A 65110-nucleotide genomic window follows, 5' to 3' on the forward strand; every position below is an offset into this window, starting at 1 on the left:
TAAAACCACATGTCCAAATCCCTATCTCCATCCATGGCTAATTTAGGAAAGGGATGATTTTTAGCTAGCTAGCCACCGGGGGACAACAACACAACGAGATGCAGCAATACAAGTTGTTTCTGTCAGTTCCGTAGGCTCTAGATGTGATGTGATTGGTCTGAAGCCAAATCCAACCTGGCTTCCCTTGACTCTTTGTTTTGGTGTTCCAGGACCAATCACAGTTGAGCTCACTCAGTTTAGCTCAACTCTGATTGGCTATTATTTACAGGTGAGCTCACTCAGTTTAGCTCAACTCTGATTGGCTATTATTTACAGGTGAGCTCACTCAGTTTAGCTCAACACTGATTGGCTATTATTTACTTTTTATCAAGGGAGGCCAAATGCTCGCTGGCATCCTTTGCATTCAATGCTATGCGGTAATAATGTCATACACTTTTGGACCAGACAGCATCTGATAGATGGTCTGGACCAGGTATTCCCAAACTAGGGTACGCACAATGCCGTCGGGGGTACGCGAAATAAAAATGTGATTCACAAATAAGATGCGCAAATATGATGAACTACATTGATTTGGCTTTAATTTACTGTATATTAGGAGTAGTGCCTTTCCTCCTCCACGGTGTGTTATATGTGCAAAAGTACCATCTCACAACTCGATGAAACCTTCACTCTTGCGTAGACATTTAGAAATAAAACATGCCCATTTGAAAAATAAGCCACAGGAGTTTTTCGAGCGAGAATTAAGACGACTTTCAAGTAGTAAGACATGTATAAAAGCAACAGATACCATGAATAAGAAGGGGCTAGAAGCGTCTTATATGGTGAGCTACCGATTGGCTAGGACAGGCAAGTCCCATACTATTGTGAAGGACATAATTCTTTAGTCCTGCTGCCGTGGATATGGCTGGAACAATGCTGGGGGAAAGGCCCAAAAAACTATACAGACAATGTCTTCATCAAACAACACTGTTTCACGACACATCAGTGACATGGCAGAAGATGTTTTGAAACCATTACTGCTTCACATACAAGCCAGTGAATTCTATGCGTTACAGCTGGAGGAGTCAACAGACGTGGCGGGCCTGGCACAGCTCCTGGTATATGTCCGTTACAGCTGGATGAGTCAACAGGCCTGGCACAGCTCCTGGTATATGTCTGTTACAGCTGGATGAGTCAACAGGCCTGGCACAGCTCCTGGTATATGTCTGTTACAGCTGGATGAGTCAACAGACGTGGCAGGCCTGGCTCAGCTCCTGGTATATGTCTGTTACAGCTGGATGAGTCAACAGACATGGTGGGCCTGGCACAGCTCCTGGTATATGTCTGTTACAGCTGGATGAGTCAACAGATGTGGAGGGCCTGGTACAGCTCCTGGTATATGTCTGTTACAGCTGGATGAGTCAACAGGCCTGGCACAGCTCCTGGTATATGTCTGTTACAGCTGTATGAGTCAACAGGCCTGGCACAGCTCCTGGTATATGTATGTTACAGCTGGATGAGTCAACAGACATGGTGGGCCTGGCACAGCTCCTGGTATATGTCTGTTACAGCTGGATGAGTCAACAGATGTGGCACAGCTCCTGGTATATGTCTGTTACAGATGGATGAGTCAACAGACATGGTGGGCCTGGCACAGCTCCTGGTATATGTCTGTTACAGCTGGATGAGTCAACAGATGTGGCACAGCTCCTGGTATATGTCTGTTACAGATGGATGAGTCAACAGACATGGTGGGCCTGGCACAGCTCCTGGTATATGTCTGTTACAGCTGGATGAGTCAACAGAAGTGGCGGGCCTGGCTCAGCTCCTGGTATATGTCCGTTACATTTATGGGGGGTCAATTAAGGAAGACATCCTCTTCTGCAAACCACTGGAAACCAGGACAACAGGAGAGGATATTTTTAAAGTACTTGACAGCTTTGTGACGTAAAATAGACTTTGGTGGTCAATATGTGTTGTTATCTGTACTGATGGTGCAAAGGCCATGACAGGGAGACATAGTGGAGTGGTAACATGCATGCAAGCAGTTGCTCCTGACACCGCTTGGGTACACTGCAGCATCTACCAAGAGGCTCTTGCTGCCAAAGGAATGCCTGACAGCTTGAAAGACGTTTTGGCACCACAGTGAAAATTATGAACTTTGTTAAAGCAAGGCCGTGTATTTTCTGCATTATGCAATGATATGGGCAGCGACCATGGAACGCTTTTACAACAGAAAATGTGCTGGTTATCAAGGGGCAAAGTATTGACACATTTTTTAAATTGAGAGACGAGCTTAAAGTTTTCTTTACTGACCATAATTTTTACTTGTCTGGCCGCTTGCATCATGACGGGTTTCTCACACGACTGGCCTATCTGGGTGATGTTTTTTCTCACCTGAATGATCTGAATCTAGGATTACAGGGACTCTCCGCAACTATATTCAATGTGCGGGACAAAATTCGGGCTATGATTAAGAAGTTGGAGCTCTTCTCTGTCTGCATTAACTGAGACAACACACATGTCATGTATTGTCATATTATGTCTTGTTCCTGTTCTTTCTCTTCACTCCGTCTCCCTCTGCTGGTCGTATTAGGTTACCTTCTCTTCCTTTCCTTCCCCCAGCTGTTCCTCATCTTCTCTAACTACCTCGTTCACCCTTTTCCCACCTGTTCCCTTTTTTCCCTCTGATTAGGTCTCTATTTCTCTCTCTGTTCCTGCTTCTGTCTTTGTCAGATTCTCGTTTGAGTTTCTCATGCCAGAACCAAACTATCGTCTCGTTTGCTTCACCCTTGTCTCGTCCTGTCGGAATCTGCCTGTTCATCTGATGCTACGTGTGATCAGGTACCTCTGTCCTCTACAACCCGCGCCTACCCAGAGAGACCAGCAGTCTGTCGCCGCTAACCCTGCTATTCTCCTCTGCTGCTAAGAAGGGGACTCTTCTGTAAAGATCAGAAGGACTTTATGATTTATTTGTCGCCCTCTCTGCGGGTTGTCTATTTTGCCATTCTATACATCTGAAGAGGATATATGTCTTCCCTGTGTTTTGACATTAAAGGACTCTGTTTTTGTTAAACCGCTTTTGGGTCCTCACTCACCTGCATAACAGAAGAATCTGACCAAGAATGGACCCAGCGACTTCGGATCCTCTCCACTCAGCCGTCGAGATCCAGGGAGCGATGCTAGGCAGACACGAGCAGGAATTGTCTGCTGCTCGACATGCCGTTGAGACCCTGGCCGCCCAAGTCTCCGACCTCACAAAACAGATTCACCATCTCCGCCTCGATCCACCGGCCACTTCCAGGGCTTCCCAATCTCCGGAGCCCAGAATCAATAACCCGCCGTGTTACTCTGGGGAGCCCACTGAATGCCGCTCGTTCCTCACCCAATGTGATATTGTGTTTTCTCTCCAGCCCAACACTTACTCCAGGAGCACAGCTCGTATCGCCTACGTCATATCTCTCCTTACTGGACGGGCTCGTGAGTGGGGAACGGCAATCTGGGAGGCGAGGGCTGAGTGAACTAACCAGTATCAGGACTTTAAGGAGGAGATGATACAGGTTTTTGATCGTTCTGTTTTTGGGGAGGAAGCTTCCAGGGTCCTGTCTTCCCTATGTCAAGGTAATCGATCCATAACAGATTACTCTATTGAGTTTCGCACTCTTGCTGCCTCCAGTGACTGGAACGAGCCGGCTTTGCTCGCTCGTTTTCTGGAGGGTCTCCGCGCGGAGGTATAGGATGAGTTCTCTCCCGGGAGGTTCCTTCCAGCGTGGATTCCTTGATTGAACTCGCTATTCGCATAGAGCGACGGGTTGATCTTCGTCACCGAGCTCGTGGAAAGGAGCTCGCGTTCTCCGTTGCCCCCCTCTCCGCATCACTACCATCTTCCTCCGCCGGCTCGGGTGCTGAGCCTATGCAGCTGGGGGGTATCCGCATCTCGACTAAGGAGAGGGAACGGAGAATCACCAACCGCCTCTGTCTCTATTGCGGTTCCGCTGGTCATTTTGTCACTTCATGTCCAGTAAAAGCCAGAGCTCATCAGTAAGCGGAGGGCTACTGGTGAGCGCTACTACTCTGGTCTCTTCTTCAAGATCCTGCACTACCTTGTCGGTCCATCTACGCTGGACCGGTTCGTCAGCTTCCTGCAGTGCCTTGATAGACTCTGGGGCGGAGGGCTGTTTTATGGACGAAACCTGGGCTCGGGAACATGACATTCCTCTCAGAAAGTTAGGGGAGCCCACGGCCTTGTTCGCTTTGGATGGTAGTCCTCTCCCCAGGATTCAGCGTGAAACGCTACCTTTAACCCTCACTGTCTCTGGTAATCATAGCGAAACCATTTCTTTTTTAATTTTTCGTTCACCTTTTACACCTGTTGTTTTGGGCCATCCCTGGCTAGTTTGTCATAATCCTTCTATTAATTGGTCTAGTAATTCTATCCTCTCCTGGAACGTCTCTTGTCATGTGAAATGTTTAATGTCTGCTATCCCTCCTGTTTCCTCTGTCTCTTCTTCACAGGAGGAGCCTGGTGATTTGACGGGGGTGCCGGAGGAATATCACGATCTGCACACGGTGTTCAGTCGGTCCAGGGCCACCTCTTTTCCTCCGCACCGGTCGTATGATTGTAGTATTGATCTCCTTCCGGGAACCACTCCCCCCCGGGGTAGACTATACTCTCTGTCGGCTCCCGAACGTAAGGCTCTCGAGGATTATTTGTCTGTTGCTCTCGATGCTGGTACCATAGTCCCCTCCTCCTCTCCCGCCGGAGCGGGGGTTTTTTTTGTTAAGAAGAAGGACGGGTCCCTGCGCCCCTGCGTAGATTATCGAGGGCTGAATGACATAACAGTTAAGAATCGTTATCCGCTTCCTCTTATGTCTTCAGCCTTCGAGATCCTGCAGGGAGCCAGGTTTTTCACTAAGTTGGACCTTCGTAACGCTTACCATCTCGTGCGCATCAGGGAGGGGGACGAGTGGAAAACGGCGTTTAACACTCCGTTAGGGCACTTTGAATACCGGGTTCTTCCTTTCGGCCTCGCTAACGCTCCAGCTGTCTTTCAGGCATTAGTGAATGACGTCCTGAGAGACATGCTGAACATCTTTGTTTTCGTTTACCTTGACGATATCCTGATTTTTTTCACCGTCACTCCAGATTCATGTTCAGCACGTTCGACGTGTCCTCCAGCGCCTTTTAGAGAATTGTCTTTATGTGAAGGCTGAGAAGTGCTCTTTTCATGCCTCCTCCGTCACATTTCTCGGTTCTGTTATTTCCGCTGAAGGCATTAAGATGGATCCCGCTAAGGTCCAAGCTGTCATCAATTGGCCCGCCCCTAAGTCACGTGTCGAGCTGCAGCGCTTTCTCGGCTTCGCGAATTTCTATCGTCGTTTCATCCGTAATTTCGGTCAGGTGGCAGCTCCTCTCACAGCCCTTACTTCTGTCAAGACGTGCTTCAAGTGGTCCGTTTCCGCCCAGGGAGCTTTTGATCTCCTCAAGAATCGGTTTACATCCGCACCTATCCTTGTTACACCTGACGTCTCTAGACAGTTCGTTGTCGAGGTTGACGCGTCAGAGGTGGGCGTGGGAGCCATTCTTTCTCAGCGCTCCCTTTCTGACGACAAGGTCCACCCTTGCGCGTATTTTTCTCATCGCCTGTCGCCGTCAGAACGTAACTATGATGTGGGAAACCGCGAACTGCTCGCCATCCGCTTAGCCCTAGGCGAATGGCGACAGTGGTTGGAGGGGGCGACCGTTCCTTTTGTCGTTTGGACTGACCATAGGAACCTTGAGTACATCCGTTCTGCCAAACGACTTAATGCGCGTCAGGCTCGTTGGGCGCTGTTTTTCGCTCGTTTCGAGTTCGTAAATTCTTATTGTCCGGGCTCTAAGAACACCAAGCCTGATGCTTTATCTCGTCTCTTCAGTTCTTCAGTAGCCTCCACCGACCCCGAGGCGATTCTCCCTGAGGGGCGTGTTGTCGGGTTGACTGTCTGGGGAATTGAGAGGCTCACTCACACTCCGTCGCCGCGCGCTTGTCCTAGGAACCTTCTTTTCGTTCCCATTCCTACTCGTCTGGCCGTTCTTCACTGGGCTCACTCTGCCAAGTTAGCTGGCCACCCCGGCGTTCGGGGTACGCTTGCTTCCATTCGCCAGCGTTTTTGGTGGCCCACTCGGGAGCGTGACACGCGTTGTTTCGTGGCTGCTTGTTCGGTCTGCGCGCAGACTAAGTCCGGTAACTCTCCTCCTGCCGGCCGTCTCAGACCGCTTCCCATTCCCTCTCGACCGTGGTCTCACATCGCCTTAGACTTTATCACCGGACTGCCTTCGTCAGCGGGGAAGACTGTTATTCTTACGGTTGTCGATAGGTTCTCTAAGGCGGCTCATTTTATTCCCCTCGCTAAGCTCCCTTCTGCTAAAGAAACGGCACAAATCATCATCGAGAATGTTTTCAGAATTCATGGCCTTCCGTCAGACGTCGTTTCGGACAGGGGTCCTCAATTCACGTCTCAATTTTGGAGGGAGTTTTGCCGTTTGATTGGGGCTTCCGTCAGTCTCTCTTCCGGCTTTCACCCCCAGTCTAACGGTCAAGCAGAACGGGCCAATCAGACTATTGGTCGCATCTTACGCAGTCTTTCTTTTCGTAACCCTGCATCTTGGTCAGAACAGCTTCCCTGGGCAGAATACGCCCACAACTCGCTTCCTTCGTCTCCTTTTCAGAGTAGCCTCGGGTCTCAGCTCGCCGAGTCCAGCGTCCCCTCCGCTCAGGCTTTTGTCCAACGTTGTGAGCGCACCTGGAAGAGGGTCAGGTCTGCACTTTGCCGTTATAGGGCGCAGACTGTGAGAGCCGCTAATAAGCGTAGAACTAAGAGTCCTAGATATTGTCGCGGTCAGAGAGTATGGCTCTCCACTCAAAATCTTCCCCTTAAGGCAGCTTCTCGCAAGTTGACCCCGCGGTTCATTGGTCCGTTCCGTATTTCTCAGATCATTAATCCTGTCACAGTACGACTTCTTCTCCCGCGATATCTTCGTCGCGTCCACCCGGTCTTCCATGTCTCCTGTGTTAAGCCCGTTCTTCGCGCCCCCGCTCGTCTCCCCCCCCCCCCTCCCATCCTTGTCGAGGGCACACCTATCTACAGGGTCCGTAAGATTTTGGACATGCGTCCTCGGGGCCGTGGTCATCAGTACCTAGTGGATTGGGAGGGGTACGGTCCTGAGGAGAGGAGTTGGGTTCCCTCTCGGGACGTGCTGGACCGTTCGCTGATCGATGATTTCCTCCGTTGCCGCCAGGTTTCCTCCTCGAGGAGGAAACACAGGTCTTTCCATCATTGTATGATTTGTTTGTGTGCAAATGAACTCAAGCTTCCGGACAATGTCAAATGTGATATAGTGACGCACCTGAGTGAGTTGGGTGCGCAATTACGCAAGTACTTTCCTGAAATGGATGATACAAACAACTATATTCGTTATCCCTTTCATGCCCTGCCTCCAGTCCACTTACTGATATCTAAACAAGAGAGCCTCATTGAAATTGCAACAAGCGGTTCTGTGAAAATGTAATTTAATCAGAAGCCACTGCCAGATTTCCGGCTAGGGCTGTGCTCAGAGTATCCTGCCTTGGCAAATCACGCTGTTAAGACACTGATGCCCTTTGCAACTACGTACCTATGTGAGAGTGCATTCTCGGCCCTCACTAGCATGAAAACTAAATACAGGCACAGACTGTGTGTGGACAATTATTTATGACTGAGACTCTCTCCAATACAACATTGCAGAGTTATGTGCATCCTTTCAAGCACACCCTTCTCATTAACCTGTGGTGAGTTATTCACAATTTTCGATGAACAAATAAGGTTTTACATGTAAGATGGCTAAATAAAGAGCAATTATTATTATTATTATTATTATTATATTATTATTTGTGCCCTGGTCCTATAAGAGCTCTTTGTCACTTCCCACGAGCCGGGTTGTTACAAAAACTCACACTCATTCTTATGTTTAATAAATATAGTATAGTGTATGTGATTAGACTACATTTCCCAGGAGAGGTATAGCTATGATTAGACTACATTTCCCAGTAGAGGTATAGCTATGATTAGACTACATTTCCCAGTAGAGGTATAGCTATGATTAGACTACATTTCCCAGTAGAGGTATAGCTATGATTAGACTACATTTCCCAGTAGAGGTATAGCTATGATTAGACTACATTTCCCTGTAGAGGTATAGCTATGATTAGACTACATTTCCCAGTAGAGGTATAGCTATGATTAGACTACATTTCCTAGTAGAGGTATAGCTATGATTAGACTACATTTCCCTGTAGAGGTATAGCTATGATTAGACTACATTTCCCAGTAGAGGTATAGCTATGATTAGACTACATTTCCCATTAGAGGTATCAATGCCATCCCCCATGTTATTGAGCTGGGCCAGAGCTGTGTGTGTGTGTGTGTGTGTGTGTGTGTGTGTGTGTGTGTGTGTGTGTGTGTGTGTGTGTGGAGTCAAATAGCTGGGGTTGACTACTTTAGATTATGCTCAGTTCCTGTGAGGGTAGACTAACAGAGGACTTCACACATCACTGACATGCCATTGGCTTTGTCAGCAGTATTGCTGTCAATTAGCTAATCAATATGTTAATATTGATTTGAGAGAATGTACATTCTTATCTGTCTTGTGTGTGTGTGTGTGTGTGTGTGTGCGTGTAGGTGTGTGTGCGTGTACGTGTGTGCGTGTGTGTGTGTGCGTGTGTGTGTGTGTGTGTGTGCGGTTCATGGTGTACTAGGGCTATTATATCCCCGTCTTGTGCATTCAGCTCATGTCCATGTAAAACTATTAACAGCTTGAAATGCTGTAGGAATGCTCAACCGGTGTCGCTCATTCAGCCGACAGAAACTTTCAACCGGTTTTCCCCATTAAGCAGCAGGTCGGTGTCAGAGGCCGAGTCTTCTCTGGTCTCTACTCCTCCCGTTACGGGGTCTGAGACGCCGAAGCTTCCCACCTTTAGCTCTGACAAATTGAAAACTCTAGTCATTGGCGACTCCATTACCCGCAGTATTAGACTTAAAGCGAATCATCCAGCGATCATACACTGTTTACCCGGGGGCAGGGCTACCGACGTTAAGGCTAATCTGAAGATGGTGCTGGCTAAAGCTAAAACTGGTGAGTGTAGAGAGTATAGAGATATTGTTATCCACTTCCGGCGCCGACAGAGATGGCCGCCTCGCTTCGCGTTCCTAGGAAACTATGCAGTTTTTTGTTATTTTACGTGTTATTTCTTACATTAGTACCCCAGGTCATCTTAGGTTTCATTACATACAGTCGAGAAGAACTACTGAATATAAGATCAGCGTCAACTCACCATCAGTACGACCAAGAATATGTTTTCCGCGACGCGGATCCTGTGTTCTGCCTTACAAACAGGACAACGGAATGGATCGCATGCAGCGACCCAAGAAAACGACTCCGAAAAAGAGGGAAACGTAGCGGTCTTCTGGTCAGACTCAGGACAAGGGCACATCGCGCACCACTCCCCAGCATTCTTCTTGCCAATGTCCAGTCTCTTGACAACAAGGTTGATGAAATCCGAGCAAGGGTAGCATTCCAGAGGGACATCAGGGACTGCAACGTTCTCTGCTTCACGGAAACATGGCTCACTGGAAAGACGCTATCCGGGGCGGTGCAGCCAACGGGTTTCTCCACGCATCGCGCCGACAGAAACAAACATCTTTCTGGTAAGAAGAGTGGCGGGGGCGTATGCCTCATGACTAACGAGACATGGTGTGATGAAGGAAACATACAGGAACTCAAATCCTTCTGTTCACCTGATTTAGAATTCCTCACAATCAAATGTAGACCGCATTATCTTCCAAGAGAATTCTCTTCGATTATAATCACAGCCGTATATATCCCCCCAAGCAGACACATCGATGGCTCTGAACGAACTTTATTTAACTCTTTGCAAACTGGAAACCATTTATCCGGAGGCTGCATTCATTGTAGCTGGGGATTTTAACAAAGCTAATCTGAAAACAAGACTCCCTAAATTTTATCAGCATATCGATTGCGCAACCAGGGGTGGTAAAACCTTGGATCATTGTTACTCTAACTTCCGCGACGCATATAAGGCCCTGCCCCGCCCCCCTTTCGGAAAAGCTGACCACGACTCCATTTTGTTGATCCCTGCCTACAGGCAGAAACTTAAACAAGAGGCTCCCACGCTGAGGTCTGTCCAACGCTGGTCAGACCAAGCTGACTCCACACTACAAGACTGCTTCCATCACGTGGACTGGGACATGTTTCGTATTGCGTCAGATAAAAATATTGACGAATACGCTGATTCGGTGTGCGAGTTCATTAGAACGTGCGTTGAAGATGTCGTTCCCATAGCAACGATAAAAACATTCCCTAACCAGAAACCGTGGATTGATGGCAGCATTCGCGTGAAACTGAAAGCGCGAACCACTGCTTTTAATCAGGGCAAGGTGTCTGGCAACATGAACGAATACAAACGTGCAGCTATTCCCTCCGCAAGGCTATTAAACAAGCTAAGCGTCAGTACAGAGACAAAGTAGAATCTCAATTCAACGGCTCAGACACAAGAGGCATGTGGCAGGGTCTACAGTCAATCACGGACTACAAGAAGAAACCCAGCCCAGTCACGGACCAGGATGTCTTGCTCCCAGGCAGACTAAATAACTTTTTTGCCGCTTTGAGGACAATACAGTGCCACTGACACGGCCTGCAACGAAAACATGCGGTCTCTCCTTCACTGCAGCCGAGGTGAGTAAGACATTTAAACGTGTTAACCCTCGCAAGGCTGCAGGCCCAGACGGCATCCCCAGCCGCGCCCTCAGAGCATGCGCAGACCAGCTGGCCGGTGTGTTTACGGACATATTCAATCAATCCCTATACTAGTCTGCTGTTCCCACATGCTTCAAGAGGGCCACCATTGTTCCTGTTCCCAAGAAAGCTAAGGTAACTGAGCTAAACGACTACCGCCCCGTAGCACTCACTTCCGTCATCATGAAGTGCTTTGAGAGACTAGTCAAGGACCATATCACCTCCACCCTACCTGACACCCTAGACCCACTCCAATTTGCTTACCGCCCAAATAGGTCCACAGACGATGCAATCTCAACCACACTGCACACTGCCCTAACCCACCTGGACAAGAGGAATACCTATGTGAGAATGCTGTTCATCGACTACAGCTCGGCATTCAACACCATAGTACCCTCCAAGCTCGTCATCAAGCTCGAGACCCTGGGTCTCGACCCCGCCCTGTGCAACTGGGTACTGGACTTCCTGACGGGCCGCCCCCAGGTGGTGAGGGTAGGCAACAACATCTCCTCCCCGCTGATCCTCAACACGGGGGCCCCACAAGGTTGCGTTCTGAGCCCTCTCCTGTACTCCCTGTTCACCCATGACTGCGTGGCCACGCATGCCTCCAACTCAATCATCAAGTTTGCGGACGACACAACAGTAGTAGGCTTGATTACCAACAACGACGAGACGGCCTACAGGGAGGAGGTGAGGGCCCTCGGAGTGTGGTGTCAGGAAAATAACCTCACACTCAACGTCAACAAAACTAAGGAGATGATTGTGGACTTCAGGAAACAGCAGAGGGAACACCCCCCTATCCACATCGATGGAACAGTAGTGGAGAGGGTAGCAAGTTTTAAGTTCCTCGGCATACACATCACAGACAAACTGAATTGGTCCACTCACACTGACAGCGTCGTGAAGAAGGCGTAGCAGCGCCTCTTCAACCTCAGGAGACTGAAGAAATTCGGCTTGTCACCAAAAGCACTCACAAACTTCTATAGATGCACAATCGAGAGCATCCTGGCGGGCTGTATCACCGCCTGGTACGGCAACTGCTCCGCCCTCAACCGTAAGGCTCTCCAGAGGGTAGTGAGGTCTGCACAACGCATCACCGGGGGCAAACTACCTGCCCTCCAGGACACCTACAGCACCCGATGTTACAGGAAGGCCATAAAGATCATCAAGGACATCAACCACCCGAACCACTGCCTGTTCACCCCGCTATCATCCAGAAGGCGAGGTCAGTACAGGTGCATCAAAGCTGGGACCGAGAGACTGAAAAACAGCTTCTATCTCAAGGCCATCAGACTGTTAAACAGCCACAACTAACATTGAGTGGCTGTTGCCAACACACTGTCATTGACACTGACCCAACTCCAGCCACTTTAATAATGGGATTTGATGGGAAATGATGTAAATATATCACTAGCCACTTTAAACAATGCTACCTTATATAATGTTACTTACCCTACATTATTCATCTCATATGCATATGTATATACTGTACTCTACATCATCAACTGCATCCTTATGTAATACATGTATCACTAGCCACTTTAACTATGCCACTTGGTTTACTTTGTCTACATACTCATCTCATATGTATATACTGTACTCGATACCATCTACTGTATGCTGCTCTGTACCATCACTCATTCATATATCCTTATGTACATATTCTTTATCCCCTTACACTGTGTATAAGACAGTAGTTTTGGAATTGTTAGTTAGATTACTTGTTGGTTATCACTGCATTGTCGGAACTAGAAGCACAAGCATTTCGCTACACTCGCATTAACATCTGCTAACCATGTGTATGTGACAAATAACATTTGATTTTGATTTGATTTGATTTGTTAGGATGAGACAGTCAGAGATCACCAAGCGCAACATAGCTTCTGCGTGCATATCAGCTAGAAAAATGTGTCGGCATCGAGTAATTGTCTCTGGCCCCCTCCCAGTTAGGGGGAGTGATGAGCTCTACAGCAGAGTCTCACAACTCAATCGCTGGTTGAAAACTGTTTTCCGCCCCTCCCAAAAGATAGAATTTGTAGATAATTGGCCCTCTTTCTGGGACTCACCCATAAACAGGACCAAGCCTGACCTGCTGAGGAGTGACGGACTCCATCCTAGCTGGAGGGGTGCTCTCATCTTATCTACCAACATAGACAGGGCTCTAACTCCTCTAGCTCCACAATGAAATAGGGTGCAGGCCAGGCAGCAGGCTGTTAGCCAGCCTGCCAGCATAGTGGAGTCTGCCACTAGCATAGTCAGTGTAGTCAGCTCAGCTATCACCATTGAGACCGTGTCTGTGCCTCGACCTAGGTTGGGCAAAACTAAACATGGCGGTGTTCGCCTTAGCAATCTCACTAGGATAAAGACCACCTCCATTCCTGTCATTACTGAAAGAGATCATGATACCTCACATCTCAAAATAGGGCTACTTTAATGTTAGATCCCTTACTTCAAAGGCAATTATAGTCAATGAACTAATCACTGATCACAATCTTGATGTGATTGGCCTGACTGAAACATGGCTTAAGCCTGATGAATTTACTGTGTTAAATGAGGCCTCACCTCCTGGCTACACAAGTGACCATATCCCCCGTGCATCCCGCAAAGGCGGAGGTGTTGCTAACATTTACGATAGCAAATTTATATTTACAAAAAAAAAAATGACGTTTTCGTCTTTTGAGCTTCTAGTCATGAAATCTATGCAGCCTACTCAATCACTTTTTACAGCTACTGTTTACAGGCCTCCTGGGCCATATACAGCGTTTCTCACTGAGTTCCCTGAATTCCTATCGGACCTTGTAGTCATAGCAGATAATATTCTAATCTTTGGTGACTTTAATATTCACATGGAAAAGTCCACAGACTCACTCCAAAAGGCTTTCGGAGCCATCATCGACTCAGTGGGTTTTGTCCAACATGTCTCTGGACCCACTCATTGTCACAGTCATACGCTGGACCTAGTTCTGTCCCATGGAATAAATGTTGTGGATCTTAATGTTTTTCCTCATAATCCTGGACTATCGGACCACCATTTTATTACGTTTGCAATTGCAACAAATAATCTGCTCAGACCCCAACCAAGGAACATCAAAAGTCGTGCTATAAATTCACAGACAACACAAAGATTCCTTGATGCCCTTCCAGACTCCATCTGCCTACCCAAGGACGCCAGAGGACAAAAATCCGTTAACCACCTAACTGAGGATCTCAATATAACCTTGCGCAATACCCTAGATGCAGTTGCACCCCTAAAAACTAAAAAAATGTCTCATAAGAAACTAGCTCCCTGGTACACAGAAAATACCCAAGCTCTGAAGCAAGCTTCCAGAAAATTGGAACGGAAATGGCGCCACACCAAACTGGAAGTCTTCCGACTAGCTTGGAAGGACGGTACCGTGCAGTACCGAAGAGCCCTTACTGCTGCTCGATCATCCTATTATTCTAACTTAATTGAGGAAAATAAGAACAATCCGAAATTCCTTTTTGATACTGTCGCAAAGCTAACTAAAAAGCAGCATTCCCCAAGAGAGGATGACTTTCACTTTAGCAGTGATAAATTCATGAACTTCTTTGAGGAAAAGATTATGATTATTAGAAAGCAAATTACGGACTCCTCTTTAAACCTGTGTATTCCTCCAAACCTCAGTTGTCCTGAGTCTGCACAACTCTGCCAGGACCTAGGATCAAGAGAGACGCTCAAGTCTTTTAGTACTATATCTCTTGACACAATGATGAAAATAATCATGGCCTCTAAACCTTCAAGCTGCATACTGGACCCTATTCCAACTAAACTACTGAAAGAGCTGCTTCCTGTGCTTGGCCCTCCTATGTTGAACATAATAAACGGCTCTCTATCCACTGGATGTGTACCAAACTCACTAAAAGTGGCAGTAATAAAGCCTCTCTTGAAAAAGCCAAACCTTGACCCAGAAAATATAAAAAAACTATCGGCCTATATCGAATCTTCCATTCCTCTCAAAAATTTTAGAGAAGGCTTTTGCGCAGCAACTCACTGCCTTCCTGAAGACAAACAATGTATACGAAATGCTTCAGTCTGGTTTTAGACCCCATCATAGCACTGAGACGGCACTTGTGAAGGTGGTAAATGACATTTTAATGGCATCGGACCGAGGCTCTGCATCTGTCCTCGTGCTCCTAGACCTTAGTGCTGCTTTTGATACCATCGATCACCACATTCTTTTGGAGAGATTGGAAACCCAAATTGGTCTACACGGACATGTTCTGGCCTGGTTTTGATCTTATCTGTCGGAAAGATATCAGTTTGTCTCTGTGAATGGCTTGTCCTCTGACAAATCAACTGTAAATTTTGGTGTTCCTCAAGGTTCTGTTTTAGGACCACTATTGTTTTCACTATATATTTTACCTCTTGGGGATGTTATTCGAAAACATAATGTAAACTTTCACTGCTATGCGGATGACACACAGCTGTACATTTCAATGAAACATGGTGAAGCCCCAAAATTGCCCTCGCTAGAAGCATGTGTTTCAGACATAAGGATGTGGATGGCTGCAAACTTTCTACTATTAAACTCGGACAAAACATAGATGCTTGTTCTAGGTCCCAAGAAACAAAGAGATCTTCTGTTGAATCTGACAATTAATCTTAATGGTTGTACAGTTGTCTCAAGTAAAACTGTGAAGGACCTCGGCGTTACTCTGGACCCTGATCTTTCTTTTGAAGAACATATCAAGACCATTTCGAGGACAGCTTTTTTCCATCTACGTAACATTGCAAAAATCAGAAACTTTCTGTCCAAAAATGATGCAGAAAAATTCATCCATGCATTTGTCACTTCTAGGTTAGACTACTGCAATGCTCTACTTTCCGGCTACCCGGATAAAGCACTAAATAAACTTCAGTTAGTGCTAAATACGGCTGCTAGAATCCTGACTAGAACCAAAAAATTTGATCATATTACTCCAGTGCTAGCCTCTCTACACTGGCTTCCTGTCAAAGCAAGGGCTGATTTCAAGGTTTTACTGCTAACCTACAAAGCATTACATGGGCTTGCTCCTACCTATCTCTCTGATTTGGTCCTGCCGTACATACCTACACGTACGCTACGGTCACAAGACGCAGGCCTCCTAATTGTCCCTAGAATTTCTAAGCAAACAGCTGGAGGCAGGGCTTTCTCCTATAGAGCTCCATTTTTATGGAACGGTCTGCCTACCCATGTCAGAGACGCAAACTCGGTCTCAACCTTTATGTCTTTACTGAAGACTCATCTCTTCAGTGGGTCATATGATTGAGTGTAGTCTGGCCCAGGAGTGGGAAGGTGAACGGAAAGGCTCTGGAGCAACGAACCGCCCTTGCTGTCTCTGCCTGGCCGGTTCCCCTCTTTCCACTGGGATTCTCTGCCTCTAACCCTGTTACAGGGGCTGAGTCACTGGCTTACTGGGGCTCTCTCATGCCGTCCCTGGGGGGGGTGCGTCACCTGAGTGGGTTGATTCACTGTTGTGGTCAGCCTGTCTGGGTTGGCGCCCCCCCCCCCTTGGGTTGTGCCGTGGCGGAGATCTTTGTGGGCTATACTCGGCCTTGTCTCAGGATGGTAAGTTGGTGGTTGAAGATATCCCTCTAGTGGTGTGGGGGCTGTGCTTTGGCAAAGTGGGTGGGGTTATATCCTTCCTGTTTGGCCCTGTCCGGGGGTGTCCTCGGATGGGGCCACAGTGTCTCCTGACCCCTCCTGTCTCAGCCTCCAGTATTTATGCTGCAGTAGTTTATGTGTCGGGGGGCTGGGGTCAGTTTGTTATATCTGGAGTACTTCTCCTGTCCTATTCGGTGTCCTGTGTGAATCTAAGTGTGCGTTCTCTAATTCTCTCCTTCTCTCTTTCTTTCTCTCTCTCGGAGGAGCTGAGCCCTAGGACCATGCCCCAGGACTACCTGACATGATGACTCCTTGCTGTCCCCAGTCCACCTGGCCATGCTGCTGCTCCAGTTTCAACTGGCCTGGGCCCTAGGACCATGTCCCAGGACTACCTGACATGATGACTCCTTGCTGTCCCCAGTCCACCTGGCCATCCTGCTGCTCCAGTTTCAACTGTTCTGCCTTACTATTATTCGACCATGCTGGTCATTTATGAACATTTGAACATCTTGGCCATGTTCTGTTATAATCTCCACCCGGCACAGCCAGAAGAGGACTGGCCACCCCACATATGCTCTCTCTAATTCTCTCTTTCTTTCTCTCTCTCGGAGGACCTGAGCCCTAGGACCGTGCCCCAGGACTACCTGACATGATGACTCCTTGCTGTCCCCAGTCCACCTGACTGTGCTGCTGCTCCAGTTTCAACTGTTCTGCCTTATTATTATTCGACCATGCTGGTCATTTATGAAAATTTTAACATCTTGACCATGTTCTGTTATAATCTCTACCCGGCACAGCCAGAAGAGGACTGGCCACCCCACATAGCCTGGTTCCTCTCTAGGTTTCTTCCTAGGTTTTGGCCTTTCTAGGGAGTTTTTCCTAGCCACCGTGCTTTTACACTTGCATTGCTTGCTGTTTGGGGTTTTAGGCTGGGTTTCTGTACAGCACTTTGAGATATCAGCTGATGTATGAAGGGCTATATAAATAAATTTGATTTGATTTGATTTGATTTGAAGAAGAGGCTTGTTCTCGCTCCAACAGAGGATACTGTGTATCTACATATCTACCCAGGGTCTGTGTTGGCTCTCTCCCTGTCTCCATGTGAAGCCTGTTGAGGGGTAGACTACCTGTACCAGGAGTTCTCAGAGAAGCTCTCTCCATCTCGCCTCACAGAACAGTCTGCCCTCACCGTTGCTGTGACTACCGACAATCGTCATGGCAACCTGCGGTGGATGGGGGAGGAGGGGAAGGAATGTCTAAAAGCACTGGGTGAAAAGATAAACTATTTAGTGGTACTTAATGGTGTTTAGTGGTACTTAATGGTATTTAGCGGTATTTAATGGTATTTAGTGGTACTTATTGGTATTTAGTGGTACTTAATGGTATTTGGGGATACTTAATGGTATTTAGGGGTATTTAATGATATTTAGTGGCTTTTAAATTCCAAATGAATGGTATAGACTACAGTCTATTATTTTTTGTTGAATACCTATTTCCAAACAGGCTGGTTTGGTGGAGGTCCCTGTCAGAGTGTATGAGCGAAGGTATGTGGGAATGTGGCTCTCTGTTTTGTATGCCTCTCCTCAAGATGTACAGCAAACAATGCAAATAGAATGGATTTAAACAGGGACATTCCAGATGTTAAAAACACTTAGTGTTGTCTGGACATGAACACTTCAATAGGACCTGAAGGAGAATGGACAGCTCAATGGTTTTGGAAAACATATTCCGTCTAGGCCTACATAATACCTATTCATTGAACATGGTTTGTGAGTAACCCCTTGCTCCAACCTTGGCCTGAGGGTGGGTAGGAGCTGCTCCAGCCTTGGCCTGAGGGTGGGTAGGAGTTGCTCCAACCTTGGCCTGAGGGTGGGTAGGAGTTGCTCCAACCTTGGCCTGAGGGTGGGTAGGAGTTGCTCCAACCTTGGCCTGAGGGTGGGTAGGAGTTGCTCCAACCTTGGCCTGAGGGTGGGTAGGAGTTGCTCCAACCTTGGCCTGAGGGTGGGTAGGAGTTGCTCCAACCTTGGCCTGGGTAGGAGTTGCTCCAACCTTGGCCTGAGGGTGGGTAGGAGTTGCTCCAACCTTGGCCTGAGGGTGGGTAGGAGTTGCTCCAACCTTGGCCTGGGTAGGAGTTGCTCCAACCTTGGCCTGGGTAGGAGTTGCTTATCCCCCCCTGCTGAATAAATAGATAGGAATTAGGGAAGATCAATACCTAATCAGTTCCTTACCTAATTCCAAGCAGTATGTGGCGTGTTAAAGAGGAACTCCTGTGAAGATGAGCCTCTTCCATTTGAATATCTATTCAGAGGTTCTGGTTATAGTTCTGTAGATCTGTGTCGGTCCAAAAACACTTGAATCTAGATCTGATTCTGAACTATCAGAACCAGGCTGGAATGGAATTTAAAAACAAAGATAGAACATGCATGAGTATTGTGTGCGCTAGTTCTTGAGTGTGTGTGTGTGTATGTGCCGGTCCTATTTGACTCTCCCTTGACTCCCCCTCCCTAAAGGACATTGATCCCCCCCCCACCCCATCCAACCACAGACTCTAATTCCTCTCTGATTACCATTCCACCGTTGTGACTGGTAATTAAACCTGGGAGGATAACAAGGTCACTTGCCAGGTCAGAGGGAAAGGTCACAGCATCACACACACACACACACACACACACACACACACACACACACACACACACACACACACACACACACACACACACACACACACACACACACACACACGAACGCACAACCACACACACAAACACGAACATGCACAAATGCAGAAGAGGAGGTTCTCCTGTTTCTCACGGCACTTCACAATAGAAAAATACTTCTAAGTTCAAGATTAGCCTGCAAGTTTATGTTGTGGTGAACCACAGAACCTCCGAACACCACCACCCTGACCAACTCTCTCTCCACTCCCAACACCACCACCCTGACCAACTCTCTCTCCACTCCCAACACCACCACCCTGACCAACTCTCTTTCCACCCCCAACACCACCACCCTGACCAACTCTCTCTTCACCTCCAACACCAACACCCTAACCAACTCTCTCTCCACTCCCAACCACCACCACCACCCTGACCAACACTCTCCCCACTCCCAACACCACCATCCTGACCAACTCTCTCTCCACTCCCAACACCACCACCCTGACCAACTCTCTCTCCACTCCCAACACCACCACCCTGACCCACTCTCTCTCTACTCCCAACACCACCACCCTGACCTACACTCTCTACACTCTCTCCACCCCCAACACCACCACCCTGACCAACTCTCTCTCCACTCCCAACACCACCACCCTGACCAACTCTCTATCCACCCCCAACACCACTACCCTGACCAACTCTCTCTCCACTCCCAACAACACCACCTGACCAACTCTCTCCCCACTCCCAACACCACCACCCTGACCAACTCTCTCTCCACTCCCAACACCACTACCCTGACCAACTCTCTCTCCACTCCCAACAACACCACCCTGACCAACTCTCTCCCCACTCCCAACACCACCACCCTGACCAACTCTCTCTCCACTCCCAACACCACCACCCTGACCAACTCTCTCTCCACTCCCAACACCACCACCCTGACCAACTCTCTTTCCACTCCCAACCACCACCACCACCCTGACCAACTCTCTCTCCACTCCCAACCACCACCACCGCCCTGACCAACTCTCTCTCCACTCCCAGCACCACCACCCTGACCAACTCTCTCTCCACTCCCAACCACCACCACCACCCTGACCAACTCTCTCCCCACTCCCAACCACCACCACTGCCTGACCAACTCTCTCTCCACTCCCAACACCACCACCCTGACCAACTCTCTCTCCACCCCAACCACCACCCTGACCAACTCTCTCTCCACCCCCAACCACCACCCTGACCAACTCTCTCTCCACCCCCAACCACCACCCTGACCAACTCTCTCTCCACTCCCAACAACTCTGACCAACTCTCCCTCCACTCCCAACACCACCACCCTGACCAACTCTCTCTCCACTCCCAACACCACCACCCTGACCAACTCTCTCTCCACTCCCAACACCACTACCCTGACCAACTCTCTCTCCACTCCCAACCATCACCACAATGACCAACTCTCTCTCCACTCCCATCCACCACCACCCTGACCAACTCTCTCTACACTCCCAACCCCAACCACCCTGACCAACTCTCTCTCCCCATTCTCAACCACCACCACCACCCTGACCAACTCTCTCTCCACTCCCAACCACCACCACCTGACCAACTCTCTCTCCACTCCCAACCACCACCACCACCCTGACCAACTCCTTCTCCACTCCCAACACCACCACCCTGACCAACTCTCTCTCCACTCCCAACACCACTACCCTGACCAACTCTCTCTCCACTCCCATCCACCACCACCCTGACCAACTCTCTCTCCACCCCCAACCCCAACCACCCTGACCAACTCTCTCTCCACCCCCAACCCCAACCATCCTGACCAACTCTCTCTCCAACCCCAACCACCACCACCCTGACCAACTCTCTCTCCACTCCCAACACCTCCACCCTGACCAACTCTCTCTCCACTCCCAACAACTCTGACCAACTCTCCCTCCACTCCCAACACCACCACCCTGACCAACTCTCTCTCCACTCCCAACACCACCACCCTGACCAACTCTCTCTCCACTCCCAACACCTCCACCCTGACCAACTCTCTCTCTCCACTCCCAACACCAACACCCTGACCAACTCTCTCTCCACTCCCAACACCACCACCCTGACCAACTCTCTATCCACCCCCAACACCACCACCCTGACCAACTCTCTCTCCACCCCCAACACCACTACCCTGACCAACTCTCTCTCCACTCCCAACAACACCACCCTGACCAACTCTCTCCCCACACCCAACACCACCACCCTGACCAACTCTCTCTCCACTCCCAACACCACCACCCTGACCAACTCTCTCTCCACTCCCAACACCACCACCCTGACCAACTCTCTTTCCACCCCCAACACCACCACCCTGACCAACTCTCTCTTCACCTCCAACACCAACACCCTAACCAACTCTCTCTCCACTCCCAACCACCACCACCACCCTGACCAACACTCTCCCCACTCCCAACACCACCATCCTGACCAACTCTCTCTCCACTCCCAACACCACCACCCTGACCAACTCTCTCTCCACTCCCAACACCACCACCCTGACCCACTCTCTCTACTCCCAACACCACCACCCTGACCTACACTCTCTACACTCTCTCCACCCCCAACACCACCACCCTGACCAACTCTCTCTCCACTCCCAACACCACCACCCTGACCAACTCTCTATCCACCCCCAACACCACCACCCTGACCAACTCTCTCTCCACCCCCAACACCACTACCCTGACCAACTCTCTCTCCACTCCCAACAACACCACCCTGACCAACTCTCTCCCCACTCCCAACACCACCACCCTGACCAACTCTCTCTCCACTCCCAACACCACCACCCTGACCAACTCTCTCTCCACTCCCAACAACACCACCCTGACCAACTCTCTTTCCACCCCCAACACCACCACCCTGACCAACTCTCTCTTCACCCCCAACACCACCACCCTAACCAACTCTCTCTCCACTCCCAACCACCACCACCACCCTGACCAACTCTCTCTCCACTCCCAACCACCACCACCGCCCTGACCAACTCTCTCTCCACTCCCAGCACCACCACCCTGACCAACTCTCTCTCCACTCCCAACCACCACCACCACCCTGACCAACTCTCTCCCCACTCCCAACCACCACCACTGCCCTGACCAACTCTCTCTCCACTCCCAACACCACCACCCTGACCAACTCTCTCTCCACCCCCAACCACCACCCTGACCAACTCTCTCTCCACCCCCAACCACCACCCTGACCAACTCTCTCTCCACTCCCAACCACCACCACCACCCTGACCAACTCTCTCCACTCCCAACAACTCTGACCAACTCTCCCTCCACTCCCAACACCACCACCCTGACCAACTCTCTCTCCACTCCCAACCCCAACCACCCTGACCAACTCTCTCTCACTCCCAACACCACCACCCTGACCAACTCTCTCTCCACTCCCAACACCACCACCCTGACCAACTCTCTCTCCACTCCCAACACCACCACCCTGACCAACTCTCTCTCCACTCCCAACCATCACCACCCTGACCAACTCTCTCCACTCCCAACACCACTACCCTGACCAACTCTCTCTCCACTCCCAACCATCACCACAATGACCAACTCTCTCTCACTCCCAACCCCAACCACCTGACCAACTCTCTCTCCCCATTCTCAACCACCACCACCACCCTGACCAACTCTCTCCACTCCCAACCACCACCACCCTGACCAACTCTCTCTCCACCCCAACCAACCACCACCACCCTGACCAACTCTCTCTCCACTCCCAACAACACCACCCTGACCAACTCTCTCTCCACTCCCAACACCACCACCCTGACCAACTCTCTCTCCACTCCCAACACCACCACCCTGACCAACTCTCTCTCCCACTCCCAACACCACCACCTGACCAACTCTCTCTCCACTCCCAACACCACTACCCTGACCAACTCTCTCTCCACTCCCATCCACCACCACCCTGACCAACTCTCTCTCCACCCCCAACCCCAACCATCCTGACCAACTCTCTCTCCAACCCCAACCACCACCACCCTGACCAACTCTCTCTCCACTCCCAACACCTCCACCCTGACCAACTCTCTCTCCACTCCCAACAACTCTGACCAACTCTCCCTCCACTCCCAACACCACCACCCTGACCAACTCTCTCTCCACTCCCAACCCCAACCACCCTGACCAACTCTCTCCACTCCCAACACCACCACCCCTGACCAACTCTCTCTCCACTCCCAACACCACCACCCTGACCAACTCGCTTTCCTTTCCCAACCACCACCACCACCACCACCCTGACCAACTCTCTCTCCACTCCCAACCACTACCACCCTGACCAACTCTCTCTCCACTCTCATCCACCACCACCCTGACCAACTCTGACCTCCAACACCAACACCCTAACCAACTCTCTCTCCACTCCCAACCACCACCACCACCCTGACCAACACTCTCCCCACTCCCAACACCACCATCCTGACCAACTCTCTCTCCACTCCCAACACCACCACCCTGACCAACTCTCTCTCCACTCCCAACACCACCACCCTGACCCACTCTCTCTCTACTCCCAACACCACCACCCTGACCTACACTCTCTACACTCTCTCCACCCCCAACACCACCACCCTGACCAACTCTCTCCACCCCAACACCACCACCCTGACCAACTCTCTCTCTCCACCCCCAACACCACTACCCTGACCAACTCTCTCTCCACTCCCAACAACACCACCCTGACCAACTCTCTCCCCACTCCCAACACCACCACCCTGACCAACTCTCTCTCCACTCCCAACACCACCACCCTGACCAACTCTCTCTCCACTCCCAACAACACCACCCTGACCAACTCTCTTTCCACCCCCAACACCACCACCCTGACCAACTCTCTCTTCACCCCAACACCACCACCCTAACCAACTCTCTCTCCACTCCCAACCACCACCACCACCCTGACCAACTCTCTCTCCACTCCCAACCACCACCACCGCCTGACCAACTCTCTCTCCACTCCCAGCACCACCACCCTGACCAACTCTCTCTCCACTCCCAACCACCACCACCACCCTGACCAACTCTCTCTCCACTCCCAACCACCACCACTGCCCTGACCAACTCTCTCTCCACTCCCAACACCACCACCCTGACCAACTCTCTCTCCACCCCCCAACCACCACCCTGACCAACTCTCTCTCCACCCCCAACCACCACCCTGACCAACTCTCTCTCCACTCCCAACCACCACCACCACCCTGACCAACTCTCTCTCCACTCCCAACAACTCTGACCAACTCTCCCTCCACTCCCAACACCACCACCCTGACCAACTCTCTCTCCACTCCCAACCCCAACCACCCTGACCAACTCTCTCTCCACTCCCAACACCACCACCCTGACCAACTCTCTCTCCACTCCCAACACCACCACCCTGACCAACTCTCTCTCCACTCCCAACACCACTACCCTGACCAACTCTCTCTCCACTCCCAACCATCACCACCCTGACCAACTCTCTCTCCACTCCCAACACCACTACCCTGACCAACTCTCTCTCCACTCCCAACCATCACCACAATGACCAACTCTCTCTACACTCCCAACCCCAACCACCCTGACCAACTCTCTCTCCCCATTCTCAACCACCACCACCACCACCCCTGACCAACTCTCTCCACTCCCAACCACCACCACCCTGACCAACTCTCTCTCCACTCCCAACCACCACCACCACCCTGACCAACTCTCTCTCCACTCCCAACAACACCACCCTGACCAACTCTCTCCCCACTCCCAACACCACCACCTGACCAACTCTCTCTCCACTCCCAACACCACCACCCTGACCAACTCTCTCTCCACTCCCAACACCACCACCTGACCAACTCTCTCTCCACTCCCAACACCACTACCCTGACCAACTCTCTCTCCACTCCCATCCACCACCACCCTGACCAACTCTCTCTCCACCCCAACCCCAACCATCCTGACCAACTCTCTCTCCAACCCCAACCACCACCACCCTGACCAACTCTCTCTCCACTCCCAACACCTCCACCCTGACCAACTCTCTCTCCACTCCCAACAACTCTGACCAACTCTCCCTCCACTCCCAACACCACCACCCTGACCAACTCTCTCTCCACTCCCAACCCCAACCACCCTGACCAACTCTCTCTCCACTCCCAACACCACCACCCTGACCAACTCTCTCTCCACTCCCAACACCACCACCCTGACCAACTCGCTTTCCTTTCCCAACCACCACCACCACCACCACCCTGACCAACTCTCTCTCCACTCCCAACCACTACCACCCTGACCAACTCTCTCTCCACTCTCATCCACCACCACCCTGACCAACTCTCTCTCCACTCCCAACCCCAACCACCCCTGACCAACTCTCTCTCCACTCCCAACCACCTCCACCCTGACCAACTCTCTCTTCACTCCCAACCACCAACACCACCACCCTGACCAACTCTCTCTCCACTCCCAACCACCAACCACCACCACCCTGACCAACTCTCTCTCCACTCCCATCCACCACCACCCTGACCAACTCTCTCTCCACTCCCAACCACCAATCACCACCCTGACAACCTCTCTCTCCACTCCCAACACCACCACCCTGACCACCTCTCTCTCCACTCCCAACCATCAACACCACCACCCTGACCAACTCTCTCTCCACTCCCAACCACCAACACCACCACCCTGACCAACTCTCTCTCCACTTCCAACACCACCACCCTGACCAACTCTCTCTCCACTCCCAACCATCACCACAATGACCAACTCTCTCTCCACTCCCTTCCACCACCACCCTGACCAACTCTCTCTACACTCCCAACCCCAACCACCCTGACCAACTCTCTCCCCATTGTCCTCCTAATGGAGAAAAACATGTTCTGCAACCTTTAGTCATCTCGTAATTGAGGTAAGCTCGGTCTGCTGATCGAAAACCCGAGTGGGTTTTTTATTTGGAATGGCAGAAAAGGGCATCCCAGGATGTCTGACCCTAACTGGACTCCGGGGCGGTCCTCTGATTTAGTTCAAATCAAAAGGGAATTGTATTTTTCTTCATTAAACAGTCCAAAATCATATTACACAATTATACAAACAGTATAAAACTCACTCATTCATCTTATACAACAATTAGATGTAAACCTCATATCTGAACAGCGTTATGGTAATGTGGCCACACCGTCTCCCATGAGCTTCCCAAATTGTGACAAACGGCACCAGTTCATAGCTGGATTCTTCACCGATCTTTTATACTTTCTCCGGAACATGAAATCTGTTCGTACCTCAAGTTCTGTGAGTTGGAAGGATTTGTCCTCTATGAAAGTTTACTCTCTCTCTCTCTACTATGTGTCCATGAGGAGATCCCCTCAGGAATTTACAACCTCTGACCACAGCAGCCTAGTTGAAGGAGGCAAGAGGGAGGCAGGGAGGGGGGGATGGGGGGTGGGATTGCTATACCCAAAGAGGCCAACGTCATGACACCGCTCATCCATATATTTATATGTACTGTATATCTTCTTATTTCATTCCTTTACTTAGATTTGTGTGTATTAGGTAGTTGTTGTGGCATTGTTAGATTACATGTTAGATATTGCTTCAGTGTCGGAACTAGAAGCACAAGCATTTTGCTACACTCGCATTAACATCTGCTAAACTTGTGTATGTGACCAATACAATTGGATTTGAAGTATTTGGAACAGAATATGACTGGATTCAATCTGTGAAGGCTGTTGTTCTCATATGTACCCATATGTCTCTATCCCTGCTCTCTGTTTCTGCTCTCTGTCTCTGCTCTCTGTGTCTGTCCCTGCTCTCTGTCTCTATCCCTGCTCTCTGTCTCTGCTCTCTATCCCTGCTCTCTGTGTCTATCCCTGCTCTCTGTGTCTGTCCCTGCCCTCTGTCTCTATCCCTGCTCTCTGTGTCTATCCCTGCTCTCTGTCTCTATCCCTGCTCTCTGTGTCTGTCCCTGCTCTCTGTCTCTATCCCTGCTCTCTGTGCCTATCCCTGCTCTCTGTCTCTATCCCTGCTCTCTGTGTCTGTCCCTGCTCTCTGTCTCTATCCCTGCTCTCTGTGTCTATCCCTGCTCTCTGTCTCTATCCCTGCTCTCTGTGTCTGTCCCTGCTCTCTATCCCTGCTCTCTGTGTCTGTCCCTGCTCTCTATCCCTGCTCTCTGTGTCTGTCCCTGCTCTCTGTGTCTGTCCCTGCTCTCTGTCTCTATCCCTGCTATCTGTGTCTGTCTCTGCTCTCTGTCTCTATCCCTGCTCTCTGTGTCTGTCCCTGCTCTCTATCCCTGCTCTCTGTCTCTATCCCTGCTCTCGGTGTCTGTCCCTGCTCTCTGTCTCTATCCCTGCTCTCTGTCTCTGCTCTCTGTCTCTGCTCTCTATCCCTGCTCTCTGTCTCTGTCCCTGCTCTCTGTCTCTGCTCTCTGTCTCTGCTCTCTATCCCTGCTCTCTGTCTCTGTCCCTGCTCTCTGTCTCTATCCCTGCTCTCTGTCCCTATCCCTGCTCTCTGTCTCTATCCCTGCTCTCTGTCTCTGTCCCTGCTCTCTGTCTCTATCCCTGCTATCTATCTCCATCCCTGCTCTCTGCTCTCTATCCCTGCTCTCTGTCTCTGTCCCTGCACTCTGTCTCTATCCCTGTTCTCTGTCTCTGTCCCTGCTCTCTGTCTCTGTCCCTGCTCTCTGTCTCTGTCCCTGCTCTCTGTCTCTATCCCTGCTCTCTGTCTCTATCCCTGCTCTCTGTCTCTGTCCCTGCTCTCTGTCTCTGTCCCTGCTCTCTGTCTCTGTCCCTGCTCTCTGTCTCTGCTCTCTGTCTCTGCTCTCTGTCTCTGTCCCTGCTCTCTGTCTCTGTCCCTGCTCTCTGCTCTCTGTCCCTGCTCTCTGTCTCTGCTCTCTGTCTCTGTCCCTGCTCTCTGTCTCTGTCCCTGCTCTCTGTCCCTGCTCTCTGTCTCTGTCCCTGCTCTCTGTCTCTGTCCCTGCTCTCTGTCTCTATCCCTGCTCTCTGTCTCTATCCCTGCTCTCTGTCTCTGTCCCTGCTCTCTGTCTCTGTCTCTGTCCCTGCTCTCTGTCTCTGTCCCTGCTCTCTGTCTCTGTCCCTGCTCTCTGCTCTCTGTCCCTGCTCTCTGTCTCTGTCCCTGCTCTCTGTCTCTGTCCCTGCTCTCTTTCTCTGTCCCTGCTCTCTGTCTCTGCTCTCTGTCCCTGCTCTCTGTCTCTGTCCCTGCTCTCTGCTCTCTGTCCCTGCTCTCTGTCTCTGTCCCTGCTCTCTGTCCCTGCTCTCTGTCCCTGCTCTCTGTCCCTGCTCTCTGTTCCTGCTCTCTGCTCTCTGTCCCTGCTCTCTGCTCTCTGTCCCTGCTCTCTGTCCCTGTCCCTGCTCTCTGCTCTCTGTCCCTGCTCTCTGCTCTCTATCCCTGCTCTCTGTCTCTGTCCCTGCACTCTGTCTCTGTCCCTGCTCTCTGTCTCTGTCCCTGCTCTCTGTCTCTATCCCTGCTCTCTGTCTCTGTCCCTGCTCTCTGTCTCTGTCCCTGCTCTCTGTCCCTGCTCTCTGTCTCTGTCCCTGCTCTCTGTCTCTGTCCCTGCTCTCTGTCCCTGCTCTCTGTCTCTATCCCTGCTCTCTGTCTCTATCCCTGCTCTCTCTCTGTCTCTATCCCTGCTCTCTCTCTGTCTCTATCCCTGCTCTCTGTCTCTGCTCTCTCTCTGTCTCTATCCCTGCTCTCTGTCTCTGCTCTCTCTCTGTTTCTATCCCTGCTCTCTGTCCCTGCTCTCTCTCTGTCTCTATCCCTGCTCTCTGTCTCTGCTCTCTGTCTCTGTCCCTGCTCTCTGTCTCTATCCCTGCTCTCTGTCTCTGTCCCTGCTCTCTGTCTCTGTCCCTGCTCTCTCTCTGTCTCTATCCCTGCTCTCTGTCTCTGCTCTCTGTCTCTGTCCCTGCTCTCTGTCTCTGTCCCTGCTCTCTGTTTCTATCCCTGCTCTCTGTCTCTGTCCCTGCTCTTTGTCTCTCTCTGTCTCTATCCCTGCTCTCTGTCTCTGTCCCTGCTCTCTGTCTCTCTCTGTCTCTGTCCCCAGTTCCAGCTCCTACAGGACATACTCTGTCTAATACTGACCTCTTCTGTCCTCCGAAGGAAGTGCAGCAAAATAGTGTGGTTTCCTTGGGGGGTGCATCCCAATAATATCTCCTTTCTCCTGAAGTGTACACTCATTCCCTGCACTCATTCACTACCACAGATCTAAACACATTGTATTGGTGCAGAAAAGGGCTTGAGGGGTTTTCCACAGTATTTCTTATACCAGTTATATTTCCTTTGAAATTAGCAAAGGGAAGTGAACAAGTGCACACTTTGGGAGGAAGGAGGGATCATTTGGGACGAAGCCCTGGTGGTTAATTAACAACCTCTGTGTCTGATGTTAGTGTCCCAGAGGTTGTCAGTGTCCTCAGAACTCTCTCTCTCATTCTGACTCAGCACGGCAACAGCACGGCAACATGGCTCACCGTCGCTTTGAGGGCAAAGAGCACGCAGCCTCCTACCTAAGGTACAGGGTGTCCCCCCCACAGGAACTGATCGCTGAGATACTGGCATTTCTGGAGAATATGGTAGGGGCCTGTGTGTGTGTGTGTGTGTGTGTGTGTGTGTGTGTGTGTGTGTGTGTGTGTGTGTGTGTGTGTGTGTGTGTGTGTGTGTGTGTGTGTGTGTGTGTGTGTGTGTGGGTGTGTGTGTGGGTCTGTGTGTGTGTCCGTGCATGCAGGGAATGTAGTTTGCCCCTAGACCCTTGCCCTGTTCGAAGGAATTTTGTGAACAAAAATGGTTCACAATTGTGTAAGCCCAAACCGATCTAATCGTATGCATTTGGCTGCTATAATTGTGCCTATCTGGATTTAATAGCGTCATTTTTTTTTCACAAACTGTATAACTCTGATATAACGGTGATATACCGCTGATATACCACTGACATAACGCTGATAATAACGCTGATATACCACTGATATAACGGTGATATAACGGTGATATACCACTGATATACCACTGATATAACGGTGATATAACACTGATATACCACTGATATAACGGTGATATAACACTGATATAACGGTGATATACCGCTGATATACCACTGATATAACGGTGATATACCGCTGATATACCACTGATATAACGGTGATATAACGCTGATATACCACTGATATAACGGTGATATACCGCTGATATACCACTGATATAACGGTGATATACCGCTGATATACCACTGATATAACGGTGATATAACGCTGATATACCACTGATATAACGGTGATATACCGCTGATATACCACTGATATAACGGTGATATACCGCTGATATACCACTGATATAACGGTGATATAACGCTGATATAACGGTGATATACCGCTGATATACCACTGACATAACGCTGATATAACGCTGATATACCACTGACATAACGCTGATATACCACTGACATAACGCTGATATACCACTGACATAACGCTGATATAACGCTGATATACCACTGACATAACGCTGATATACCACTGATATACCACTGACATAACGCTGATATACCACTGACATAACGCTGATATAACGCTGATATACCACTGACATAACGCTGATATACCACTGACATAACGCTGATATAACGCTGATATACCACTGACATAACGCTGATATACCACTGACATAACGCTGATATAACGCTGATATACCACTGACATAACGCTGATATACCACTGACATAACGCTGATATACCACTGATATACCACTGACATAACGCTGATATACCACTGATATAACGGTGATATAACACTGATATACCACTGATATAACGGTGATATAACACTGATATAACGGTGATATACCGCTGATATACCACTGATATAACGGTGATATACCGCTGATATACCACTGATATAACGGTGATATAACGCTGATATACCACTGATATAACGGTGATATACCGCTGATATACCACTGATATAACGGTGATATACCGCTGATATACCACTGATATAACGGTGATATAACGCTGATATACCACTGATATAACGGTGATATACCGCTGATATACCACTGATATAACGGTGATATACCGCTGATATACCACTGATATAACGGTGATATAACGCTGATATAACGGTGATATACCGCTGATATACCACTGACATAACGCTGATATAACGCTGATATACCACTGACATAACGCTGATATACCACTGACATAACGCTGATATACCACTGACATAACGCTGATATAACGCTGATATACCACTGACATAACGCTGATATACCACTGATATACCACTGACATAACGCTGATATACCACTGACATAACGCTGATATAACGCTGATATACCACTGACATAACGCTGATATACCACTGACATAACGCTGATATAACGCTGATATACCACTGACATAACGCTGATATACCACTGACATAACGCTGATATAACGCTGATATACCACTGACATAACGCTGATATACCACTGACATAACGCTGATATACCACTGATATACCACTGACATAACGCTGATATACCACTGACATAACGCTGATATACCACTGACATAACGCTGATATACCACTGATATAACGCTGATATAACGCTGATATACCACTGACATAACGCTGATATACCACTGACATAACGCTGATATAACGCTGATATACCACTGACATAACGCTGATATACCACTGATATACCACTGATATACCACTGATATACCACTGATATACCACTGACATAACGCTGATATAACACTGATATAACGCTGATATAACGCTGATATACCACTGATATAACGGTGATATAACGCTGATATACCACTGATATACCACTGATATACCACTGACATAACGCTGATATACCACTGACATAACGCTGATATACCACTGATATACCACTGACATAACGCTGATATAACGCTGATATACCACTGACATAACGCTGATATATACCACTGATATACCACTGATATACCACTGATATACCACTGATATACCACTGACATAACGCTGATATACCACTGACATAACGCTGATATAACACTGATATAACGCTGATATAACGCTGATATACCACTGATATAACAGTGATATAACGCTGATATACCACTGATATACCACTGATATACCACTGACATAACGCTGATATACCACTGACATAACGCTGATATACCACTGATATACCACTGACATAACGCTGATATAACGCTGATATACCACTGACATAACGCTGATATACCACTGATATACCACTGATATACCACTGATATACCACTGATATACCACTGACATAACGCTGATATACCACTGACATAACGCTGATATACCACTGACATAACGCTGATATACCACTGACATAACGCTGATATAACGCTGATATACCACTGACATAACGCTGATATACCACTGATATACCACTGACATAACGCTGATATACCACTGACATAACGCTGATATAACGCTGATATACCACTGACATAACGCTGATATACCACTGACATAACGCTGATATAACGCTGATATACCACTGACATAACGCTGATATACCACTGACATAACGCTGATATAACGCTGATATACCACTGACATAACGCTGATATACCACTGACATAACGCTGATATACCACTGATATACCACTGACATAACGCTGATATACCACTGACATAACGCTGATATACCACTGACATAACGCTGATATACCACTGATACAACGCTGATATAACGCTGATATACCACTGACATAACGCTGATATACCACTGACATAACGCTGATATAACGCTGATATACCACTGACATAACGCTGATATACCACTGATATACCACTGATATACCACTGATATACCACTGACATAACGCTGATATAACACTGATATAACGCTGATATAACGCTGATATACCACTGATATAACGGTGATATAACGCTGATATACCACTGATATACCACTGATATACCACTGACATAACGCTGATATACCACTGACATAACGCTGATATACCACTGACATAACGCTGATATACCACTGACATAACGCTGATATACCACTGATATACCACTGACATAACGCTGATATAACGCTGATATACCACTGACATAACGCTGATATACCACTGATATACCACTGATATAACGCTGATATACCACTGACATAACGCTGATATACCACTGATATACCACTGATATACCACTGATATACCACTGATATACCACTGATATACCACTGACATAACGCTGATATAACACTGATATAACGCTGATATACCACTGATATACCACTGATATACCACTGATATACCACTGATATACCACTGATATACCACTGACATAACGCTGATATACCACTGATATAACGCTGATATACCACTGATATACCACTGATATACCACTGATATACCACTGATATACCACTGACATAACGCTGATATAACACTGATATAACGCTGATATAATGCTGATATACCACTGATATAACGGTGATATAACGCTGATATACCACTGATATACCACTGACATAACGCTGATATACCACTGACATAACGCTGATATACCACTGACATAACGCTGATATACCACTGACATAACGCTGATATACCACTGATATACCACTGACATAACGCTGATATAACGCTGATATACCACTGACATAACGCTGATATACCACTGATATACCACTGATATACCACTGATATACCACTGATATACCACTGACATAACGCTGATATAACACTGATATAACGCTGATATACCACTGATATACCACTGATATACCACTGATATACCACTGACATAACGCTGATATACCACTGATATAACGCTGATATACCACTGATATACCACTGATATACCACTGATATACCACTGATATACCACTGACATAACGCTGATATACCACTGATATAACGCTGATATACCACTGATATACCACTGATATAACGCTGATATACCACTGATATACCACTGATATAACGCTGATATACCACTGATATACCACTGACATAACGCTGATATAACGCTGATATACCACTGACATAACGCTGATATACCACTGATATACCACTGATATACCACTGATATACCACTGCTATACCACTGATATACCACTGATATACCACTGATATAACGCTGATATACCACTGATATACCACTGATATACCACTGATATAACGCTGATATAACACTGATATAACGCTGATATAACGCTGATATACCACTGATATACCACTGATATACCACTGATATAACGCTGATATACCACTGATATACCACTGATATAACGCTGATATACCACTGATATACCACTGATATACCACTGATATAACACTGATATACCACTGATATACCACTGATATACCACTGACATAACGCTGATATACCACTGATATAACGCTGATATACCACTGATATACCGCTGATATAACGCTGATATACCACTGACATAACGCTGATATAACTCTGATATACCACTGACATAACGCTGAAATAACGCTGATATAACACTGATATAACGCTGATATACCACTGATATACCACTGATATACCACTGACATACCACTGATATACCACTGATATACCACTGATATACCACTGATATACCACTGATATACCACTGACATAACGCTGATATACCACTGACATACCACTGACATAACGCTGATATACCACTGATATACCACTGATATACCACTGACATACCACTGATATACCACTGATATACCACTGATATACCACTGATATACCACTGACATAACGCTGATATACCACTGATATACCACTGACATAACGCTGATATACCACTGATATAACGCTGATATAACGCTGATATACCACTGATATACCACTGATATAACGCTGATATACCACTGATATACCACTGATATAACGCTGATATACCACTGATATACCACTGACATAACGCTGATATAACGCTGATATACCACTGACATAACGCTGATATACCACTGATATACCACTGATATACCACTCATATACCACTGATATACCACTGATATAACGCTGATATAACACTGATATAACGCTGATATAACGCTGATATACCACTGATATACCACTGATATACCACTGATATAACACTGATATACCACTGATATACCACTGATATACCACTGACATAACGCTGATATACCACTGATATAACGCTGATATACCACTGATATACCACTGATATAACGCTGATATACCACTGACATAACGCTGATATAACGCTGATATACCACTGACATAACGCTGATATAACGCTGATATAACACTGATATAACGCTGATATACCACTGATATATCACTGATATACCACTGACATACCACTGATATACCACTGATATACCACTGATATACCTCTGATATACCACTGATATACCACTGATATAACGCTGATATACCACTGACATAACGCTGATATACCACTGATATACCACTGATATACCACTGATATACCACTGAAATACCACTGATATACCACTGATATAACGCTGATATACCACTGATATAACGCTGATATAACGCTGATATACCACTGATATACCACTGATATACCACTGATATAACGCTGATATACCACTGATATAACGCTGATATAACGCTGATATAACGCTGATATAACGCTGATATACCACTGACATAACGCTGATATAACGCTGATATACCACTGATATAACGCTGATATACCACTGATATACCACTGACATAACGCTGATATACCACTGATATAACGCTGATATAACGCTGACATAACGCTGACATAACGCTGATATAACGCTGATATAACGCTGATATACCACTGATATACCACTGATATAACGCTGACATAACGCTGACATAACGCTGATATAACGCTGATATACCACTGATATAACGCTGATATACCACTGATATACCACTGACATAACGCTGATATAACACTGATATACCACTGATATAACGCTGATATAACGCTGATATACCACTGATATACCACTGATATACCACTGATATAACACTGATATACCACTGATATAACGCTGATATAACGCTGATATACCACTGATATACCACTGATATAACACTGATATAACGGTGATATAACGCTGATATAACGCTGATATACCACTGACTTCCGATGTTATTGTCACTTCAGAAAGGAAGGCCGTTCGACCTTGCCGTGGACGTAGGCTGTGGCTCGGGACAGGGGACACTCCTACTGGCCCCTCACTTTACCCAGGTGATTGGGACAGACATCAGCTGGAGGTGGCTCTGGCCAATAGCAGCGCCCCAAATATCTTCTACAGGTAAGAAGGGGGAGGGGCACGCAGGATAGTGGGCGGGAATTGCTTTGTTGTCCTAGCAAGGATCAAGGTCTCGTCCAAGTTCATACTTTAATAAGTGAAGTGTTGTATGTATTGTGATGTGTTATATGTCTGTCAGGAAGGTTGGTACTGTTGGCAGACAACAGTGTCTATTGGACAATAAAGTATTCATTCATTCCTTCATATTTAGATGTAATTATCCTGTTTTGTGATACCATACCCCATTGAAACATCCCTGTAGTTTGAACTGGTGACATAATTAACTCGGACACGTTGAGGTCCAAAGGTCACCAGTTAAACATCCCAAATGTGTAACCCTTTCGTCAGCATGCAGACATGGTCTCACATCTCCCATAACCCCACAGGCAGTGTCCTGCAGAGGAGTTACCGTTCGCTGACGGCGGGGTAGACTTGGTGACCTCCATGACCGCGGCACACTGGTTCCACCGTCCACGGTTCCTCCAGGAGGCAGACAGGCTGCTGAAGCCCAGAGGGTGTCTGGCCCTGGTCAGTTATACCCTGGACATGGACCTGGAGTACGGACAACACTCCCACACTCTGACTGACATCTGTCATCAGGTCAGATAACAAACAACTGATTTCATTGATAAGATCATTAAAAATAGTAGGCTGCTCCAGATAGAGACAACATCACATACAATCAACTGACCAACTGACTATGTGGGGCGGCAGGGTAGCCTAGTGGTTAGAGCGTTGGACTAGTAACCGGAAGGTTTACCCCCGAGCCGTTCAAACCCCCGAGCCGACAAGGTCGTTCTGCCCCTGAACAGGCAGTTAACCCACTGTTCCTAGGCCGTCTTTGAAAATAAGAATTTGTTCTTAACTGACTTGCCTAGTTAAATAAAGGTCAAAAAAAAAAAATGTATAGAGGTCCCACTATCTCAGTGTTAAATGAACCAGTTTAACACTGGATAATTGGGACTCATATGTACTCTGTGAAAGGGTTAAATGTAACACTCTCTGAGTTCAATGAAGTGTGTACACTGGGATCTGGCCTTCTATGAAGTGTGTACACTGGGATCTGGCCTTCTATGAAGTGTGCAAACTGTGTGACTTCAGAGTAAGGAAACAACGGGAAAGTAATTCAGAGTACGAAAACAACAGGAAAATAATACTACCTTATTCATGTCCCCCCTGCAGTTCTACAAGAACCTGCTGCCATTTCGCAGTGCCCACATAGGTACTACCACGGTCCCTCTCTACAAACAGATGTATGACTCATGCCCGTACCCAGACAAAGAGTGGTGAGTGTTGCTGAAAAGCCACGGTATCCAGACTGCTACTGTATATCTGGCTCTGTGTCTACTGTATATCTGGCTCTGTGTCTACTGTATAACTGGCTCTGTGTCTACTGTATATCTGGCTCTGTGTCTACTGTATATCTGGCTCTGTGTCTACTGTAGATGTTGCTGGCTCTGTGTCTACTGTATATCTGGCTCTGTGTCTACTGTATATCTGGCTCTGTGTCTACTGTATATCTGGCTCTGTGTCTACTGTATATCTGGCTCTGTGTCTACTGTATATCTGGCTATGTGTCTACTGTATATATGGCTCTGTGTCTACTGTATATGTTGCTGGCTCTGTGTCTACTGTATATCTGGCTCTGTGTCTACTGTATATCTGGCTCTGTATCTACTGTAGATGTTGCTGGCTCTGTGTCTATTGTATAACTGGCTCTGTGTCTACTGTATATCTGGCTCTGTGTCTACTGTAGATGTTGCTGGCTCTGTGTCTACTGTATATCTGGCTCTGTGTCTACTGTATATCTGGCTCTGTGTCTACTGTATATCTGGCTCTGTGTCTACTGTATATCTGGCTCTGTGTCTACTGTGGACACGGTGCCTTCGGAAAGTATTCAGACCCCTTGACTTGTTCTACATTTTGTTATGTTGCAGCCTTATTCTAAAATGGTTTAAATAAATGAAAATTCCTCAGCAATCTACACACAATAACCCACAATGACGAAGCGAAGACACGTTTTTAGACATTTTTGCAAATCTTTACATAAGTATTCACACCATTTGCTATGATATTGAGCTCAGGTGCATCCTGTTTAATTGATCATCCTTGAGATGTTTCTACAACTCGACTGGAATCCACCTGTGGACATTTATATTTATTTTAACATGATTAGGAAAAGCACACACCTGTCTATATAAGGTCCTATAGTTGACAGTGCAAGTCAGAGCAAAAACCAAGCCATGAGGGTTCCGAGCCAGGATTGTGTCAAGGCACAGATCTGGGGGAGGTTACCAAAAAATGTCTGCAGCATTGAAAGTCCCCAAGAACACAGTGGCCCCCATCATTCTTAAATGGAAGAAGTTTGGAACCATCCACTCTTCATAGAGCTGACCACCCGGCCAAACTGAGCAATCAGGGGAGAAGGCTCTTGGTCAGGGAGATGACCAAGAACCCGATGGTCACTCTGACAGAGCTCTAGAGTTCCTCTGTGGAGATGGGAGAACCTTCCAGAAGGACAACCATCTCTGCAGAACTATACCAATCAAGCCTTTATGGTAGAGTGGCCAGATGGAAGTCACTCCTCATTAAAAGGCCCATGGGGCTCCCGAGTGGTGCAGCAGTCTAAGGCACTGCATCTCAGTGCTAGAGGAATCACTACAGACCCTGGTTTGAATCCAGGCTGTATCACATCCGGCTGTTATTGGGAGTCCCATAGGGCGGTGCAGAATTGGCCCAGCGCTGTCCAGGTTTGGCCGGGGTAAGCTGTTATTGTAAATAAGAATTTGCTCTTAACTGACTTCCCTAGTTAAATAAAGGTTCAATTAAAAAAATATATAATACGACAGCCCACTTGGCATTTGCCAAAAGGCACCTAAAGACTCTCAAATAGTGAGAAACAAGACTCTCTGGTCTGATGAAACCAAGATTGAACTCTTTGGCCTGAATGCCAAGCGTCGCGTCTGGAGGAAACCTGGCACCATCCCTGCGGTGAAGCATGGTGGTGGCAGTATCATGCTGTTTGGATGTTTTTCAGTGGCAGGACTAGGAGACTAGTCAGGATCGAGGGAAAGATGAACAGAAAAAACCTGCTCCTCCAGACCTCAGATTTGGGCGAAGGTTCACCTTCCAACAGGACAAAGACCCTAAGCAAACAGTCAAGACAACGCTGGAGTGGCTTCAGGACAAGTCTCTGAATATCCTTGAGCGGCCCAGTCATAGCCCGGACCTGAACCCGATCATACAGTTCTGGAGAGACCTGAAAATAGCTGTGCAGCAACGCTCACCATCCAACCTGACAGAGCTTGAGAGGATCTGCAGAGAAGAATGGGAGAAACTCCCCAAATACAGGTGTGCCAAGCTTGTAGCGCCATACCCAAGAAGACTCAATCGCTTCCAAAGGTGCTTCAACAAAGTCCTGACTAAAGGGTCTGAATATATTTTTAAAAAATCTATTTTAGAGTAAGGTTGTATTTGAATAAAATGTGTAGGGGTCAAGGGGTCGTAATACTTTACGATTGCCCTGATTATTAGTATATTAGCATACCATCGCCTAGCCTAGCGTAGCGTAGCATAGCCTAGAGTATAATAGAATAGCATAGCTTAGGCTTTCCTGGCCTTTCCTGGCCTAGCTTAGCATAAAATAGTATTCTGATTTTGTTCAGTGTTTTTGTGTTGCTCTTTCCAGGCATGAGTGTCTGCGGATGAGGAGACTGATGCCTCTGAGTGGCTACATCGGCATGGTGGAGACCTTCTCTAGCTATCGAGCGTTGCTGAAGCAGGATCCAGTGGAAGCCCACAGGTTCTCCCAGGACTTCAGGAACAGGTGAGCTTCAGCATACAGGTGCTCAAAATGATTTGCCGGCTGGAATTAAATTGAATGTGCCTTTAGCAATGTTTACACCATGTTAATTTTTGTAAACTACTGTTGCACACTTCTATTACAATTATGAATGCTGGAAGCAACTATCTACGAGGGGAGACGTATCTGCTTATAGGTTTATATATATAAACATTTGAACACAATCCCATAAATAGTGCAGTGCAGGTTGGTTTGAAATGAGTTGAATTTCTCATCTCTAAGAAAATCTTAGTGAGCTGATGACCATCTTCTTTGACTGTCACTCACTCTGTTCCTCCTCTTCTGACCGAGGTTGCTGTCTGAGATGGGGGAGTCGAATCCAGACACAGAGATCACAGTGGTGGTGAAGTATTTCTACTGGCTGGCCTGCAAACCTGCTGCAGCCTGATCTGGGGCAAAGAAGCAGCAAACCCCACAGACCCGTCTCTTCCCTTGATGTTTTCTGTTGCATCTAATGGCAAAATGACATCACTAAAAGAGAGGTTACACATTACAACAAATAAGACCACGTGTTACATGCAACTTAAATCATTAGTCCATCAAAGTCAAAATGAAAAGTGAACCCACATGAACTCCAATACCACCTAAAGAAGATGTTTACGATGTTTCAGAATAGTCTGGATACCCGATGAGCTCAACCATTTCTTGTTTTATAAAGAAACAGCTTGTTAATTAAAATACAATTGTCTTCTCTGGTTTATTGTAGAATTAATTGTAACTGGTAATTACAGTGGTTTGCGTTCTGAACACACAGTCTGATGTCTCCAGCCTCTTGCGTATGCGCTCACACATGCTCCCTCGGTGTCCCTCTGAGTGTTGAGGCTGGTGTGTGTGCATGTGTTTTCAGAGGAGTAGGACTGAGATCCTGCCTGGCAGGAGTCAGTCTCTGACAGTAGTGAGGTCTCCCCATCTGAAATGCCATATGGTGCCCCTAGTGGTAGAATAAAGTAATACTTTCCCTACCTCAACTCATAGCCCCATCTCATGGCCCGAATTCAATTCATAGCCCCAACTCATTGCCCCAACTCATAGCCCCAACACCTAGCCCAAATTCATAACCACAACTCATAGCCCCAACTCATTGCCCCAACTCATAGCCCCAACACCTAGCCTAAATTCATAACCACAACTCATAGCCCCAACACCTAGCCCAAATTCATAACCACAACTCATAGCCTCAACTCATGGCCATAATTCATAGCCCCACCTCATAGCCCCAACTCATAGCCCCACCTCATAGCCCCAACTCATAGTCCCCAACTCATAGCCCCAACTCATAGCCCCACTTTATAGACCCACCTCATAGCCCCAACTCATAGCCCCACCTCATAGCCCCAACGCATAGTCCCAACTCATAGCCCCAACTCATAGTCCAACTTTATAGTCCCACCTCATAGCCCCAAGTCATAGTCCCACTTCATAGCCCCAACTGATAGTCCCACCTCATAGCCCCAACTCATAGCCCCAACTCATAGCCCCACCTCATAGTCCCACCTCATAGCCCCAACTCATAGCCCCAACTCATAGTCCCACCTCATAGCCCCAACTCATAGTCCCAACTCATAGCCCCAACTCATAGACCCACCTTATAGCCCCAACTCATAGTCCCACCTTATAGCCCCAACTCATAGCCCACCTGGGTATACCTGACCCACTAAACTCTGACTCCAGGCCTCAACATGGAAGCGTTCATCAAGCCTTCTCTGAAGAAGTTTTCCTGAGGATACAGGGGTGTATTCATTAGTGCACACCGTAGAAAAACTTTTAGTTCAGGTTTTCCCCTCCCAGTTTGGGCCTGTTTGCTCGTTCCTATATTGAATACACCCCAGGTCCTTTATCTCAGTTCTGTTTCTCCTCTTCAGATGTAATGTCAGATGCCCACCGTACCATCTTCCTCTCTAAGGACTAGAGTTACTTTAACTTAGTATTACCGGGCTATTAGTCTCTGCCTGTGGCTGTCTGGGACTAGTGTCTGGGACTAGTGTCTGGGACTAGTGTCTGGGACCACCTTAATGATCATATAGCCAAGCTGACAGCAAGCCAGCTGAGACAGGGGAAATAGGGAGCCAGAGGGCTTTCTGGGTGATGATGTGGGTTTGAGACGGTGGGTTTCTTAGTGTGGAAGAGGAGAGGACTTATAAATAGCTATGAATCAGCTACTTGCGAGTGGTTCTCCTGATTCATTGGGGTCAGGTCTCAGGATGTTTTCACTATCACTTTACATTGTATTCACTTTCTTCCTCTCTCCCTAAGTCACCAGGGTCTGCTTTCCATACCAATCTCAGAAGTAATTATCTTACTCATGACAGCTAATACATGGAACGCTGATCCCAAATGCATAACAACAAGGTCGGTCAGTCACCATGACGATACTGATAAGGACCAATGCATGTGCACTCCACAGGTGGTCATCACACATCCATTACATTCCTAATGATTCAATCAAACATTGCGAACTCACTGGCTAATGTTTTCTGATTGCATTCCTATAACTAATTACAATCACTTACCACTCTATTAGATTTGGCTCAATAGGTGACAGTGTTTGTAAGGTGTTATAAGGCTATTTTAAGCTGTGTACTCATTTAGGCTTCATCTCTGTACATTCCTTAAGGCAATAACACTGTAGGTGAGATGTTACTGTGAGGTTTCACTTATTAAGTCCATCTGGCCTGTGTTTTACGCACACACACGCACGCACACACACGCACATGCACACACGCACGCACGCACACACACACACACACACACACCACGTGAACAGTTCAGCTGGGTACAGAAGAGATCACACCTTCTCCACAGGGAGTGGACAGCGGCCGTATTGCTATAGCTCTGGGCCCAGGCTTTAATTCATTTTAAAATATTTTTTAAAAATTGAACCTTTATTTAACTAGAAAAGTCAGTTAACTTAGGGATGATGCAGAATGTAGTTCCAGTGCAGGAACATCAATCAGCGGAAATTTCAGAGCGCCACCTATAGTTTTCGATAAAACTCAAACTTTCATTAAAACACACATGCAAGGTACTGAATTAAAGCTACACTCGTTGTGAATCTAGCCACCAAGTCAGATTTGTAAAATGCTTTTCGGCGAAAGCATGAGAAGCTATTATCTGATAGCATGCACCCCCCAAAATACCAGAACGTCACCTAAACAACAATTTTGCGGTAGCCGGCGCTACACAAAACGCAGAAATAAAATATAAAACATTCATTACCTTTGACAAGCTTCTCTGTTAGCACTCCTATATTTATTTATTTTTATTTTACCTTTATTTTACTAGGCAAGTCAGTTAAGAACAAATTCTTATTTTCAATGACGGCCTAGGAACAGTGGATTAACTGCCTGTTCAGGGGCAGAACGACAGATTTGTACCTTGTCAGCTCGGGGATTTGAACTTGCAACCTTCCGGTTACTAGTCCAATGCTCTAACCACTAGGCTACCCTGCCTATGTCCCATAAACATCACAATTGGGTCTTTTTCCCGATTAAATCCGTCATTGTATACCCAAAATGTCATTTCATGAAGGCCGGTCTGATCCAGGAAAATTCCGCTTTACAAGACGCAACGTCACTTTTTAAAATTACAAAAGTTGCCTATAAACTTTTACAAATCACTTCAAACTACTTTTCTAAACCAACTTTAGGTATTAATAAACGTTAATAATCTATTAAATTGATCACGGGGCGATCTGTATTCGATAGCAGCAAGTCTTGAAATCAACCTCCATGTTTTCACTTTCATAACATCCTGCGGTGAGCCCCAAGACAGGAAGTGCCTATACGTCATCTAACCAAGGATAAAGCAGCCATAAAATGCCAGTACTGGCGATATCATGTGGAAGCTGTAGGCATTGTAATGGGGACCTCGTTTTTTGTCTGTCGCCTTAGACAATACATTGACTGGCGGATGAATATTTCTTTTGTGTTTTTGGTGAACCGTTTTCCCTGGGATTTTTACTCCTAAACACGTTCTGTTATAGCCACAGACACGATTTAACCAGTTTTAGAGACTTCAGAGTGTTTTCTATACACACATACTTATCATATGCATCTACTATATTCCTGGCATGAGTAGCAGGACGTTGAAATGTTGCGCGATTTTTTACAAAAAGGTGCGAAAATTCGCATCATCCCTAACTTAAAAGAACAAATTCTTATTTACAATGACGGCCTACCAGAAGGTAAAAAGCCTCCTGTGGGGACGGGGGCTGGGATTAAAAATATACATAAATAAATATAGGACAAAACACACATCACTACAAGAGAGACACAACACTACAAAAAGAGAGACCTAAGACAACAGCATAGCAAGGCAGCAACACATGACAACACAGCATGGTAGCAAAACCACATGACAACAACATGGTAGCAACACAACATGGCAGCTGCACAGCATGTTAGCAGCACAAAACATGGTACAAACATTATCGGGCACAGACAACAGCACAAAGGGCAAGAAGATAGAGACAACAATACATCACACAAAGCAGCCACAACTGTCAGTAAGATTGTCCATGATTGAGTCTTTGAATGAAGAGATGGAGATAAAACTGTCCAGTTTGAGTGTTTGTTGCAGCTCGTTCCAGTCACTAGTTGCAGCAAACTGAAAAGAGGAGCGACCCAGGGATGTGTGTGCTTTGGGGACCTTTAATAGAATGTGACTGGCAGAACGGGTGTTGTATGTGGAGGATGAGGGCTGCAGTAGATATCTCAGATAGGGGGGAGTGAGGCCTTTTTACTGCAGTCACAATGAGATGAATAACCCCGTTGCTATGGCGAGCTGGCTTTGGGACTATATTCTGCCACTTGTGTTAAGGCGAGCTGTCAGTCAAAGTGGCTTTTAATCTTTTAGTTTCTTCCATTCTCCTTCAGGGAGACCCAGGGCCCTCTGGTGTGCTGACTGCCTTTTCATAAAACAAGAAAAATGTGTGTGTGTGTGTGTGTGTGTGTGTGTGCGTGCGTGCGTGCGTGCGTGCGTGCGTGCGTGTGTGTGTGCGTGTGTGCCTTCTTCTTCTGCCCACCACAGTATGAGAATAGCCGGTTGTTTTTGAATGGTTCATATTGTAATGTATTTTTGATACCTCTCTACACAGGTGTGTGTGTATTGGGATGTTGGAGTACTCTGACTCCTGAATCTGATAGATATGGTCGTAGGTGGATGGTAGTATGACACTCAGTGCCAGGAAGAGAGATATTGGTTCTGGCTGTGGGCTGAAGGGGCATCTCTACACTCCTCAGGTCGGAGTTCAATTCTGTTCTCATTCATGTTTGGATATCAAACAAATATCATATTGATATCAAAATAAATAGATACCAAAAAACAATTTCTTACTTCACTTTTATCATATTAGTATTTGTAGTTGTTTATTTCTCTGTTTAGAATGCACATGAATAGATAATAATGAATGAATAATCAGACATGTGTATCTATAGGTACATGCAGTGGTCATGGCTCTGTAATCCATTGTGAAACAGTAGAATATAAAACAACATGTTCTGATGAAGATCATTCCTGTTTTGTTGGGTTTAAAAGGCGTGGCTACTGGGCGTGGCTACTGGGCGTGGCTACTGGGCATGGCTACTGGGCGTGGCTACTGGGCGTGGCTGTCTAGATCAAATACAGCCTTTTCTGTGAAGCCCTTTATATACATCTATTCAGTTCATATAAAGAATTGGCTGGTGCCCAAAGCTACATTACAGATGTTGTTGCATTGATTTTGACATACGAGGTATTTATTATGTGTCCTCCGTGCCCTACACAACATTAGCCCTCTCTTGGTTGGCCACTTTGTGGTTTACAACAATACAATGCATGTTTTCAATTGGAATCTCTAGGGTTATCGATGAGCCATGGTACAATGTTAAATAGCCTTTGCTTTGTTTCAGTAGTAGGCTTCTGAGAGGTCCTTCACTCATACCGCCAGTGTCCATCAAACAACAACCATCACAGAAAGATTACAGTCTTAGTATGCTGTTGGGTATCTCTGCTTGTCATTTGCCCCAGTTCAGTGTCCCCTCCATCATGGCTCCCCTATCAGATAAGCTGGAGTTCGTTCTCCAAGAGGTCAGGTTGATCCCTAGAAGCTGGCCTTGGGTTAGTTTTGCGTTTCCACCGCTAATGATTCAGTTTAGAATTTTGTCAGGGCAAACTGATCCTAGATCTGTATTCCGTACCCAGGGGCACCTTCATCCAGGATGAGACAGTTACACGATTCACTGGCAGCATTTACCGCTCCACACCACTAGGGCAGTCATGAGCAGAGTGACCAGCACAGGCACTCCAATGAAAGGCCCCAAGATACGTATAGGAGGGTCCCGAAGCAGCCTGCCGGTCAGAGCGCAGTCGTGAAAGTAGTCCCGGTGGAGGCGTATGAAGAGTTCGTCTATCTGCTGGTTGGGCCAGAAGCAGTGCATCTTATGTGCCACAGAATAGGTGCAGTTGGTCAGTTCCTCGTAAGGCCTGCAAAGGGGGATAAAACATTGAAACTAGGGGGCAGCATGAGAAAACCAACTCTAACTTTTAAATACAGGGCATTCGGGAAGTATTCAGACCCCTTGATTTTTCCCAAATGTTGTTACATTACAGTCTTATTCTAAAATAGATTAAAATAATAATAATCAGCATCAATCTACACACAATACCCCATAATGACAAAGAGAAAACTGGCCAAAAAAAAGAAGAGAAATACCTTATTTACATAAGTATTCAGACCCTTTGCTATGAGACTCGAAATTGAGCTCATGTGCATCCAGCTTCCATTGATCATCTTTGAGATGTTTCTACAACTTGATTGTAGTCCATCTGTGTGGAATTCAGTTGATTGGACGTGATTTGGAAAGGCACACAACTGTCTATATAAGGTCACACAGTTTACAGTGCATGTCAGAGCAAAAACCAAACCATGAGTTTGAAGGAATTGCCGTAGAGCTCCGAGACAGGATTATGTCGAGGCACAGATCTGGGGAAGGTTACCAAAACATTTCTGAAGCATTGAAGGTCCCCAAGAACACAGTGGCCCCCATCATTCTTAAATGGAAAAAGTTTGCATCCACCAAGACTCTTCCTACAGCTGGCTGCCTGGCCAAACTGAGCAATCAGGGGAGAATGGGCTCAGGTGACAAAGAACCCGATGGTCACTCTGACAGAGCTCCAGAGTTCCTCTGTGGAGATGGGAGAACTTTCCAGAAGGATAGCCATCTCTGCTGCACTCCAGCAATCAGGCCTTTATAGTGGAGGGGCCAGACGGAAGCTACTCCTCAGTAAAAGACACATGACAGCCCACTTGGTGTTTGCCAAAACACTCTCAGACCATGAGAAACAAGATTGTCTGGTCTGATGAAACCAAGATTGTACTCTTTGGCCTGAATGCCAAGCGCCACGTCTGGAGGAAACATGGCACCATCCCGACGGTGAAGCATGGTGGGAGCAGCATCATGCTGATTGGATGTTTTTCAGCGGCAGGGACTGGGAGACTAGTCAGGATCGAGGCAAAGATGAACAGAGCAAAGTACAGAGAGATCCTTGATGAAAACCTGCTCCAGAGCTCTCGGGACCTCAGACTGGACAACGACCCTAAGCACACAGCCAAGACAACGCAGCAGTGGCTTCAGGACAAGTCTCTGAATGTCCTTGAGTTGCCCAGCCAGAGCCCAGACTTGAACCCGATCGATCATCTCTGGAGAGACCTGAAAATAGCTGTGCAGTGACGCTCCCCATCCAACCTGACAGAGCTTGAGAGGCTCTGCAGAGAAGAATAGTAGAAAATCCCCAAACACAGCTTGTAACGTCATACCCAGGAAGACACAATGCTTTCATTTCAGCCAAAGTTGCTTCAACAAAGTACTGAGTAAAGGGTCTGAATAATTACATAAATGTGATATTTCCGTTTTTCTTTTTTTAATAAATTAGCAAAAATTTCTACAAACCATTTTTTTCTTTGTCATTATGGCCTACTGTGTGTAGATTGATGAAAACAAAAACATTTAATCAATTTTAGAATTAGGCTGTAATGTAAATTTTTTGGGGAAAAAGTCAAGGGGTCTGAATACTTACCGAAGGCACTGTATGTTAGGTTTATTTTCGATATTAATTGGCATCAAAATAGCCATTCCTCAAAACATGTCTGAAAAGTGACTCTTTGAAAACAGGTCTGTTTCTGTCTCCAACCGACGGAGTGGGAAAAGGCAAACTAGCAGCTTGAATTACCAGCGGGCTGAGCACAGCTAAATATAGATACCATAGCTAGGTGGTAGGGGTTATCACAGCTAAATATATCTACCATAGCTAGGTGGTAGGGGTTAGCACAGCTAAATATAACTACCATAGCTAGGTGGTAGGGGTTAGCACAGCTAAATAGAGATACCATAGCTAGGTGGTAGGGGTTAGCACAGCTAAATATAGATACGATAGCTAGGTGGTAGGGGTTAGCACAGCTAAATATAACTACCATAGCTAGGTGGTAGGGGTTAGCACAGCTAAATATAGATACCATAGCTAGGTGGTAGGGGTTAGCACAGCTAAATATAGATACCATAGCTAGGTGGTAGGGGTTAGCACAGCTAAATATAACTACCATAGCTAGGTGGTAGGGGTTAGCACAGCTAAATATAGATACCATAGCTAGGTGGTAGGGGTTAGCACAGCTAAATATAGATACCATAGCTAGGTGGTAGGAGTTAGCACAGCTAAATATAGATACCATAGCTAGGTGGTAGGAGTTAGCACAGCTAAATATAGATACCATAGCTAGGTGGTAGGGGTTAGCACAGCTAAATATAGATACCATAGCTGGCGGTAGGGGTTAGCACAGCTAAATATAGATACCATAGCTAGGTGGTAGGGGTTAGCACAGCTAAATATAGATACCATAGCTGGTGGTAGGGGTTAGCACAGCTAAATATAACTACCATAGCTAGGTGGTAGGGGTTAGCACAGCTAAATATAGATACCATAGCTGGTGGTAGGGGTTAGCACAGCTAAATATAACTACCATAGCTGGTGGTAGGGGTTAGCACAGCTAAATATAGATACCATAGCTAGGTGGTAGGGGTTAGCACAGCTAAATATAACTACCATAGCTAGGTGGTAGGGGTTAGCACAGCTAAATATAGATACCATAGCTAGGTAGTAGGGGTTAGCACAGCTAAATATAGATACCATAGCTAGGTGGTAGGGGTTAGCACAGCTAAATATAACTACCATAGCTAGGTGGTAGGCGTTAGCACAGCTAAATATAGATACGATAGCTAGGTGGTAGGGGTTAGCACAGCTAAATATAGATACCATAGCTGGTGGTAGGGGTTAGCACAGCTAAATATAGATACCATAGCTGGTGGTAGGGGTTAGCACAGCTAAATATAACTACCACAGCTAGGTGGTAGGGGTTAGCACAGCTAAATATAGATACCATAGCTAGGTGGTAGGGGTTAGCACAGCTAAATATAACTACCATAGCTAGGTGGTAGGGATTAGCACAGCTAAATATAGATACCATAGCTAGGTGGTAGGGGTTAGCACAGCTAAATATAGATACCATAGCTAGGTGGTAGGGGTTAGCACAGCTAAATATAACTACCATAGCTGGTGGTAGGGGTTAGAGAGGGGACACACCACACACCTAAATATAACTACCATAGCTGGTGGTAGGGGGTTAGAGAGGGGACACACCACACACCTAAATATAACTACCATAGCTGGTGGTAGGGGGTTAGAGAGGGGACACACCACACACCTAAATATAACTACCATAGCTGGTGGTAGGGGAGGGAGAGGGGACATACCACACACCTAAATATAACTACCATAGCTGGTGGTAGGGGATAGAGAGGGGACATACCACACACCTAAATATAAATACCATAGCTGGTGGTAGGGGAGGGAGAGGGGACACACCACACACCTAAATATAACTACCATAGCTGGTGGTAGGGGAGGGAGAGGGGACATACCACACACCTAAATATAACTACCATAGCTGGTGGTTGGGGTTAGAGAGGGGACACACCACACACCTAAATATAACTACCATAGCTGGTGGTTGGGGATAGAGAGGGGACATACCACACACCTAAATATAACTACCATAGCTGGTGGTTGGGGATAGAGAGGGGACATACCACACACCTAAATATAACTACCATAGCTGGTGTTAGGGGTTAGAGAGGGGACATACCACACACCTAAATATAACTACCATAGCTGGTGGTAGGGGTTAGAGAGGAGTCATACCAGCAGTGGAACTCCCAACATCATACCAGGGGAGCTACAGAGCAGCATGACTGAGTGAATATAATTAGAGCTAAGACACACTGAAGTGCCTTTGGTCTCCTGATAATATCAGAGGTGTTTCGACTGAATAAAGTTGATTAAATGTTTACTTAATTGGAAACTTTGTTCTAAAAGAGCGTAGATGAATTCAGTGTAATTTCTGACTCTCTTTGACACTGGAAACCCCAAAGTTGACTACTGTTCAACTTCTAATAGGGCATGTGGTCCTGACCTGGCCATGACACACACACACACACACACACACACACACACACACACACACACACACACACACACACACACACACACACACACACACACACACACACACACACCAAGTCCAGAGGGGCTGGTTGGCCAAATATTTGTTTATGCAAAGTTTTGTCTCTTTTTCAATCCTTCTCTTCCTCTTTGCTTTTTCTTTCCACACGCAAAACAGTTGACCTGCTCACTAAATCGATCTATCTCTCTCCTTCTCCCACCTCTCTCTCTCTCTCCCACCTCTCTCTCTCTTTATCTCTCCCTCCCTCTCCCACCTCTCTCTCTCTCTTTCTCTCCCTCTCCTTCACTCTCTCTCTATCTATCTCTCTCTCTCTCCCACCTCTCTCTCTCTCTCCCTATCTCTCCCTCCCTCTCCCACCTCTATCTCTCCCTCCCTCTTCCACCTCTCTCTCTCTCTCTCTCTATCTCTCCCTCCCTCTCCCTCCTTCACTCTCTCTTCTTCCCTCCCTACCCAGCTAACAATTCTAGGGAGAGAGAAAGAGAACATTTTTGTAATGTTACCCGTACAGTGCTTTTAACATAGTGTTTTCAACTTACATATTTGACACACATGATTACATTGTGCATGTTCATTCATACAGCAATTATTATTCAATATGTTCACACCTTTGATTTGAACTCACAACCTCATGGTTAACGACATTTAGATTGTGTTGCTAAACCACATCTGTGTTAGTTGTCAGTTAATTTGACTATTCTCTCATCAGTAATTTGTTAGTTGTCTAATGATGGTGGAACATATTAAAATGTTTGAATGAAAACTGGACACGGGACTGTTCTTGCATGTGCTTATTGGGCCAGTATAGTTAGGCCCTGTCCAGAAGAAACACTAAACCCTTCTCCCTAGGCAATTGTTTAGATCTGAGACAACTTGATAGGTGTAAGCAATAGGGTGAATCTCAGCTCTGTTAAAAGTACACTCCAGACAAACTATTATTGATCCTAGTGATTCAGGAGGATCATTAAAACAGGTATAACATGCCCCACCAACATTACACAACTATACTGAAAGTCCTTCAATTGCTGAAATAAGTCAATCAAGTCACTGATTAAAGAACAGTCATATTAACTGAAAGATGGTGGTGTAGCAGGAAGATCTGAGTACTCTGAACCTAAACGTTGTAAGTTCAAATCCCAGGTGAGGACATGTTGAATAATAACCACTCTATAAAATAACATGCATCATTTAATTATGTGTGTCAAAGTGTGTCAAATATCTAAGTTGAAAACATTCTATGCGAGAGCATCCTTAACTTTGAAACAGACAAAGAACGATTAACGGATCAGTGGTTCACCAATCAGGGCCTTGATTAGCTCTGCAACAGTAATACATGTTCACCAATCAGGGCCTTGATTGGCTCTGCAACAGTAATACATGTTCACCAATCAGGGCCTTGATTGGCTCTGCAACAGTAATACATGTTCACCAATCAGGGCCTTGATTGGCTCTGCAACAGTAATACATGTTCACCAATCAGGACCTTGATTGGCTCTGCAACAGTAATACATGTTCACCAATCAGGGCCTTGATTGGCTCTGCAACAGTAATGCATGTTCACCAATCAGGGCCTTGATTGGCTCTGCAACAGTAATACATGTTCACCAATCAGGGCCTTGATTGGCTCTGCAACAGTAATACATGTTCACCAATCAGGGCCTTGATTGGCTCTGCAACAGTAATACATGTTCACCAATCAGGGCCTTGATTGACTCTGCAACAGTAATACATGTTCTGGGGTCACATGCTCTGGCAACTCTCCCATGAAACATGTCTAAAACATGAATATCTCATGTTCTGAGAACATGGCAACCACGTTTGATGGAATATTCTCCTAAACTACAGAAACCTGGACGCATGAACATTTCTGCCATGTTTCCATGACATGTGTCTAGAACATTCACAGCTTAAGTTCTGAGAACATAGTAACCACTTTCTGGGTCAATTTGATTTCACATTAAGGGAATGGTCTCTTGGAAACATTCCTGGCACATCACAGGAACATTCCTATGAGGAATCCTTCTATCTGTGTATCTGTTATGGCGATAGACATGTAAACACTCTCCAGATGGAACGGTCTTGTAAAGACAAGGACCTCTGCTAAACTGGCAGAGCATCATTTGCAAGTAATACTGACAAATAATACAGTGACATAATTCAAGAAAATGTCATTGAACTCAACTCTATTTTTATTTAGGATGAATCAAATGTAGGTGAATAATATAGATTATACTGACTGAAAAGTGTCGGACCAGCTGCACCACAGGCTCTGGTCCAGGGCCTCCATGTCCAGAGTGAACTTGGTCACACAGAAGTCAGAGATGGCCCTCCCATAGGCATCGCTGCAGCCGCTCACTGGGGGAAAGCCACGGGCTGCTTCAGAGGGAAGGAACATGTCATCAGATTGTAGTGTAGTTGTTGGAAGCAATCAGGGAGGCAGCAAGTTTATGAAACAGGGGCTAAATGTGTCAAGCGTCTAAGAGTAGGAGTGATGATTTAGGATCAGTTTTGCCTTTAAGATCATAAACAATAAGATTATATGGACAGGGGGCACCAGAACCTAGATCAGCAGTCTCACTCTGAGACGCTTGATGCATACAGACGAAGATCTTTATTCAAATACCCTTCGTTAATAAGTGTTTGATTGAGCCTGCCTGGAGTACCGGATAGGCAAGGTTTGCACTTTTGGGACCATTCCGTTGCATTAGGCAAGGTCATTCTAATGCAGCTTAAAGTATTTTAAAGACAACAAGTACTATTTGAACCCATGTCTTGAAGGAAACATCCTAACCTGACCAGTACGGACCACCAGAATAGACTGTCCCAGTCTGTCATCCATGCATGCTTCAAGATGTCCACCATTGTCCCTGTACTCAAGCAAACAAAGGTAACCTGCCTAAATGACTATCGCTCTGCCTATAGCACTCAGTTTTTTCATCATGAAGTGTTTTGAGAGGCTGGTCAAGGACCACATCAGCTCCACCTTACCTGAAACCCTGGCCCATTCGGATGTGCATACCGACCTAACAGATCCACGGATGACTCAGTGTTCTGAACACGCCCCTATCCCACTTGGACGTGCTGTGAGAATGCTGTTCATCGACTACAGTTCACCACCTATTGACATTGATGGGGCTGCAGTGGAGAGGGTCCAAAGTTCCACTCTGCCAGGGCTCCAACCTCCACCCTGTAGAAGGTCTCCTTGCTGTCTGTAAATGAGCGCTAAGCCACCCAATGTCCACTTACAAGGTCATCTACGCACTAACACAATGTTAGGCAGTCCAAGGTAGAGGATTGTCCATGTGGATAAATGTCCAGCTGGTGAGTTGGTGTGGAGCCCCAGGGGTTTACAGAGGTGTTCTCAACCAGAACTCTGGAATGCAACCAAATGGTTCAGATAGGGGTGGGGGGGTCTGTTACTCTACCAGCTATGGCCTGTGATTGGGTACCCTGGCAACCTGGTCCCTAACATAGAGGTGTGAAGTGCCCCCTGCCTGGATGAAAAAGTCAGGCTAAAGTCGGGGCTCAGTACTTGGTAGCCTACCTCAGCTGTAAGAAGTCCCAAATGTTGTCTCTTAAGTGCCAGAGCCATGGAGAGGGTTTGAATGGTTGATGTCTGAGAGTTTCATGATTAAAGGTAGATGTTTTTGTACAGACAGCACAAAGCACTTTATGGGAAACTCAGTGTCCCAGATCTGTTTTTGCTCTTTCCTTCTCCATTGCTGTCCTTGTCAAGTCAAACATGGTCGTCATGGCAATGAGCACCAAGTTGGCATGATAGCACAACCAGACTGACGCTCAGGCTACTGTACGGGTTCTCCTGACTTCCTCTAGCTAATAGTTCACACTTCTTTTGACCCTGAGAATGAGACCAGCTCCAGGGGTCACCAGGGGTGACAGAAAGGTGGAACAGCAAAGTGCCCAAAGGCAGTTAAATGACCATTGAACAGTAGCAGAATACAGATGGTGCCTTTAAAATCACAAGGTTTACCCAGCAATAACCTTTGATGTGAGTACTCTGACTAATGTCATTCGAGAGCCATCTATAATTAGGCTACTATTAGTAATTATATCCTCCTGTGGGTGAATTGGGGACAACCCACTGGGCACAGATGTCAATTATCAAATCAAACGTTATATGTCACATGCGCTGAAAACAACAGGTGTAGTAGACCTTACAGTGAAAAGCTCTTAACTAACAATGCAGTTTTAAGAAAAATAAGTGTAAAGGAAATATTTACTAAAATAAACTGAAGTAAAATAAATAAATAAATAAAAAAGAGAAGAAAATAGATCAAGAACAAGTAATTAAAGAGCAGTAAAATAACAGTAGTGAGGCTATATACTTGGGTACCAGTACAGAGTCAATGTGCGGGGCACCGGTTAGTCGAGGTAATTGAGGTAATATGTACATGTAGGTGTAAAATGGGAGTCAATGCAAATAGTCCAGGTAGCCATTTGATTGGCTGTTCAGAGTCTTATCCGGCAGAAGCTGTTAATTAAGAAGCCTTTTTGACGGAGACTTGAAATCACGTTGATTCAACCAGTGTGTGCCCATTGGGAAGCGGAATAAATAAGCTTTGTGTCAAATGTATAGAGACCAGTTTATAGAAAGCGTTGCATTGACTTTGACTGCATCTTCATGCATTTGATGCTGCTGATTCATTCAGGTTGGCCCAGATATCCTTCACCTTGGTCAGCTGTTTTGTTTAGTATTGTGCGAACATGTTTTCATATTCATCATGATCATGTGTAAACTCCCAATGAGAAAATATTTGGAAAGACATCTTCCTGAGAAACCTGCTGACCAAAGCTTAGAGACCAGACGCTCTATGTGAATACTGAACAAAATCATAATACTGGACACTTCACTTTTATAACGTCAATAATCGATGAAGTTGAAAATGGTTTAATTTCGAAATATGACATTTTCATCCTTAGCTTCATTCTACAGCACACATTTAAATTGTTATTTATGTTTCCGTAATGGTCAAACGTTTGCATTATGCAATAAGTTGTATAGGCTACATCAAACGAAAAAGGTCAATGTAAGTCATTTGTAGACGACTCGGCTATCTGGTAAGAATAGGAAGTGCGCCAGGGAGGCATATTGCATACAATTAAAAAACAGAAAAACAACCAGCAAACAAAAGCAAAATAACAAATAGCTATTATATATAATTGATCAAATCACACTTACCCGCCACACATAAAACAAGGGTTAGTTTTGTCAGCGATGTACAGTCTAGTGCCATAGCTGCACCGAAGAGACGCGGCAGTAACCTAACTTCTCACTCGTGTTCTCTTCTTCTGTGTATTGATGCGCTAATTCTTCCGTCTCATTGTCCTTTGCATAACTGATTCATCAAATGAATATGCATGCTCCAACTGAAGCCATTGTTCACGACAGTTGGCTATTTTAACCGGGGACAGGAGCGACACCCAAGTCGTGGAGCCATCCATAAATCAGTGGTAAATCGTTGGTTAACTTCCATACATAGCCGCGGGAAGTAGAGGTGTTGAGGGTTCTGCAGCACAACACCTGCGACCCCCCAACTACTTCCCTTGGCTAAAGTTCTACTTCCCTTGGTTAAAGTTCTACTTCCCTTGGCTAAAGTTCTACTTCCCTTGGTTAAAGTTATTATGTTGCTGTTGATAGTCCATATAATATCTATATGCCACATGTAAGTAGCCTATAGTGCCCAAAATATCACAGAGACCGGCGCAGGACTGTTGAGGTAGCACAACGGACATCGTAGGCTTCCACAGCCAGGTAGCCTATAGTGCCCAAAATATCACAGAGACCGGCGCAGGACTGTTGAGGTAGCACAACGGACATCGTAGGCTTCCACAGCCAGGTAGCCTATAGTGCCCAAAATATCACAGAGACTGGCGCAGGACTGTTGAGGTAGCACAACGGACATCGCAGGCTTCCACAGCCAGGTTTGGCTGTATGATATAGATGTTGTATTGTCCTGTTGCCAAGTTATGAGATGTACAATTTATATATATAAATAACCATATTTGACATGTAATTACCTTGTATACAATATCCTGTGCTCTCTCCCACAGGTGGTGCAACCTCCCTAATTTATCCATCGGTTGTTTTATTCCATAATGCATATTACATCTTTATTCCATTGTTCATTTCATAAAGTGGGCAGTGGCCACACTATCAATCATTCTCATGTAATGCACTGGAGTCTGGCTTTGTCTTTAGTATGCAGTGTCTGCTGCAGCTCTGATTCTGGCCATGAGAAACTCCTATTTATTATAAGTCCTGCTGGAGATCAATATGATTGAGGGTTTGTGGTGGAGGACTGGCCAACCCTCAGGGCCTGGTTCCTCTCTACGTTTCTTCCTAGGTTCCTGGCTTTTCTAGGGAGTTTTCCTAGCCACAGTGCTTCTTCATTGCTTGCTGTTTGGGGGTTTAGGCTGGGATTCTGTATAAGCACTTGGTGACATCTGCTGAGGTAAAGGGCGTTATTAATACATTTGATTTGATTTGATATGTGAATGGATCTTGTGTTTCTCCCACCATCCCTGAATCTCTCCAATAAAAGTAGATGTACCTTATTTAGATCCCCTAGATGGCAGCAGATAATAGCCAATGACCAGTATGAGGGGCTCCTGTCATATAAGTTAGACCTGTTGGTGTACAGTGGGTCTCTCTTAGGAATAAAAGTGCTATCTAGAACCTAAAAGGGTTATTTGGCTGTCCCCTAGGGGAACCCTTTCAATAACCCCTTTGGGTTCCATGTAGAACACATTCCACAAAGGGCTCTAAATTGAACCCAGAAGGGTTCTGCCTGAAACCAGAAAAGGTTCTACCTGGAACCAAAAAGGGTTCTCCTATGGGGACCGCTAGATAACCCTTTTGGATCATTTTTCTCTAAGAGTGTAGTGGGTTAGAAGACATACATATTTAACATTACTAAGGCATCAACTACCATACACACACACACACACACACACACACACACACACACACATACACACACACACACACACACACACACACACACACACACACACACACACACACACACACACACACACACACACACACACACACACACACACACACACACACACACACACACACACACACACACACACACACACACATACACACACACATACACACACACACACACACACACACACACACATATATATATATATACACACACACACACACACACACATACACACACACACACACACACACACACACACACACACATATATATATATATACACACACACACACACACACACACACACACACATATATATATATATACACACACACACACACACACATATATATATTTTTTTATTTATTTATTTATTTCACCTTTATTTAACCAGGTAAGCAAGTTGAGAACAAGTTCTCATTTACAATTGCGACCTGGCCAAGATAAAGCAAAGCAGTTCGACACATACAACGACACAGAGTTACACATGGAGTAAAACAAACATACAGTCAATAATACAGTAAAAAAAAAAACAAGTCTATATACAATGTGAGCAAATTAGGTGAGAAGGGAGGTAAAGGCAAAAAGGCCATGGTGGCAAAGTAAATACAATATAGCAAGTAAAACACTGGAATGGTAGTATTGCAATGGAAGAATGTGCAAAGTAGAAATAAAAATAATGGGGTGCAAAGGAGCAAAATAAATAAATAAATTAAATACAGTTAGGAAAGAGGTAGTTGTTTGGGCTAAATTATAGGTGGGCTATGTACAGGTGCAGTAATCTGTAAGATGCTCTGACAGTTGGTGTTTAAAGCTAGTGAGGGAGATAAGTGTTTCCAATTTAAGAGATTTTTGTAGTTCGTTCCAGTCATTGGCAGCAGAGAACTGGAAGGAGAGGCGGCCAAAGAAAGAATTGGTTTTGGGGGTGACTAGAGAGATATACCTGCTGGAGCGTGTGCTACAGGTGGGAGATGCTATGGTGACCAGCGAGCTGAGATAAGGGGGACTTTACCTAGCAGGGTCTTGTAGATGACATGGAGCCAGTGGGTTTGGCGACGAGTATGAAGCGAGGGCCAGCCAACGAGAGCGTACAGGTCGCAATGGTGGGTAGTATATGGGGCTTTGGTGACAAAACGGATAGCACTGTGATAGACTGCATCCAATTTGTTGAGTAGGGTATTGGAGGCTATTTTGTAAATGACATCGCCAAAGTCGAGGATTGGTAGGATGGTCAATTTTACAAGGGTATGTTTGGCAGCATGAGTGAAGGATGCTTTGTTGCGAAATAGGAAGCCAATTCTAGATTTAACTTTGGATTGGAGATGTTTGATATGGGTCTGGAAGGAGAGTTTACAGTCTAACCAGACACCTAAGTATTTGTAGTTGTCCACGTATTCTAAGTCAGAGCCGTCCAGAGTAGTGATGTTGGACAGGCGGGTAGGTGCAGGTAGCGATCGGTTGAAGAGCATGCATTTAGTTTTACTTGTATTTAAGAGCAATTGGAGGCCACGGAAGGAGAGTTGTATGGCATTGAAGCTTGCCTGGAGGGTTGTTAACACAGTGTCCAAAGAAGGGCCGGAAGTATACAGGATGGTGTCGTCTGCGTTGAGGTGGATCAGAGACTCACCAGCAGCAAGAGCAACATCATTGATGTATACAGAGAAGAGAGTCGGTCCAAGAATTGAACCCTGTGGCACCCCATAGAGACTGCCAGAGGTCCGGACAGCAGACCCTCCGATTTGACACACTGAACTCTATCAGAGAAGTAGTTGGTGAACCAGGCGAGGCAATCATTTGAGAAACCAAGGCTGTCGAGTCTGCCGATAAGGATGTGGTGGTTGACAGAGTCGAAAGCCTTGGCCAGATCAATGAATACGGCTGCACAGTAATGTTTCTTATCGATGGCGGTTAAGATATCGTTTAGGACCTTGAGCGTGGCTGAGGTGCACCCATGACCAGCTCTGAAACCAGATTGCATAGCAGAGAAGGTATATACACACACACACACACACACACACACACACACACACACACACACACACACATATATATATATATGCACATGATCTACTTTAGCAGATTAGCCTAATTTGTATCATAATGATATATTAAAACGTATAACCACAGACCTACCTAATAAGATGTTCAACTACCAAGCTTTTCCCCCTGTAAGACACAGGAGTAGGCCTACATCTTACTGATTATAAGCATAACCAGTTGTTCAATTCACTGTGTGGACTACAGGGGATGCTACTGTATTACAGTTGGACCCATGTTGAAATGCATTGTAAGCCTATATAGTTTGGCCCTCTTGTGGATATTGGCAGTATGTTGTTAGAATCCTACAGAGACTGTAACTGTAAAAGTATCAGAGTCCGTATCATATCTTTAACCCACATAGCACTTTGACAGACACAGAGAGACCCAGAGGCAGGGACATATACATCATTCATTCATTACAGTGTTTTGGCCATTTCTCTCACAGCAATGTGTTGACTTTGAGAAAAGATTGTATTCTGATTGACATCGATATAAAAACAATAACGATGCCTAATTGTTTTGACAAAATGATATGAATCGTTTTGCTCTAGACGGCCTATCTGGGTTCTGTGTTTAACCTACTTTGGTTTGGGCACGTCATGCTCTCAATGGACGCAGTAGGCACAATTCTTCTCCTCTATGTAAGGTTACGTGTACTGTAGCCTCAAGGCCTATTCAAATACGTCAAGTCAATGTCAACACCCAGACAACAAATACCATTTCTGAAGAGAAAGTCAAATAGAAACGCACAATACTTTTCGCATATAAACAGTTATTCCGATGCAATTGTTGGCTATGGGCATTTTACGCACACTTAGGGAAGTGTATAGGCCAGGGTCTGAGACAGGTGTACACTGTGCATCAAGAGAACACTGTATATCAATCCTAATGAGCCAATGAGAGAGTGATATGGGCGTGTTTATTAAGCTCAGAGCCTTTCCCTCGACCAATCAGTGGACTGTAGGAGGCGTTAGACGCACTGAAGGGGTGTGTCAAAACCCCCCCAACCGTCTGCTGGATCGTAGTGTGAGGAGTAATGGCATGGAGTATCAGTGGTCAAAACCGGTCAAAACATTGGTCACTATAAGAACTACAAACGAACCTACTGTTTACGTCGCGTTTAACTTGTGCATTGAACTATTTGGGCAAACGGAGGACGCCATGACGCGCGTGTGGGGACACAGTTTCTGAAACTGTCAAGAGCCGATATTTCCTTTTCAATAACGGAATACCTTATTGGACATGTGAGTTACCGGAGTTATCGTCAGCAACCGTGCAAAATGAAGTTTCTCCTGTGTCTTCGATGTCTCCTCATCTCCTTCGTGGTGTTCAGGCCGAGCACAGCACAGTCAGGTGAGTGAGAGCAACAGACAGCGCGCTCATGCGCAAGGTCTTCGGCTATGGTATTTGCCGTTGTAAACTGCCCGTAATAATTGATCTAAAATACAAATAACTGACCACGCTGCTGCTGATATGAAATGTTGTTGTGAAGTAGAACAGTATGTAAATTGACACACTTCAAGCTGGTATGTTATAATAGTCCATGACATTACTGCAGTCGTCTTCGTAAACAAATCTGAAGTTCACAAACACGCATGTCATTCCGCAAAGTGCATCACCGGATGTCAATAAAGCCCACTCACTCAAGATTGTCACTATTAATGAATCCTATCCGATGGCAACCTTTCCCTTAGGGAATAGTCTTGAATTAATATTGTCATTCAACTAGAATAGGCTACCCCACACACAGAGGGTCATGGATTTAATTTAAACAAATCCTAGTTTCTAACGATAAACTCCAGGCATTGATTATTTATTGCTGATCAGGTGCGTCGTATCTGGATGAAACGACTTTCCCCCTTATTTGAGACAGTTGGGCGAGTCATTTTAATTATATAGCCTGAAGTGTTAGAGGCAATTCTTCGTTTTCTGGTTGTTATTGCCATGATTCTGTCGTAACACAGTGATTACACAGGCTACTTGTAATTAGTAATGATATCTAGCCTATATTGATTATTTAACAGTGCTTTAGCCTGTACATTTGGTTTGCGAACAAACTTGACTGCGTCAACAGTTTTCGTTTAAGTGTCCTGTGGACTATTGTCTCATCAGATCATAATGTACTCTAGGCTATTTATTTCAGCGAATCACCTATATGAATAGTAGATTTTGGTCTTATGCTTTCGGCTGAATATCGTTGAGGGGTTCCTTTCCTCTATATTAACAGCAAAATACATTTTATAATGTTACAATATTTAACGTATGTAGCAAATGAAATTGAATAATTCCCCCTTGATGTTCACCTCCCCCCTGTGGTTTCCCTGCAAGCTGAAAATCATTTAGGCGACAGGTGAAACAGTCCCGCAGCCGCCACTTGTTCGGTCAAATGCCCCTGGTAGAGAGGCATTCACATCGGCAGGCACTCGCTGAGGCAAGCGAATAGCTCACGCTCCCCCCTCTCCCTCCCTCCCAGCGCGCGGCCCAGAGCGGGTCCCACGCTCGTCCCTCGGTGTTCTCATACCGTAACCTACGAGCCTGTTTGTCCATTATGCATTTTGGCCTGCTACTGAAATGGAGCCCGTTTATGAATCGGGTTTGTTGTCGTCTCATTTATGTGTGGGGGTTGGCTGTGTCAGCGATCCAATTGAATGTCAAATCCATGGCTAAAATCATTGTTTTCAGAGAATGTGACTTAGCTGGCTACCGTCCATGTTCATTGTCATATCCATTCAACCATTGATAAAGAGGGGGCATTTTAATTACCAAATTATGTTGGCTTTTGAACTTTTCTACTATACCTTCTACTTTTTATGTTGATTAATTGAACTCCCGGGTCTCATCTCAACTCCTCCTCTCCTTTTTTATGGGCTTTGATGAGTTCATTTTAGCAGTGCAAAATATGAGGACCTGAACTATCAGCACAGCCGTGGGAAGTACGGTGCTGCAGCACCCCCTGAAAAATGACAATAATAAAACAATATAAATGTTTGTTTTTTTATGTTTGTTTTTTTCTCACAAAAGTAGTGCACTGGGCCTTTACTATTCCTTTAGAATAAAATTCAAACGTTTCATTCCCTTATAGAACAGTACATCCGTGTTGCATTCAAACACAATATCCTGCGTTTCTTTCAGATCCATTTGTAGGATCCTATCTGGCTCGTCTGAATGCTGCTGTTACATATCTTAGCAGATTTGCCACAACTGAAGATCACCCTGGGAAATCAACATTATTCTATTCTATACAATTCTATTCTGTTCTATTCTATACTACTCTAGTCTATCCTATTCTATTATTTTCTATACAATTTTGTACTACTCTATACAATTCTATTCAATTAAATTCTATTATATACTATTTGATTCTATTCTGTTCTATACTATTCTATTCTATACTATTATATCATATTCTATTTTATACTTTTCTATTCTGTTCTATACTATTCTATTCTATACTATTCTAATTTACACCATTCTATTCGATACCATTCTATTCTATACTATTCTATAATATTCTATACTATTCTATTCTATACAATTCTATTTGATACTATTCTATTATATACTATTTTATACTATTCTATTTTATACTATACTATTCTATTATATGCTATTCTATTCTATACTATTCAATTTTAAACTATTCTATACCATTCTATTCTATACTATTCTATTTTACACTATTCAATATTATTTTATTTTATACTATTCTATTCTATTTCATTCTATATTATATACTTTCTATGGTATTTTATACCATTCTATTCTATACTATTATTTACTATTCTATTCTATAACATTCTATTATATACTATTCTATTCTAGACTATTCTATTCCTAACTATTCTATACCATTCTAATTTATTATGTACCATTCCATTCTAGACTATTCTATATTATTCTATTCTATACCATTCTATTCTGTTTTATTCTATACTATTCTATTCTATACCATTGTTTTATATACTATTCTATTCTATACCATTCCATTCTAGACTATTCTATATTATTCTATACCATTCTATTCTATCCATTCTATTCTATACTATTCTATTCTAGACTATTCTATACTATTATATTCAATACTATACTATACCATTCTATTATGTACTATTGTATTCTATACCATTCTATTCTATACTACTCTATTCTAGACTAGTCTATACTATTCTATTTTAGGACTTGACTTAGGTTCTAATATAGTGTATAAGACAATAGTAACATTGTGGAGGTGCACATTGGTGTCACCATGTTTAGACATCATAACGCTGGTCTCTCGGTGTTGAGGTGAGGAGACGACCTGCTGGTCCTGATTTGGTGGATGTGCAACATATCTGTCTGAAGGCAATATCACTGATATACACATGTCATGAGGACTGGGATGTTCCCCAGCACACCCATGCTTTGTCTTGGTTCTCTAGACTGAGGTAGAGGTGGTGCATGAGGACTGGGAAGCTCCCCAGCACACCCCTGCTGTGTCTTGGTTCTCTAGACTGAGGTAGAGGTGGTGCATGAGGACTGGGAAGCTCCCCAGCATACCCCTGCTGTGTCTTGGTTCTCTAGACTGAGGTAGAGGTGGTGCATGAGGACTGGGATGCTCCCCAGCACACCCCTGCTGTTTCTTGGTTCTCTAGACTGAGGTAGAGGTGGTGCATGAGGACTGGGATGCTCCCCAGCACACCCCTGCTGTGTCTTGGTCCTCTAGACTGAGGTAGAGGTGGTGCATAAGGGCTGGGATGCTCCCCAGCACACCCCTGCTGTGTCTTGGTTCTCTAGACTGAGGTAGAGGTGGTGCATAAGGGTTGGGATGCTCCCCAGCATACCCTGCTGTGTCTTGGTTCTATAGACTGAGGTAGAGGTGGTGCATGAGGACTGTGATGCTCCCCAGCACACCCCTGCTGTGTCTTGGTTCTCTAGACTGAGGTAGAGGTGGTGCATGAGGACTGGGATGCTCCCCAGGACACCCCTGCTGTGTCTTGGTTCTCTAGACTAAGGTAGAGGTGGTGCATGAGGGCTGGGATGCTCCCCAGCACACCCCTGCTGTGTCTTGGTTCTCTGAACTGAGGTGGAGGTGGTGCATGAGGGCTGGGATGGTCCCCAGCACACCTCTGCTGTGTCTTGGTTCTCTGAACTGAGGTAGAGATGGTGCATGAGGGCTGGGATGCTCCCCAGCACACCTCTGCTGTGTCTTGGTTCTCTAGACTGAGGTAGAGGTGGTGCATGAGGGCTGGGATGCTCCCCAGCACACCCCTGCTGTGTCTTGGTTCTCTGGGCTGAGGTAGAGGTGGTGCATGAGG

General features: G+C 46.0%; 1 protein-coding gene and 1 pseudogene across 1 annotated transcript; one reads left to right on the forward strand and one right to left on the reverse strand.

Annotated features, from left to right (window-relative positions):
* The first annotated feature begins 29522 nt into the window (after positions 1-29522).
* Positions 29523-40938, forward strand: LOC115116134 (putative methyltransferase DDB_G0268948; annotated as a pseudogene).
* A 4654-nt stretch (positions 40939-45592) lies between these two features.
* Positions 45593-56286, reverse strand: LOC135572550 (receptor activity-modifying protein 1-like). Its single transcript, XM_065020692.1, has 3 exons — positions 55997-56286; positions 53034-53172; positions 45593-46709 (listed from the first exon to the last, which is right to left on the reverse strand). The coding sequence occupies exons 1-3, from the start codon at positions 56049-56051 to the stop codon at positions 46463-46465; spliced, it is 441 nt and encodes a 146-aa protein (XP_064876764.1). The 5' UTR covers positions 56052-56286; the 3' UTR covers positions 45593-46462.
* Between the last annotated feature and the right edge of the window lie 8824 nt (positions 56287-65110).

Source organism: Oncorhynchus nerka, linkage group LG2, assembly GCF_034236695.1.
Source record: "Oncorhynchus nerka isolate Pitt River linkage group LG2, Oner_Uvic_2.0, whole genome shotgun sequence".
NCBI lineage: Eukaryota > Metazoa > Chordata > Actinopteri > Salmoniformes > Salmonidae > Oncorhynchus > Oncorhynchus nerka.

Bases quoted from the DNA above. Each gene is read 5' to 3' on its own strand.
- LOC135572550 (XM_065020692.1), bottom strand. From the start codon at position 56,051: ATGGCACTAGACTGTACATCGCTGACAAAACTAACCCTTGTTTTATGT. The intron at 53,173-55,996 runs GTAAGTGTGATT...TTCCCTCTGAAG, and splicing joins CCTTGTTTTATGTGTGGCGG to CAGCCCGTGGCTTTCCCCCA. The intron at 46,710-53,033 runs GTCAGTATAATC...CCCCCTTTGCAG, and splicing joins AGCTGGTCCGACACTTTTCA to GCCTTACGAGGAACTGACCA.